This window comes from Bidens hawaiensis, unplaced genomic scaffold (assembly GCF_021521415.1).
Source record: "Bidens hawaiensis isolate Kalapana, Puna unplaced genomic scaffold, B.hawaiensis_p1.1 tig00007801_1, whole genome shotgun sequence".
NCBI lineage: Eukaryota > Viridiplantae > Streptophyta > Magnoliopsida > Asterales > Asteraceae > Bidens > Bidens hawaiensis.
Genome location: NW_027491542.1, coordinates 368,065 through 440,153, shown reverse-complemented (window position 1 = coordinate 440,153; position 72,089 = coordinate 368,065). Strand labels below are relative to the sequence as shown.

General features: G+C 35.9%; 5 protein-coding genes across 5 annotated transcripts; 3 read left to right on the top strand and 2 right to left on the bottom strand.

Moving 5' to 3' along the window:
• Positions 1-8,330: 8,330 nt before the first annotated feature.
• On the top strand, positions 8,331-11,337 carry LOC143636174 (uncharacterized). The gene is made up of 3 exons (XM_077103832.1): positions 8,331-8,366; positions 9,300-10,175; positions 10,247-11,337. The coding sequence occupies exons 2-3, from the start codon at positions 9,473-9,475 to the stop codon at positions 11,335-11,337; spliced, it is 1,794 nt and encodes a 597-aa protein (XP_076959947.1). The 5' UTR covers positions 8,331-8,366; positions 9,300-9,472.
• A 19,297-nt stretch (positions 11,338-30,634) lies between these two features.
• LOC143636173 (uncharacterized) lies at positions 30,635-32,625 on the top strand. Its single transcript, XM_077103831.1, has 3 exons — positions 30,635-31,499; positions 31,585-32,281; positions 32,370-32,625. Exons 1-3 carry the CDS (start codon positions 30,635-30,637, stop codon positions 32,623-32,625), a joined length of 1,818 nt encoding a protein of 605 aa, XP_076959946.1.
• Positions 32,626-33,618: 993 nt separating this feature from the next.
• Positions 33,619-41,109, top strand: LOC143636193 (chromatin-remodeling ATPase INO80-like). The gene is made up of 22 exons (XM_077103849.1): positions 33,619-33,793; positions 33,913-33,994; positions 34,184-34,514; positions 34,604-35,039; positions 35,216-35,416; positions 35,512-35,622; positions 35,695-36,122; positions 36,816-37,005; positions 37,081-37,253; positions 37,865-37,990; positions 38,066-38,227; positions 38,298-38,355; positions 38,452-38,679; positions 38,762-38,908; positions 38,997-39,482; positions 39,557-39,817; positions 39,899-40,006; positions 40,070-40,164; positions 40,238-40,394; positions 40,482-40,679; positions 40,750-40,905; positions 40,987-41,109. Exons 1-22 carry the CDS (start codon positions 33,731-33,733, stop codon positions 41,044-41,046), a joined length of 4,257 nt encoding a protein of 1,418 aa, XP_076959964.1. The 5' UTR covers positions 33,619-33,730; the 3' UTR covers positions 41,047-41,109.
• Positions 41,110-42,342: 1,233 nt separating this feature from the next.
• On the bottom strand, positions 42,343-52,369 carry LOC143636191 (pentatricopeptide repeat-containing protein At5g27270-like). The gene is made up of 6 exons (XM_077103847.1): positions 51,802-52,369; positions 49,206-50,904; positions 48,903-49,095; positions 48,691-48,812; positions 48,461-48,525; positions 42,343-42,991 (listed from the first exon to the last, which is right to left on the bottom strand). The coding sequence occupies exons 1-6, from the start codon at positions 52,330-52,332 to the stop codon at positions 42,446-42,448; spliced, it is 3,156 nt and encodes a 1,051-aa protein (XP_076959962.1). The 5' UTR covers positions 52,333-52,369; the 3' UTR covers positions 42,343-42,445.
• Positions 52,370-57,958: 5,589 nt separating this feature from the next.
• Positions 57,959-59,156, bottom strand: LOC143636152 (uncharacterized). The gene is made up of 4 exons (XM_077103818.1): positions 58,907-59,156; positions 58,532-58,814; positions 58,195-58,296; positions 57,959-58,108 (listed from the first exon to the last, which is right to left on the bottom strand). Exons 1-4 carry the CDS (start codon positions 59,144-59,146, stop codon positions 58,002-58,004), a joined length of 732 nt encoding a protein of 243 aa, XP_076959933.1. The 5' UTR covers positions 59,147-59,156; the 3' UTR covers positions 57,959-58,001.
• Positions 59,157-72,089: the final 12,933 nt, after the last annotated feature.

Below are 72,089 nucleotides of genomic sequence, written 5' to 3'. Positions count from 1 at the left end.
ACAAGTTAGTGTCCTTATTATTTATATACTGAAAAGTTTTTTTTTTTTATTAGGCACCTTGCATGAAGATTGAAGATGGTAAAAGAGGCTAACAATTGTCAGGCCCGGCTCCGAGAATTGAAAAAAAAATTGAGCCGAAGGCGAAAAATATTTTGGGCCTTAAGTAAAAAAGAGGATTTTGTTGGGTTTAAACAATTTAATTTTTATTTTGGCTTCCTTAGTTATGATTTATGATTTGAGTTGTATAAAAAACTATTGAATAAAAAATAGGCTTAAAAGTGCCTCAAATGAGGCTTGAACCCACAACCTTTAGGTTGGAAGACATAACTCTTTGCCACTATACCAAGTTAGTTGTTATCTAATTAAGTTTAAATATTAAATATATATACATCGTTTTTCATAAAAATACATATTTTAAAAAAACATATATATATATTTCGGGCCTAGCGGGTAGTCGGGCCTATGGCCGTCGACCACCCTGCCATAGGCCATGGCCGACCCTGACAATTGTAGTGAAGTTTTTAGTTTTTCTTCAAATATTTGTTATTTTCCTTTTTATATGATTGATATTTGACTTGACTGGAGAGTTTAGACATATAGTATGCATATGGTATGCGATTGGTGTGTATTTAGAATGCGATTGAACTTTTAGTTGTGGTAAAAATATTATAATTTCTATATTTGACGGTTTTATTATTATTTTATGTTGGTAGGCGGATAAAAATGCCACTCAAAGTCCAAAATGTTATTAATGGCATACGGAAAAAAAATGCCACTAAAGTCCAAAAAAATTTTAATGCCCTACGGATAAAAATGTCACTGAAAGTCCAAAATGTTTTTATGGCATACGGATAAAAATGCCACTTAAAGTCCAAAATGTTTTAATGGCATATGGGAAAAAATGCCACTAAAAGTCCAAAATATTTTTAATGGCAAACGAAAAAAAGTGCCACTAAAATCCGAAAAGTTTGTGTGGCAGACGAGAAAAGTGCCACTAAAAGGCTTTAGTGGTAGCGCTTCTAGTGGCACTTTTTTTGTGTGTCACTCATTCCAACAAGGTTCTTTAGTGACACTTTTTTGGTTTCTTGTGACACTTTTTGTATGTCATTAAATGGCTTTTTATTTGTAGTGGTGCTTAAAGTTGTCAAGTGTTTTTCTGAATTTCAAACCAATGTTTTAGGGGTTATGATCGGAAGAAAGATACTAGTCGACCAATGTAAAGTTCAAACCCCTTAATTTATTCATTTATTTATGGTGAATGATAAGTTTGAGATTTCATTTATAATAGATTTATTGTATTTTAATTTTTCAAATGTGTTACATTTTCATATTTCGTCTGCATATATATTCTTTTTCAGTCCTAAGTTAGTGTTCAGTTAAACAAAAGACCACATGAATGCAAAGAGAGTATGCTAGTGAATGCGTAAAGCTAACTAAAGAATTTAAGTTGCTTTTAATTGAGTCACTCCAAGAATCGAATCAAATCAAATCAAATCAAATAAAATAAAGCAAAGCAATGCTAGCTTTTGATGGTAAATTCCTTTATATATTCATTCATCCCGTACGTTCTCTCATCTTCATTGCCAAATAAGACTGTCAATGTAGCTTTAGTTTTAACTGTAAATCGATCTATCTCATAACATAATCTGATTTCTTTTTATAAATTTTCAACTTCAGAGAATAATGTGCATTCCTGTTGAAACTGCCTGCGAGATAATTTAAGCAAATTTGACAATATTAATATGTGGACAAGTGATTACTTTGGAAATAAAATGCTTGGTAAAATACACACCAAGTGTTTGATTAAAAGCTTAAATAAGAAACAAAATTGATATACTAAACATACAAATAACATAGTGTAATTATAGTTTTCAATTAGAGTAATTATGTTATAAAAAATAATATAATGTAATAATAATTACTTTAGTTCAAAAGTGTGTAATAATTATTACTCTAGTGTTAAAAGAATAATTATTCTAGTTATTTGTACACTTCTCACAATAAAAGTCATTTATATTGGATCCAATCCCATAAGAAGAACACCATGTGAAGTAATAAATTGGATCCTAAGTTAAGTTGAATATGTTGGGTTTGGACTAGGGCTGTCATTTTTAATCGTAACCTGAAGCCTCACCCGAAAAACCGCAGTTGAAGCCGAATAAGTCATTACCCGATTAAACCAAACCTGAACAAAGGGTAACATGAACCCGGTTCGATTTAACCCGGCCCGGAAAATCCGCACCCGAACCCGAATAAGTCAATACCTGGTTTTCAATCTTCGGGTATAGGTTTTATGAGATTATGGTAACCTGAATAACTAGGTTTGCACTTAAGTCGCGTTCTTATTACAAGGGGACACCCACGCCTGATCTCCCATTTTCCGTTCTTGTTCAACAGTTCGTCGGCGTCATAATATATGGTTTGTGTGTGTTTATAAATTATAATTGTTGACTTTGTTTAATCCCAAAATTGATTTTGTTGCAATCCAAAACATATTCTAGCAGCCCAAAATTTGAACCTGAAAACCTAATTTACCCAACAAGAAAAAGCTGGAGCCCAATAAACCCGACATAGATTAGGGTCGGGTTTTGAATACGGTTTTAAAATCTTGAAACCCAAAGAACCTGGCCTGGAAAACCCATTTATTGAAAAACAAACCGAACAACACCCCTTGTTTTGGACCAATTTCCAAAATATGTATACTGCTAGCAGTCTAGCACTCCCAACTTTTGATAATTGATTGATGCAGCGGTAAAATGAAAATGAGGATTGAATCACGTTGATTCAGCGAATGCCCGTGATGAACTTCTGAAACCCTAAAATCCCACCCAAAGGTCAGGGAAATTGAAGAGAAAAAGTAATTATTATAAAATTCAAGTCTAACTTTTGGGATTACATTACAAGCATATAAAAAGACTTCCAAATACGAAATGGGTCTAAAATGGGCCATGGGCCAAACACAAACCCAAAAACAAAAACATAAAAAGTGCTGAAAAAAAAGATAAATAGGCCCAAAACTTTATTTAGGAGACGTTTTTGGGCTTCGGACAGGGGCCAAACTGCCGTGGCAATTTTCCACAATGTGCTCCTCGTCTCAAGCTTCGATTTGACTGATAATAGGCTTGAAACGGAGCTTCGTGGGCCAAGTTATGCCCGTTTTCGTGGGCCACCTTTTGTAGCGCGATCTTGGGCCTCCAAATACATAATAGCCCGATCTTCAATACTTAGGCCCACATAATTGATGAACACCAAAATTTGTAACAAACAAGTGGCTGAATATCATTAGCCTAAGACATCTTTATAGAACCGTCACAAAAGCATAGATGCTTCTTTTATTTATGCAACATGCTAAACATTTCCAATTAATTACTTTGTCGTAAACCTACACAAAAGTAATGAAGAATGCCATTGTACTATATTAATTACACTATCACAAATAATATATAGCAATAATAATTAGTCTAGTTATATGTAGCTAGGTTTTTCACATTAAGAGTCGTTTGTATTGATTCCAAACACGTACAACTTGTTTTATGTAATATGTGTTAAAGATAGATATACTGATAAAGAGAGAGCGCCCCACATAGAGGTTGATGCTTATTCCTCCATCCATTTCCATAGTTGCTTGTTCATGTGATGCCTTGTACCTTACATATATTTATGTTTCGGTGTTTTAAGTAAATCATTGTATCTGAAATTTAATCACATGGGCTGATTCTAAGATAGTATAATAAGATTAATTGATTAATCAACATTTTGATTTATATGGTTTGGTTTTTGGGTCATGTTTTACGCTCCAATCAGTGTAGATACTAATTAACTAATAATAAATCATCTTAACTACACCACTTCACTTGTCGTCCCACTTCATGGTAATTGCCTTAATGTTTATTTCTTGATTTTTGTTGCATAAATCGGAAAATTACACGGTTGGTCAAAAACTTTACACGCTGGTAACAAAAGGTCACTAGACGTTATCTTATTTGCTAAGTGCTTGTAAAATGAATAGAATGCCCTCATCAAAAATAAATAAAACCACTATAGTTTAACTTGATGCGAGTATAGCCCCACTTGTTACTAAATAAACATGATTAAAAACACATATACAAAAGTATATTAATATACAACAAGCTGTCTAGATCGTCCGTGAGGTTTGATCAATTTTACGACTTCCATCCAACAAGTTTTTAAACCTATTCGTTTCTGTCACACCCCGACCAAAGGCGGCGGAACATGCCGGGGTGCAACGTGATTGGACAAATACACAAGACACTATTAAAGTGACAATATTTAATCAACTCATTAATTTCATTCAATCACCAAAGTAACACATATTGTTCATACAAATAACATCAAAACATTAGAAATAGATATTGTTCATTCTTCTAATAACCTAGCGATATCAAAATAGAATGACGTCTTCAAACTCCAACTCAAGTAATAATCAATCCTGTAACATGCATAAAATAACATTTGTCAACACGTATGTTGGTGAGCAATTTTATAGTTTTGAGTATATATAATATGAGTGAAATCCACAAACGTATATGAGACTATAAATAAAACATCAATCATGGTATATAAAACATATGTAAATGAGGATCATTTCTAATCGGTAAGAATACCGACATACTTGGATAATGAGGCCCTATTCTATTAGCACAAGGCTAAGTAGTTAGGGGAGCGTATGATCATACTTAATGAGGCTCAACAACAACATAAAATAAACACTCGCGCACGTAAAGCATATGAGACATATAACACACAATAGAGCAAGTATTCTAGCATCATATACCCTAAAGTTTGTGGTTTGAGAAATGAGTATAATATAAATCATTTTTGTTTGAATAAGTATGCATGTTACCCCCAAAAGATAAAAGTGAAAACGGGGGATGAAATGTACTCACGTTAACTAAGTAACTTGAAAGATTGATTCGTGAATAATCGGAGATCGGGTTTAACGAGCAAGACCTAGATTAAACGGGTCTTAAGTTAGTAGGTAGTCTTGGAAGGGTTTAAAATAAAATATGACAAGTAAAGTAAATAAATGAAGTTTATGGTTTAAAAATGTAAATACTTGGGAAATTAAAGACATGTTCTAAAAAGTAAGTTTACTCGAAACCGGGTCTTGGTATTTCATTCATAATTATTACTCAACCTATGTTAAGTAACTTATGTGGGTTATAATGCACTAACGCAAGAACCTTTGGGTATATGAACACCAAAACAAGGTTTTAATCGAGTGTTCGGATTTGTTAACTTGGGTCTAGATAATTAACTAAACTCAAAGTTAACTTTCCAAAATGTTTTGAGATAACTCAATAAAATCGAAAGACTTAACCAAGTATATAGTTCTATTATGAAGAACCTTAACGTCCGTTAAGTGTGTATTTGGTATCACCGGTCCAAGCTTGTTATAAGATCAAGTTGGATACCGACACACCACGTAAGTTGATAAAATACTTAAAATTAGTTTAAAATACATTCTTGAAGAAAAGATGAGTTTCGATGGCCAAAAACACACTTGTGTGTCTTAGGCAAGTGAACTCGGTTTAGTTCGGTTTTGGTTCGGTCCTTGACTCGGAATGATACCGAGGATGGTTGCCACATACCCAAATACTATAGAACTATTAAAATGGTTTTAGAAGTTGCAAGGTTCAAATCTTTCATAAACATGTTTATTTAACTATTTTAAACAAAACTATTTAAAACAAAAGCTAGTAAACAAGAGTTCGGTCTTGGTTCGGTCTTGATTCGGGTCTAATCTCGGGATGAAATCGAGACTAGTGACTTCATACCCAACACCATGGAACTCTTTAAACATGAATTAAAACTAAACTACTTACAATATAAACAAAAGCATTAAAGGGAAATAGTATAAACAAGACTAGTAAACAAGAGTTTGGTCTTGGTTCGGTCTTGATTCGGGTCTAATCTCGGGATAAAACCGAGACTAGTGACTTCATAACCAATACCATGAAACTCTTTAAACATGAATTAAAAGCTAAACTACTTACAATATGAACAAGACTAGGAAAGCATTAAAGGAAAATAGTATAAACAAGAATTACAAAGAGTTCTCCATGTAGTCTTGCCTTGTAGCATATCACCTCCCGAAGAAGATGAAAGCCGAAGGAAACAAGGGATGGATATTATATATATGTTGTGCCACAAGATATGAATTAATAAGTAACAAACAAGAATTAAAGAAGGTTATTGCTTGATTATTAAGAACCTTAGAGGTTAGAGATATGAACTTTATTTGGGAGAGAAAGAAGATGAATGCGTTGAAGGCTGAATCGGGCAAAGTTGTTAAACACGAGAAAGCTTGTTTAGATAATCAACATGTCTTTCTACCATTTGCCTTTGATACATTTGGTTTTCTGGCTCCAGAGGCTGTGAAATTTTTGAGTAGGGTTCAGCGCGTCGTACACGGAACCTCTTCAGCTTCTAGGTCTCAAAGCTTCGTTTTTAGCAGGATTGGCTTTGCTGTTCAAAAGGGGGTTGCGGCGCAGCTTGTTGCCCGTTTGCCTGCCACTTTATTGTAATCGTTTTATAGTAAATTATATAAAACTACGATATACTCTCTGCATCTAAAGCACTAGTGGCTTCGTCGAGAATCAAAATAGACGGGTTCCTATAGGGAAGGAGTCAAACTTGTTTTCCTTGTTTTATATCAATACTTGCATGTGTTTTTTTTAAAAAAAAAAAAAAGGTTTAAATAATACAATCTAGTAACAAATCCAAAAGGTAAGAGATGATTATGAAACATAAAAATCCAACCTTTTATATTAGTGAAAGATTTGGTTTACAAATCGGGTCGGGTTTTGATACAAATACAAATACAAAAAAAATCGAAAAGGACGAATGTTACAGTTTCGACCCGAATTCCTTCCGACCCAGTACCTAACCCAACCCGTCCACTTCAAGGTCAGATATAATAAAATTACTTGTTAGGAAGTAGCCTAAGACACAAGCTGTGACAAATGACGTCCCATGTTTCTTCAAACCTCTTATATTAAAATTCGTCTGCATATATATTCTTTTTCAATCCTAAGTTAGTGTTCAGCTAAACAAAAAACGACAGTGAGTTGTTAGTTGTAACCGACAATATAGGAATTGAATGCAAATTAAGAGAGTATGCAAATGAATGCGTAAAGGTAACTAAAGAATTTAACTTGCTTTTGATTCAGTCACTCCAAGAATCAAATAAAACAAAATAAAGTAAAGCAATGCTAGCTTTTGATGGCAAATTCCTTTATATATTCATCATCCCGTCCTCTCATCTTCATTACCAAAGCAAATATCAGTCTTTTTTTACAATTTATCTGCTGATCAAAGGAAAAAGCTTTATCTGCAACTTACAGGTATATATGTCTCCACCTAGTTCTTCTACTTTTTAGAGTTTCATTGGTTTGGATTATTAATTAATATGCAGACATTTAGGAATGAAAAGATTATTGTAACATAACATGAAAGGAAAGTAGAAGTAGAACTAATGCATGCCATTGCCAAGTGTTTAATTATTAAAAGCTTAAACGAGAAAAGTTTAATTTATTGTTACACCATGTAAAAGGGGTGCTATTAATAGTTGTTATCCGTTTTTTTTATGCGAGAAATAGAATGTGCTGTTTTTTCAGTGGTGAGCAAGCCATAAATAGGGGTGTTAAGCGGCTTGTGTTTTCGGATAATTATCTGGTTATACCCGACCCGAACCTGAAAATCATGACCCGTTCGACTCAATATTTTTGAAAGTTTATGTATTTTACTCTAAAAGTATAACTTCAAACCCAACAAATATACAATTGCATCGTTTGAAGTGGTACCAAAATGCCAACAAATATACAGTTTAAGCATCCCCAAATCTGAAAAAATGATGTGAATTACAAGGATACATATGGCTTAAGCATCTTTAAGTCGTTGATTAGTTATATTACACTTTGATATAAATTATCACCAAGTTTGTTGTGACTTACTTAAGGCTTTGTATATCAGTGGGATTATTTACATATATAATTCATCAAATTAAAGGCTAACTAGACTCTTAATCAGAATCGTCATGGCTTCATCCTCATCATCAAACAATCAGAAGATTGAGCTGACAACTTCTTCAAGTAAGTCTTCTGATTAATTAAATTGGGACTTGTATAGTTGATATTATATGTGTAGAAGAAATCCATTCTATATTAACAGTAAGACACTTACAAGAAAAGTAAGCCAAATGTTTTTCTTATTTATCCCTATATATTACTCCATCCCGTTCGCATCTTCATCGCCTAAACATCAGTCCTACATTTTTTTACAATTTATGTACCCAATTTGCTGCTGATCAGAGGAAGAAGCCTCATCTGCAACAACACATATAGGTATGTCTCTGTTTCTTCTAGTAGTTGAGTTTTATTCATTTGGATAATAATTTAATTTGGGATTGAAAGAAATGTAGCATGAAAAGAAAGTAGAATGCACCCCATGTGTTTGATTAAAAGCCATAATGCTAGTATAGATTGGTACACCATGTGAAGAGGATGCTAGTGAAAACTTGTCATTGACATACGGTTTGTTGATCTGATATATATATATATATATATATATATATATATATATATATATATATATGTCATGTGTAAAATCTAGGTGAGACATTACCACTCTTATTCATTTCATATAAAAAGTTAGTACATAATAAGTTATGCCATGCGTAAAAGGACATGTGCTGCTTTTTAAGGGATGAGCGGTCTGTAATGGTTTTAAGTAGTGAGCGACGTGTAGCTAGCTATTTTAAGAGCGGTCAACCCATATTGCTTTTAAGGGGTGGCCAAACGGTAATATGAATACAGCTTAAACAAGTGATATTAATTGAGATGGTGTTCAACCGAATAGTTTTAGAGTCACCATCTTTAACGAATTAGCGCTTCGTCTTCCTTTTATTGCCATAACAATTAGAAGTGCCATCCACTATTAATTGCATTACCGCACATAAGTCTAGTTTTCTTCCATTTTGAGGATAGATACATATGTTTTTTCGTTTAATTGAAAGTGGAGTTGGGCATTTAATTGTTTCAAAAATTACAGTAAGGGTACGGTAAAGTTTCCACATCGGGTTGATTGTCACTGTATGATTTCAAACTCAAGTTAGTTAGTTGAAGCAATACATGTAAGTATTCTGGTGGTGATTATTGTATTGTGTTCACAAAATAAAAGCATTTTTTACACTTACAAAAAAAAAATAGTAGATTAATACTGGGAATATATTTGGTTATATGATTATTGTAACACGTATATTTTAATACTGAATGTAGTTGCATTGGAGCAGCTTCATCATTTTAGTCATGAGCACCTTCTCAGCCTTGTCCAGTTGCAGCCTCTACAAAAGAATGAAAACTCCGATACGGAAGAGGAAGATGAAGATGAAGGTAAAGATGAAGATATAGATGATTTTGTGGTGGAAGAGTGTCATGTTGGCAAATGCAAGATGTGCAAAGAAGAGATCTATTCATTTCATCTATGTTACTACTCTTGCAAGGATTGTGACTACTCACTGCACAAATTCTGTGCACAACTGCCCCGAACCCAACCAAATCACCCATTACATCCCGGCCACAATCTTACGTTGTCTGACGGATATCAGTTTCACGATCCCGTTTTCAAATTCATCGAAACTTTTGATAGTGCTGTCACTTGTGATACGTGCCAAATTGAGCGAAAAAGGTTCTACAACTACCACTGTTCCATCTGTGATTTCAACATGGACATAATATGTGCTACTATTGCTGAGCAGAAGATGGATCACCCAAGTCACCCACACCAACTTCAGCGATATCTAGGTTGGATGATGTCTTATTGTAATGCTTGTGGTGAGAAACATAGTGGGACCTTCTACCATTGTACCACATGTTATTGGTTCAAGATCCACTTGGATTGTGCTTTGCTTCCGGCCAAGTTACTTATCCAACGATCTACGAATGAGAGTTTCACTCATACTCATTTTCTTACACTTGCTTATTCCTTTCCACATATTGAAATAAGGGCCAGATTCTATCCTGTGTGCAAAGCTTGTGGTGCTGCTTTCTTTTCTGCTAACTGGCATTATAGATGTGATAAATGTAGATATTACGCCCATGTTGAGTGTGCCACTTCAATGAGTGACGCATTTATGTCTATCTTAATGCAGCCAGGTTATTCTTTTTTTAATACTAGATATTATGTTTGTCTAGTTAAGTTTAACTTTAACTATTCCATTCTTTAGGTCTTGGCAAAACATCTAAAAACTTCAAAGACGAAGACCATCCTAATCTAATCCATTGTCCATTTCCTAACGAAAGTTTCAACCTTCTCAAGCACCTTTTTAGCTCCAAATTAGTTGAATTAACAAGTAAAAGAAAGATTGATGGTGAAATGTTTAGTCATCCGCACCCGCTAATTCTTTTTGAAACACTTCGTAACGGACATGTTTCTCTTCATGATCCTATGAAACGAGTGGAACTATTGTGTGACGGGTGCGTGCGACCAATCACGGATTTGCCCTTTTACAGGTGTTCACAAGATGATTGTGGTTTTGTTCTTCATGAGTGGTGCACCAGGCTACCCTCTGAAATACAAGACCACCATGGCCATCCAAATCATACACTTGTTCTCTGGCCACGGTTTGGACGCTCCTTTGGTGTGTTTGAGTGTAGTATTTGTAAGTTATATTCCAATGGTTTCTCGTATGGATGCATGCAATGCAGATATTATGTGGATATTAATTGTGCCTTCATACCTGATGTGATCACACATGAGGCTCACCCCGACCATCTCCTCCTAAGAATTGAAGGTTCACCCAATCTATCAGAAACTTATTGTATGGCATGTCGCTGGTCGATGGACAGATTACCGGGGTTCCATTGTCCCACTTGTGATTTCTATCTGCATACAAAGTGTGCTTTGTTATTACCTGGAAAGATTAGGCACAAGTACGATAAACACTCACTTAGTCTGAGATACTATCCAGCTGAGAACCATAGAAGCGAATACTTTTGTGAGATTTGTGAGGATGAATTTGACCCAGAAAATTGGTTCTATCATTGCAGCACTTGTGCATCATCTATGCACACCGCTTGTGCTCCGCTAAAACTTTATTGTGAGCAATCTGAACATCCAGATGTTCAGCCTGTCTTCTGGTTTCTAAATGTAAAATTTGGAAGAACCGTTGAGATCATAGATCACCCGCACCCTCTCACCTATGAACAAGGGCTTAGTGCTGATGGAGAATGCGATGTCTGTCATGAACAACTGCAACATTACGTTATCTTCAAGTGCTCCCGGTGCAAGTTTACCCGTCATCGTTGGTGTGTGTAAAGAAACACGTGTAGATGTGCTTGTACACGTGTACCTTCAAATAAAATATATAATTGTTGTTTCTTTGAATTGAAAAGTAAATGCGCTGGTGGATGTAATAATATAAGCAAATTCGACGATATTAATGCATAGACAAGTGATTTATTTGGAAATGAAAAAAATATAATCACTCGATAGACAATAGAATGTTTGATTGATAGAATGCACACCAAGTGCTTGATTAATTAAAAGCTAAAACGAAAAGTACAAAATTGTTACACCATGTGAAGTGATAATTAATTGGATACTAAAGTTCCGCTTATTGTGTCAGCTTGGGTTTGGACCAGCTAGGGACGTTGTTTTAAAACATAACCCCAAAAAACGCAATAGAATCTTAATAAGTCTTTACCGATTCAACTGAACATGAACAAAGGATAATCCGAGCCCAATTTGATTTAACTCAGCCGTAAAAACCGCACCTGAACCTGAATAACCCGAATAAAGATAATTACTAGTAAAGGAAATGTTGGTCCCAAAACCAAAACTCTCACCCTTTTATTTATTTAAAATACAATAAAAAAAATAACACAAAAAATTTGTATAAAAATGCAACACAATAAAATCAGCCTAAAACTATAGTTCAAAAATCTAGCATAAATATACAACGCAAAATTTGATATACAACATATAACTACACACAACTTTTGTATATATTTTTTTCTTCTTATAGATGGCATATTTTATATGGCTATACTTTCTTTATTTCTTTTAGAAAAAATGCTCAAGCTAAAGATAAAAAAAATGGATTGATTTATGATGTAACTTCTTTTAATAATAATGTCATATAAGAAGTTATGATTTATGAATGTTTAAAAAAATGGGAAACTTTAAAAAATCCAACATCATTCCAAAAGTACTTTCATTTAATTCGTTTTTTTTTTCATTCAGTTGATCTCAACCGTTAGATTATTACTAGTCAGACAAAATAAACTTTCTAATAGACATTAAGATTATGAAAAATGTCAGGTTATTGTGGTATTAAGGGCTCTATACCCAGGCCAAAGCCATCATGCGCGATTTTAATGATTGTAAAGTGATACACGTCAAGCGCAGCGAAAACAAATCTGCGGATGCGTTAAGCAAGCTTGCATCACTGGCCTTCACCCACTTGGGAAAGGATATCCGCGTTGAACTCCTCGAAACACCATCAGTCCCGCACAAGGAAATTTGTGTCATCCAAACCGGTACAGAAACATGGATGACCCCAATAATAAAATACCTTGAAGCAGGAACGCTACCAGAGTCAAAGTCACAGGCAAGAAAACTACGCTGTAAAGCACTGAATTATCAGCTGGTCAATGACACCCTTTACAGACGTAACTTTCTTGGCCCATTGTTAAGATGCGTGGACAACCAAGATGCTGACTACCTCCTAAGGGAGGTTCACGAAGGCATCTGTGGAATACACGCAGGCCCCCGCGCTGTGGTAGCCAAGCTAAACAACGCGGGATACTTCTGGCCGGGGATGCATATGGACGCGTTGGCATACATCAGGAAATGCAGATCTTGCCAGCTTTACGCACCCAACACGCATCGCCCGAAAAATGAACTTGTTCCTGTCACTTCCTCGTGGCCATTTCAGAAGTGGGCCATTGACGTGACAGGCCCATTTCCTACAGCAGCTGGGAATGTTCAGTTCCTAGTGGTAGCCATTGATTACTTCACCAAATGGATAGAAGCGAAACCTTTAGCCCAAACAACCGCAAAGCATATCAAAAAATTTATTTGGGAATTTATTATTTGTCGTTTTGGACTTCCGCAGAATTTGGTAAGCGATAATGGCACCAACTTTGCTGACAAGAAGCTACAGCAGTGGCTGAAAGAACTTCAAATCACCCACACCTTTACCTCAGTGGCACACCCGCAAGGTAACGGTGAGGTGGAAAGAGCAAATAAGAGCATCGTCGAAGGCATAAAGAAAAGACTCTTGGAACATAGATCCGGTTGGGTGGACGAGCTTCCACACGTCCTTTGGGCAAACAGAACGCTGAAGAAGACCAGTACGGGAGAAACCCCGTTCAGTCTCACTTATGGCACTGAAGCCATGATCCCAGTCGAAATCGGTTTACCCTCACCAAGGGTCTTAATCCAACCAGAAGACAATGATGCGGAAAGACGGTTAGACCTTATGCTAACCGAAGAGCGCAGAGACTTAGCCGCCGTGCGTGAAGAGAACTACAAACGACAAATGCAAAAATACTACAACACGCGGGTAAAACTCTGCAATTTCAATAAAGGAGACTACATACTGCGTAACAACGAGGCTTCGAACCAACAACGCCCAGGAAAGTTGGCCCCGATTTGGGAAGGCCCATACGTTATCAAAGAAGTTCTGGGAAAGGGCGCATACCGGCTCGAAAGGCTCGATGGCACTCCCATCCCTAGAACATGGAATGGAGCTCAATTACGCAAATGTTATATGTAGATCAATTCCAACTTGTAAAGAAAAGGCCTAGAGCCACTTCTAATGGAAATGATTCTCCTTTCATGATGTATTGATAGCTTGTAACCTATGAACTTCCCTTACGGGAAGAAGTAGTTGCGTGTGGAAGGCGGCAATACCCGCATAAACACAACGCCAAAATGTTAAAAAGTTCTAAGGAAAACCTACACGCAGGTCAGATGTAGGTAAAGTTTAGCCATCCTTGTAAGTGCAAGTGACGGTCTTACCCGCACAATCACGAACAAGGAAGCCAAACTTAACTTACCATCTACCACGTTAAAAGGTTAACTTATGAACACTTAAAAAAAAAAAAAAAAAAAAAAAAAAAGGATAAGAAAAACCTACACGCAGGTCAGATATAGGTCTAAAGTTAAAGCCATCCTACTAAGTGCAAGTGACGGTTACACCCGCACAATCACGAAAGAGGAAGCGAAAACTTTAGTCCATTATCAACCACGTTCAAAGGTTTAACTTAATGCCTTAGAAATTTCGAAAAGGAAAACCTACACGCAGGTCAGATAGAGGGTAAAGATTAGCCATCCTACCAAGTGCAAGTGACGGTTTTACCCGCACAATCACGAAGGAGGAGGCGAAACTTTAACCCATCATCAACCACGTTCAAAGGTTCTTATTCTAAACACTTGGAAAATTGCTAATTCAAACTAAGTATGCAAGTCATAAGTTTATAAAGCAAGGAACCCAAGGAAGGAAATAACAATCTTATACGCAAAGAGATTAATATTTCACAATCAATTACAAGAATGGCTGGGTAACTACCCGCCTAAAAGAAATCTATACAAAGCTAAGTCTATCCTAGCAGTGGGAAGGGATCTTCAGGATCAGGCTTCAGGGCCACCACCGCTTGGACCAGCACCGTCAGAAAGCGGCTGCCCAAGGAAAGCCTTAAGGATGTTTAGCCCATCATCAGCAGCAGCAGCTTCATTCACCTTCTCCACCACTGGATGCGGGAAGGCAGCGTACTGGTTCACAGCTTGGTCATAAGCAGCTTCAGTATTAACATTGAATAAAGGGAAGTTGGAGGGCGGAAAGCCTCTCTCAGCAAACCCTAGACCAAGCAGGAAGCCAGTCTTCTGCCCATCCTCATGAGAAGCGTTGAGGGCTGCGCTCATCGCATCGTCATAAGAGGTCTCTGAAAGGACCCGACGCACAACCTACAAAAGAATAAAGTTGAACATTTTCTAATTACGAGCAAAAAGCGTAAAGAAAAAGAGGATACCTGAGGCAACGCTTCTCGAAGCAGCCATTGGAGGGTAGCTTGACTTTCTTTGTAAGCACGTTCGGCTCCGCTTTTATCAAGGTTGGCAAGTTGAACTTCCTTGGCGGCAGCTTCTTCGACGCTTTTGAGTTTCCTTTCAGTACGGTCAAGCACCCCCCTCTGGTCAAGGATCTCCTGCAGCTTCTTGGCATCTTCCATTGCCAAGGCGTCATGAGCATGCTGAAGAGCCTTTAATTTGCATTTAAGCTGCTCATTCTCTTCGCGAAGTGGCTCAGCAACAGCTTCAGCCTTGGCAGCCCTCTCAGTTGAGTTTCGCGCAGTCTCCTTGGCCAGCCGAAGCTGTTCATTCACAGCTTGGGCAGCCTTGGAGCGGGCCTCGAGTCGCGCCTGGACTTCAACCTCGAGGGCCTTGAATGCCTTCTCCTTCTCGGCTGCGGCAGCGGCCAACTGCCGGTTCTCCTCCCGAAGAGCCCGCGCTTCAGATACATCTTTGGCGCGAGCTGCTTTTAACTTGTCGTTTTCACGACAAAGCAGCTCGACGCGGGGCTGCGTCCGGGCCTGGAGAACCCGAAGCTCATTGGTTAGCCTACCCTCTTGGTAGCTAGCCATGGCTTCCCCCAACGCACCATGAGGAGCAGCGTGGCGAGCCCAATCCACGCACTCCACAGGGGTGCGAAGGGTTGTTCCTCGGCGTATGTTCCATCTTGGAACATACACTTCATTGGAATCCGACACTGCAAAAGAAACAAAGGCAGTTAGGAAAAGATGATAAAAATATATAAGGGAAAAAGAACCCTACGTACCTGTAGGGTCAATAACAGGCCGATAGCCGCCAAACCCATCACCTGAACCTAAAGGAAATCCATCCAACAGGTCAGGCAGACGGGAAGGTGGCATAGATCGGCGGGAAGCCCGGCGCGTACCTGATGGTCCGGCCGTCGGTGCCGGTGGCGCAGGTATAGTGGCAGCCGCTGCGGTAGCCATTGTTGGCGCCACCTCCTCAGCAACAGTAACCGCCGGCTCCGTGAAAGATGCTGTAAAAATTGCACTCACGGCCGGCGGAGACACCTTCTCAGCTGGAACAGCCTCAGAAAGGCTGGAACCAGCGGAAGCAGGCGTAGACGCCTGGGTCGACGCCTCGGGAAGGCTGACCGAGCCTAACGTCATTGGCGGGGGAATACTTGCTCCAACTCCACCCTGGAATGCGTCAACATCCACACCTGCACAAGCAAAAGTGTTAGAAAAATTTATTTGAAACAACAAATCTAGACAAGAATTATGGGGGTACTTACGGGGTTTCTTGAGCTTGAACGCACGGACGAGCGGGGGCGAACCCGATGGAGCCGGCCTCTTGACACTGGTCACCGTCGTCGTCGCTGCCTCCCCGGAGGTAACACCTGCAGCCTCCGGAGCGGTGGTCTCCTCACCACCGGGCTTCCCCGCCACCTCTGCATTATCTGACTCCGAGTCAGATAGGACTACCGGGTCGGCCGTAGAGGCCACCTTCTCCTTGCCTTTCCCGACGGCAGCCTTTTTCTTCCGCACCAGTGGAGGACCTTCTGCGGATTCCTCAGAAGAAGAAATGTCATGAACTCCAGCAGCAGGCACAGCATTGAGAGGTTCAGGGTAGAAGATAGGCTTACCTGGCCGTCGGTGGCTCAGGATCTCTTGGCCTGGCGGGTAAACCTCCACGAACCGACCCGCGGTCTGCTCTAAGATGGGCAACTCGTTTTCGTCCAGAGCACGAGTACCCATCCGCGCGGGACCATCTTCCTCCCGCGGATTCAGGAGCGACTGAAGATCGTTACCCTCTGAAATCAACAAGAAAGTTAGAAAAAATCGTAGTCAGCAAAAAAGAAACAAGACATACCATAAGGGGCAGAGTTCGAACCATATTCAAGGACGATCGGAACCTTATCCGCATTCGCCGCCTTCCACACCCGGCTCATCCCCAGCATCACCATCGCCGACTCCGGAAAACGGAAAACCGGGGACTGGACCCGGGATATCTTCGCGAACCATTCCGCCTCCTCGTAGTTGATGGCGGGAAGGTTCGGAAGCGGCTGGCCATTCTTGAACTTCATGGCAATGGGGATGGCTCGAGCGGATATAAAGAAGAACTCTCTTCTCCATGAGCGAAGACTCCGCTCGGTGGTACAAATCTTTAAACCCTTGATACGGGTTGTAAGAGTGTACCACCCTTGGATGCACCTCCAAGTATAGAAGGTCATCAGGCGGTCAACGAGGGGCTCAAAGCCCAGTATCCGGCACACCCACTCAAAGTGCCGGACCTTGGCAATGGCCATGGGGTGCACCTCTGTCAGGTGCACACCGTGCCTCTCTAGGACACGGTACACAAACTTTGTCAACGGAAACCTAAGGTTCCCGTAGACAAAGAATGCAGCATAAACCCCGATCTTGCCACTAGGGGCATCGTACACAGTATGGTGGGGCTCAGGAAACTCAGGCTCGAGAGACTCGAGCATGAACTTCCTGACGATATACTGGTACAGCTCAACAGGAAGATAACACTGGCATTCGCCAGCAGTCTTTTGATCATCAGCATCGTGAGAAGACATGGTGGAAGAAAGAAGAGATTTCAGAGCAATGCTTTACTGAAAAAGAGAAATTCGCCGGAAATTACTGGAGAAGAAGAGATGAAAGTGGAAGGTGTGAATTACAAATAACCTTCTCCCCCTTTATATAGCAATCGCAATTAATGCGATGAATTTAATACGGAAGAGAGAGAAATCAAAGGTGCAATGAAACTATGACGCGTGGCAAAAGCAAACTGGCAACAGCTGTCAAAAAGGACGTGTGCCAGAGATTTCGCGGCTACGCGCCCGAAATCCCGTGCCCACGCGCCTGAAAAAGCAACTGGAATGACCACATAATGTCATGTCGCCATAACTTCTGGCACGTCCTGACACAGTCAGAAGAAACCGTCGCACGACGTTTGAGGTATTGGGTTGTTATCCATCCAACTCTTCAAATTTCAAAATTTAAAAATTTGAAGACTAAGGTTCAAAAAAGTAAGCGGGAAAATACCCCTTACCTTGGCAAACAAGTAACCATAAGCCGGGTGTGGGTACAGTGCAAAGGCAAAACCCTTCACATACCTAACACCCGCAGGGAATTGAAGCCAAAATATTTGGCAACCAAGTAACCATAAGACGGGTGCGGGTACAGTGTAAAGGCAAAACCCTTCACATACCTAGCACCCGCAGGGAATGGACGCCAGGAATACCTTGGAAGTAAAGTAACCGTAAGACGGACGCAGGTACAGTGTAAAGGCAAAACCCTTCACATACCTAGCACCCGCTGAGAATTGAAACCAGGAAGGATCTTCTGGGCAATGCTTGTGAAAACGGAAATAATATCCCCGCATAGCGGGAACATCGAGTACTACGTTGTTTGAGGCTCCAAGATGGAATTGGTGGTTTAAACATAATTGATCACTATGTTCAAAAACTACCAGAACCACAGGGAGAATCCGCACAACTAAGACTCAATGCTCCTGACTTGCGAGGAGGTTACAGACCTACCCGCATCATACCCAAAGACCAAGCAGGAAACTCGGGAATTTCTGCAAGTGACAAGGACTTCCGCGGGAAGAACCCCCATGGAAAACCTTACAAAAACCCCTTTTCAAAACCCTTTGCTTAAGTCCAAAAATTCACCTCACTTTATTAGACATTCGTGAGAAGAACATTGGACTGGGGGGACTTGAAGAGGTAGGTCCCAGCAGGGCTCAGTTGGTCCCGCATGACTCACCTTGAACAGGGATGTCTGCGCAAAGACCATCTACTCCCGCAGGACCCACCATGCTCAGAGAAGCCTACGCGCAGTATGCAAGCTGCATACGCAGGGAAAAGCCTCCCAATGGTAAAGTAACCCGCCTGTTCCCGCAGTTGCGGATACAAGCCATCAGGGAAGGCTACCCGCACAGCATAGCTACACGCATAAGGCTTAACACTTACAAATATTGTCACCTGAAAGAATGAGCAAAGGCGGGAGGGGGAAAACTCCCGCCAAAATGGGCCAGTCCGTATGATGGAGGATCTTTTGCGTGATACCTGACGAGGTAAAGACAAAAGATCTGACCAAGAATGCGACAGCTCACTGACAGCAGCGTGGCAGACAGCACGCCACAGCACTGTGACCAATAGCCGCCGCCTGCCCACCAACTCCTGCCAGACCACGTGCCTAGCCTGCAGTTGGTAGAAGACGAAGAGTGCACGGCACGCCTGCTCTGTGTCAGCCGCTACCTATCCACCACTCACAGGTAGGGCACGTGCATAGGTTACAGTTGGTAGCGTGTTGGGCCGGCTAAACCCCTTGGAAACCCACCTTCGGCTATAAAAGACAGCAAATGGTATTATCATTTCATCATCTACTATCTCGTATAACTTACTTGATAATTGCTCTAATAGTATTCATATACTTTTATATTCAAAGAGCAATATAGACTGATTCTCACGCCGGAGGGTGGTCACAAGGAGGAACCCCCCCCTTCTCAGTGACGAGCTTACGGTGTCTGTTTTGCAGGTTCCTTGAAGTACAACTTACTCTGCTGGACCTAACCTTCGTGGGAAACATTACTTAGCCCCCAGATTACCCATAATCTGCCCGGGGTCACTTAGTGTTTCTTCATTATCCCTTTCATGTTACTTTTAAATTATATTTAGTAAATAATCGTGACCAATTGTCCGTAAAAAAATGTTCAAAATTTGCTTTTCATTCGGTCAAAGAATGGAATAAAAAGATCTTTTGAAGGAATTAATTACGTACTCTATTGGTTCTTCCACTATTTAGAGCTTTATTCGGTTTCATGATTAACATACAGAGTGCACGCCAAGTGTTTGATTAAAAGCTCAAATGAAGAGTATGTATTGTTACATAATGTGAAGTGATCATTATTATTTATGCTGAAAGTTATGCTTTTAAGTTTCTGCTTAATAAATGTGTACTGCATTTAGTTTCAGATTGAGGTTTCTAAAGTTGTTTTATAGTAGGCGATTTATTCATTTCACAAACAAAGTTAGTAAATAATAACGAGTTGGAACTATCTGTCTCTCAAGTAATGTGATGTCTTCCTTGTAACTCGGGGTTAATTGAATTGTTTTTAAGGGAGAAACAAACATGCATGTGATGTTTTTGGGGGTGAGTGATCGACCCGTAAATTTTTCAAGGGGCGAGCGACTCATAACGCTTATAAAGGGTGACCGAATTGTAATTATTAAACAAAAAATTAGATGCTTAACTACGGGTAAGGATTTAATGATAAATAAACAGATCATTTGGTACCAATAATCAAATCTGCATTGATTGAGTTTTCTTGGTTATGACAAAGATATAGAGAAGTCGGTTTTTTTTTTTTTTTGCTATTTCAAATATGATATTTATTCCAAATGATTGAATATTAACTTCATCTAGGGTGAAGGAAGGCAATGCTTATATCTTTCATCGCAAGTAATTATATATAATTGCGTGTCTTTGAACTATTTTTTAAATCTTTGGATGTTGAATTGATGGAGATGACTGAGAAGTTTGTAAGATGTGACCCTTAGTCCCATTGTTTAAAATCTTAATATTTGCAGCCTCACCAGAGCAATGAAAACTGTGACAAGGAAGATGAAGGCGATCATAAAGATGATTTTTGTGGTGGAAGACCTCCATGTTTGCCCATGCAAGATGTGCACGGAAAGGATCTCTTCATTCCATCTATGTTGCTACTTATGCGAGGAAATGTGTGCACAACTTCCCACAACCCAACAATGAAAGTGTTTTTCCGAATTTCAAACCAATGTTTTAGGGGTTTTGATCGGAAGAAAGATACCAGTCGACCGATGTAAAATTTAGCATTTGCAGGTGGTGCAAGATTAAAGAACTACCTATAAGAATATGAAGTTTAACCGCTTCAAGAAACTCCGATTTAGCTTTGATATTCTTTAAAGGATTATGACACATGCTAGTAAATAATGTGTCAAGTAAGAACTTTGAATTTGTAAATGCATGTGTATATTAACTTCAGGTATTTAAATGGATAGCAAGGGTTCAATCTGTAGTGACACCCTGGTATTCTAATATTTGAATGTTATATACTAAGATGAAAATCGAATCCTAAGACATTTTCATTTATGCATAAGTTTGTGTTGTAAGAATTGCTTTAAGTTAATCATGAATATCACTAAAATGGGGGAGGAATGTTGGGAATTTTAGTGTTATCAAAGTGATTTAGTGTTATTGGGTTTATTTGATGATCTACTAAATATTATTAATTATTAAGGAGTTAGGAGACGCTGGGGTGCAAGCTCGTTTAATTGAAATAAATTTTGTGTTTTGTTGGCTGGGCTCGTTTGATAATGTTGGGCTTGATGGACCAAAATTTGGAGTTTCCAATAAATAGAGTTGGCCATATAACTCTTCGGCTAGGGTATGGATGTGATGACTAGATCCGGTTTGATCCAACTAGTTAGGATCGGTTTTTTAATCAGGGAATGAATTGTGTGATAAGACTGCCGATGACATCAAACACGGTAGTAACAAAAAGGTTGCCTTATTTTTTTCCTTCTTGATTTTTAAGCACCTAAAAACAAATCATTAAAAGAAACAAAACACAGATTGTCTAATATAAAAGGGGGTTATGTTATAATAGGAAGTGTGATTTTTGTAGGAAGGATAAGATGGTTGAAATTAACTTAGGTTGGAAATCAAGTGTGAAATAAGGGGGAAAACATAAAAGGAATAACACGACTTTCTTTGTCCACATGCAAGGCATAAATTTATTCTCATATCATTTTAAAACATACATAAAATTTTATGCATTTTTTATAAATAAGAAAATCACTGATAACGAACGTTTTCTTTATCGTTATTATAAGTATCATATTGTTATATAAAAAAAATTAGTGGGTTTTTTTTACAAGTTGTGTTTTATCAAAATTTTGTTTACAAAATTATGTTATACAATCGTCCTTTTTAATTTCGGTGACCGTTTTCCCGCGGACGACTTTCCACCAACTTTTCTGGCAAAACTATCCAGCTGTTTTCCGATGACTTTTCCGGCAATGCGGTGGCAGTGGGTGACGTTTGTGGTGGTGGTGGTGGGCGTTGGTTGTAGGAGATGAGTAAAAATGTAAGTGGGTTTTGAGTTTAAAGTCTTGGACTAAAATGCCCTCTTTCCTAGCTTTTCTTAAAAAAAATCAAACTTCTTATTTGAACACAACCCATACAAAAAGATGAACTATCCAACTGTTTTCCGGTAACTTTTCCGGCAATGCGGTGGCAGTGGGTGACGTTTGTGGTGGTGGTGGTGGGCGTTGGTTGTAGGAGATGAGTAAAAATGTAAGTGGGTTTTGAGTTTAAAGTCTTGGACTAAAATGCCCTCTTTCCTAGCTTTTCTTAAAAAAAATCAAACTTCTTATTTGAACACAACCCATACAAAAAGATGAACTATCCTATTTGTGAGAAATTTTATCAAACAAAAAAAGATTTGCTGAACAAAAAATAAAATAAAATGGTATGTCTTGGATCTTGGGTTTTTTTTTGCATCATCGAGTGACCTCACATTATGCAGCCTTCCAATCAGAGGTGATAAGCAGGCCCGGCCCATGGGCCAGCCAAGTAAGGCATTGGTTTTGGGCCTCCAATCTTAGAAGGCCTCCAGCTAAACCAAGTGTTTATAATTTGGGCTTTCATATTCAAAAGTGGGCTTTTTAAAATTGGTAAGTAATTATATATTGATAGGCCATAAGCAACAAAGAAGAGGCCTTATCAAAAAACAATAATGGAAAATGCAAGGAATTGAAGCGGCATTACATATGGACGTTCTTTATTTTTTTCATTATTTTTTATTTTGAAAGGCATAAGTTCTAAATTTATGAATATGAAAATCGAAATCGAGATCTCTTCAATCAGCTTTCAAAATGGTTAACTGAAGGTGGGAAGCTGGAACATCAATTCTTCAAAGGCGGCTTGATTCCGAGTTCAATAGTCGATTAATTTGTTTCCTCTTGTTTCTGTTGGAGCCCTAATTCATAATTCAATTAGTTTGATTTGAAGGCTTGTCGACTTAATTCTAGTTTTGTTGAACCTATTTTGAAGCTATAAGGTACACTAATAAGCCCTAATTCTTTGTGTTTTGATTTCGTTTTTTTTATTATTGTTCCCAATTTTTTATACTTCTATTATGTGAACTATGTGAACTGTTTGCTACTGAGATTAGATTCTTTGTGACTTTGTTTGCAACTTTGAATTATAATGTAAAATAGAACTTGAAAGTATGAATAATGTCATTCTAAAAGATTTAACAAACAAAAAGAGAAGCCTAAAAAATTCTTTATTGTTGGTTTAAAGCTCGGGTAAAGGAGGATAGTTTATATAAAATAGTTTTTGAAATAGGCCCCAACATTATAGTTAGCTTTAGGCCTCATAAACCGTTGAGCCGGCCCTGATGATAAGACTGTTTAACTTTTGTATCCATCATGACGGGTTGTCCCTGTTAGCCTCATGTTTACTTGACATTTTAATCCGTGTTTGATCAGATTTTCTTCTCGGTTCCGGTCATAAATTGAGGGCGCCATGTCATCAGGCTGCTTATTCGAAGAACATAAACAAGAATCTTGATTGCCTTGTTGTCTGTTTACCTCAAGAAAACTATAGATAGGATATTCGGGTTTTAAAGACCAGTCACAAAATCAAGACGATCTAGTGTTGTTAAAATTGTTGTTGGTCACACCTCATTTTGATCTTAACCAAATTGACAATATTTTTTAAAACGGGTTGCTATGAACTGCACCGATTTTTATCAAGAACCAAAACAAAAGATGACTATTTTTAAAACTACTCGTTTCGACTTGAATTCCTTTCGACTTGAATTCCTTTCGACCTGTTACCTAACTCAACCCGTCAAATACTTGGTGAGTAGCCTACGAACAAGAGACAAGTTGTGACAAATTACCCATTTTTCTTTAAACCTCTTAATGTATTAATATATATTTGGTGAATTCTAAGTTTCAAAAATTTGACATTTCCTTTATAATAAATTGATTATATTGTAATTTAAATGTGTCATATTTCTATACTTGGTATGCATATATTCCGTATAATAGATAACTAGACGGGTGCCCGCGTGATGCGGCGGGAAATAAAAATCATAGTAATCATGTAACACTTGTGGATGTTCAAGGTTCGTCTGAAACCTTGAAAATGTTTGAACCAATCATCACTTTTGGTCAGCCAGTTTATGAATATTCAAACCATAGCAAATGGTTTTGGTTTATGGTTTATATAGAAAATTGGCCATAAAAAATCGGGCCAGACGATAAACATATTATTAAAGCTCAATGCGTGAAACCAAACCATTAGTAATGATTCAGCTTAAAGTTTCAAAGGTTAAGTTTCGGTTCTCAATAACAGAAATTCAAACCAACGGTTTGGTTCACGGTATAACTTATAAACCGTTAAAACTGAATTGTGAACACACATACGTAATATGTTAATTATTTTTATTTGAGAATTTATAGAAATATCATACCCAAATTAAAGACAATAAAATGCTCATTTTTATGGTGTAATTTTTTATAAAAAAATATTGATGTGTGAAAAAGTTATGGACGTTGGGAAATCGTTGGTGTGAAATTATCTACAATAAAAATTAAAAGGAATATATGGGTAAAGATAAATGTACAAAGTAGTAATTATTTCATAAATTTACAAAAGTTGAGGGGCAATGTTATAACTATTTCAAGACATATTTTCTAATTGACAAGTTTGTAACTCTTAGACCATTTCTTTATGTAAGTTGCTTTTGATTCAGTCACCCCAATAATCGAATAAAGGTAAATGATTTCGAAGAAGGAATTTGGGTTTCTTGAATATGGCAAAATCCTTTATTTATTCATTCTTTCATCTATCTAACTCTATTTATTCATCCAAATTAAAAATTACAAAGGGGCATACTTACTTGAGAGTGTGTTACCCGTCAACGTTTTCGACAAAGTAGTTTTTTTTTCTTTACATTTTATATTTTTATGTATTATGTTACCCCTGAAATTATTATTAAGTTACCCCTTAAATATTTTAAAACCTTTCAAAGTTAAAAAAAAGAATATTGGATTTTAATAATCCCTATTAAATGATATTGGCTGATAATAATCCCTATTCGTTTTATCGCCACTGGCCGTCCTAAATTCAAAAAAGTTGGCCCCCAATGGTCCCCTGTTAAAAATGACTTAACGGCGTTATAGTTTTTTCTGAATTCAAACCAATGTTTTAGGGCTTTTAATAGTTAGGAGTATACGAGTCAATTGGTGTAAAACTTAGTTTGAAATAGTGCTTCAAAATGACGAAACAATGCTTCAATTCGGGTGTTTGAACTTACAATTAACCAAAATCGAGTCGTTTTGATCATTGTTTTGAGCTAAGTTTTACACCAATCAACTCGTATCCTCCTAACGATCAAAAGCCCTAAAATATTGGCTTGAAATTCAGAAAAAACTATAACGGTGTTAAGTCATTTTTAACGGGGATCATTGGGGGCCAACTTTTTTGAATTTGGACCGCCAGTGGCAATAAAACGAATATGGATTATTATCGGCCAATACCATTTAATAGGGATTATTAAAATCCAATATTCCAAAAAAAACATGCAATTTAACTTGAAATCCATAAATTACGGATATTCTGAAAGAAAGTGAAAGATGAGTGGGGGAGATAGGAATGTGGGTTAAATAATAAGAAGTAAAATATAAGCAAATTTATTTTTAGTTCAACACAGTTACAAATAATACCCTTTAGTTTAATTTGAATTTTAATCATCTTATAGTTAAACATTTCATATTACTTATATTAATCAAATCAAGTTATAAATTAAATATATAAATATAATATGTTTAAAATACGTTTTGTTGTTAGATAAGTTAATTGATTTATAATGTTTATTTTATTTTTTATTTTAGGTTTACAATTGTTATTTATTTTCTTGATTAATTAAATATTGTGTTTATTAATATTTTTGTTAAGTAAACTCTAAAACTACTAATTAACAATATATGTTTGATTCGGTTGAAAGATATCAATAAAATCATTGTATTATCTAAGTTAATAAGTTTGAATAAATTATACAATATAATTAAGCAAACAAGTTTGGGTTATTTTGACGCTACTCATTTTAAACCACTTGTTTTGATGTGCATATTTTTACCCCAATGAGAAAAAAAAATCATAGATCTACTATTGCCAATGCCGGCCATAAGGCGTGGTAGGGTGGTTGACGACCACATGCCTGACACCCTGTTAGGCCCAAATTTGTTTTTAAAATCAATTGTATTTTTATTTAAAAAATATATATATTTAATGTTTAAACTCAATTACATAATCACTAGTTCTGTCTAGTGGTAAAGAAATATTACTCCCAACAAAAAGGGTATGGGCTCTAGTTACATTTAAGACATGTTTAGCTTGGTCTAGTGGTAAAGATGTATTACTTCCAACAAAATGTTATGGGCTCTAGTTACATCTAAGACATGTATAATCCTATTTTTATACAAAAGTTTTTTATACAACCTAAATTATAACCAAGTAAGCTCATATAAAAATTAAATTGTTTAAATGGAAAACAATATAAAATAGTAACCAAGTTTCAAACTTGTTTCAATTAAGTCACTCATATTTTGTTTTGTCTCAACTAGGTCACTCAACTTTCAGTTTGTCTTAATTAAGTCACTCAATTTTCAATTTGTGTTCTAAAACACAAGGGACAACTACTATATTATTGTAAGTTATATATTTACTAATAAAAAATAAAAAAAATATTGGTTTTAATAACATTTTAGTTATTTATGAACATATAATATGAAGGTAAAAAAAATATAGTATTAGAAGATTTGTTGAAAGTATACATACTTAATTGAGCTAAAACTAAAAGTTGAGTTACCTAACTCAGACACATTGAAAGCCGAGTGACCTAATTGAGACAAAATTGAAAGTTGATTGACCTAATTGAGACAAACTAAAATATCATCATCGTACTCAGTATATCCCACCAATAACAAAGCTATGGTAAGGTCTGAGGAGGGTAAGATGCAGACAACCTTACCTCTACCCCATAGGGATAGAGAGGCTGATTTCGATGAGACCCCTAACTCGATAATAGTTTTGCATCAAGCCTTGGACATAAGGCACATAGTACTTAATCATCGGGACACCGGCTGATTGGTACATGTACCCTTGTCTTTCGGCTATCAACGCCACCATATGATGCCTGATCAACCTTCCGTCACTTTTAACGTTATTTTCACGAGATTAGTAAAATAACGTCAAAATTAGTGCAATTTTACTTTTGCCCACCCGATGGTTCACACATATATACATTATATGCGGCACCGCAAGCAGGGCGTAGACAAAATAAAATATGAGTGACTTAATAGGAATAAACTTGAAACTTGGTTATTATTCTATAAAGTTGTCACTTGTTTAAAGCCAACAAAATATTCCTTCTATTTAAGGCCCAAAAAAAATTTCGCCATTGGCCCAAATATTTTTTTTGCGTTCTCGGAGCCGGCCCTGGCTATTGCAAACGGATTAATCGGGTTCCGATACGCGTACACTCGAAGCTGGATCGGGGCACGCCAAACGCGTAATTGGTCGCCTGTACAACGCGTTACCATATGCATGAAACGCTTAAAAAGGCCGCGGTAAACTCGTTAAATGAAATTAGTGTCTAGATGGCTTTAGGCGAAATGCATAAAGTAAAGGTAACAACCAGCAAATCATCATCATCATCATCATCATCATCATCATCATCATCATCATCATTATCATCATCGTACTCAGTATATCCCATCAATAGCAAAGCTATGGTAGGGTCTGAGGAGGGTAAGATGTAGACAGCCTTACCTCTACCCCATGGTGATAGAGAGGTTGCTTCCGGTGAGATCCCCGGCTCGATAGTAGTTTTGCATCAAGCCTTGGACATAAGGCACATAACACTCAATCATCGGGACGCCGGCTGATTGGTGCATGTACCCTTGTCTTTCGGCTATCAACGTCACCACATGATGCCTGATTAACATTCCATCATTTTTAACGTTATTTTCACGAGATTAGTAAAATAACGTCAAAATTAGTGCAATTTTACTTTTGTCCACCCGGCGGTTCACATATATATACATTATATGCGTGCACGAATAATCTATCCAATTAAGTTGCTTTTGATTCAGTGACTCCAAGAATGTATATATCAATCATCAAATTATAAAGCAATAATATTATTTGCAGCCTACAATATTGGACATGAATAGAAGAATCAGTATACAAATGAATGCGTAAAGGTAACCTATGAATAATCCAATTAAGTTGCTTTTAATCGAGTCACTCCAAGAATATATTCATTCATCCCAGTCACTCTATTTATATTTATTCACCCATCTTCATTGCATAAACAAACATCAATCTGCTGATCAAAGGAAGAAGCTGTATCTACAATATTACATACAGGTACGCCTCCGGATCTTCTAGTTCGTAGAGTTTTATTCGTTTGGATAATTTAATATACAGACATTTAGGAATGAAAAGAATGTTAATGTAACATGAAAGGAAAATTGAGTTAATGCACACCAACTGTTTAGTTAAAACCTTAAGTGAGGAGTGTGTATTGTTATACCATGTGTTGTTATTGAGCGGTGTGCAACCCATCAATAGGGGTGCTAAGCGGCTCGTGTTCTGGCATGTTAGACCCAACGCAAACGTGAAAATCGTGTCAGTAGCACGAACACGACCTGTTAGAATCAAGATTACTGAAATTTCTATGTATTCTACTCTAAAGTTATATGACCACAAATAACAAAAACCACATAATAAAGGCATTGCAGTTTAAAAGGTCTTTGTTTTTCCAAATATTCAAAAACGAAAATCGGTTCATTGCTGGGAATTCTTTATCCCCAAATCTGCAAAACTGATGTGGATTACAGATTTACATATGGTTTATGCGTCTTTATATTCTTGATTAGTTAGAAAATAATAGTTTGGTATAAATTATCAACAAGTTTTAGCAGTTACAAGAATAAAGAAGTCAATTGTTTTCCTTATGGTTAATGTGACTTACTTAAGGCTTTGTAAAAATAGGATTATTATCATAATCCATCAAATTGAAGGCTAACCTGCAGACTCTTAATCAGAATCTTCATGGCTATGGCTTCATCTTCATCATCAAACATTCAGAAGATTGAGCAGACAACTTCTTCAAGTAAGTATTCTGAATAATTAACTTGGGACCAGTATAGTTAATACAAAATTTAGAAGAAATCCATTCAATACTAACAGTACGAACAACTACAAGAAAACTAAGCCACATGTTTAATTAAAGAATTACACAAGGCTTTGGAACAATGGGATTAATCCATTTATTTTCTTAATTATTTATGCCTATATATTACTCCATCCCGTTCACATCTTCATTGCCTAAACATCAGTCCTTTATTTTTTTTACATTTTATGTACCCAATTTGCTGCTGATCAGAGGAAGAAGCCTCATCTGCAACATCACATAAAGGTATGTCTTTGTTTCTTCTAGTAGTAGAGTTTTATTCGTTTGGATAATTAATATACAAGCAAGGGAATTTAATTTGGGATTGAAAGAAATGTAACATGAAAAGAAAGTAGATTGCGCCACAAGTGTTTCATTAAAAGCTTAAATGAGAAGTATATATTGGTACACCATGTGAAGGGGATGCTAGTGATTTCTTGTCTGTTTTGAGTATATGCCATTGACATACGGTTTGTTGATTCGATATATATGTCATGTGTAAAATCTAGGCGAGACATTACCACTCTTATTCGTTTCATACAAAAGTTAGTACATAATAGGTTATGCCACGCGTAAAAGGACATGTGCTGCTTTTTAAGGGATGAGCGGTCTGTAATGGTTTTAAGTCGTGAGCGACGTGTAGCGATTTTAAGAGCGGTCAACCCATAATGCTTTTAAGGGGTGGCCAAACGATAATATGAATACAACTTAAACAAGTGATATTAATTGAGATGGTGTTCAACCAAATAGTTTTAGAGTCCACCTCTTTAACAAATTAGCGCTTCGTCTTCCTTTTATTGCCATAACAATTAGAAGTGCCATCCAGAAGCAACAACAACCCATCAGAAACAGCTATTAGAGTTATTACACAGCCAACAATGAAGAGTGTCATAATTCAGGGTTTAGGGTCAATTGATTGGATTTTTTATTTATTTTACTTTTGTTTTTAACAAACAACTCATTAGTTATTGCAATAGTACCTTTCTGTAAAAAATTCAGATTTGACATCAATCTTTTTTCAGTTTTATATCCACTATTAATTGCATTACAGCCCATAAGTCTAGTTTTCTTTCATTTTGAGGATAGATACATAAGTTTTTTCGTTTAATGAAAAGTGAAATTGGGCATTTAAATATTTCTAAAATTACAATATAAGTATTCTGATAGTGATTATTGTATTGTGTTCATGACATCGCCACAAAATAAATGCATTTTTTTACACTTACAAAAAAAAAAGTATATTAATATTTTATTATTGAATGTAGTTGCAATGGAGCAGCCTCAGCATTTTAGTCATGAGCACCTTCTCAGCCTTGTCCAGTTGCAGCCACTACAAAAGAATGAGAACTCTGATACGGAAGACGAAGATGAAGATGAAGATGAAGATATAGATGATTTTGTGGTGGAAGAGTGTCATGTTGGCAAATGCAAGATGTGCAAAGAAGAGATCTATCCATTTCAACTATGTTACTACTCTTGCAACGATTGCGACTACTCCCTACACAAATTCTGTGCACAACTACCCCTAACCCAACAAAATCACCCATTACATCCCGACCACAATCTTACGTTATCTGACGGATATCAGTTTCAAGATCCCGGTTTCAACTTCGGCAGGATTTTTGATTCTTTTGTGCAGTGTCATACGTGCCAAATTGAGCGAAAAAGGTTCTACAATTACCATTGTTCCATCTGCAATTTCAACATGGACATAATATGTGCTACTATTGCTGAGCAGAAGATGGATCACCCAAGCCACCCACGCCAACTTCAGCGATATCTAGGTCAGATGGTATTTTCTTGCAATGCTTGTGGTGAGAAACATAGTGGGACCTTCTACCATTGTACCACTTGTTATTGGTTCAAGATCCACTTGGATTTTGCTTTGCTTCCAGCCAAGTTACTTATCCAACGGTCTACGAATAAGAGTTTCACTCATACCCATTTACTTACACTTGCTTATTCCTTTCCACAATTTTTAAAAAGGGCCAGATTCTATCCTGGGTGCAAAGTTTGTGATAGTGGGTTTATTAGCACCTTTTGGCATTACAGATGCGATAAATGTCGATATTACGCCCATGTTAAATGCGCTACTTCAATGAGTGAGGCATTTATGTCTATCTTCATGCTCCCAGGTGGGCAATTATTTGATTATTTTCTTTTTAATACTAGATATTATGCTTGTCAATATAAGTTAACTTTAAATATGTCATTCTTTAGGCCTTGGCAAAACTTCTAAGAACTTCAAAGATGATGACCATCCTAATCTAATTCGTTGTCCGTTTCCTAATGAAAGTTTCAACCTTCTGAAGCACCTTTTTATCAACAAAGGCGAATTAACTATAGAAAGAGAGATTGATGGTGAAATATTTAGTCATCCGCACCCGCTAATTCTTATTGAAACACTCGATAACGGGTCAGTTTCTCTTCATGATCCCGTGAAACGAGTGGAACTATTGTGTGACGGATGCGTGCGACCAATCACGGATTTGCCCTTTTACAAGTGTTCCCAAGATGATTGTGGTTTTGTTCTTCATGAGTGGTGCACCAGGCTACCCTCTGAAATACAAGACCACCATGGCCATCCAAATCATACACTTGTTCTCTGGCCACGGTTTGGACGCTCCTTTGGTGTGTTTCAGTGTAAGATTTGTCTTTTACCTTCGAATGGTTTCACGTATGGATGCATGCAATGCGGATATTATGTGGATATTAATTGTGCCTTCATACCTGATGCGATCACACATGAAGCTCACCCTAACCATCTCCTCAAAAGAATTGAAGCTTCACCTGAAACTTATTGTATGGCATGTCATCGCTATACAATAAAAAACAGATCGGTGTTTCATTGTCCCACTTGTGAATTCTGTGTGCACACAAAGTGTGCTTTGTTATTACCTAGAGAGATTAGGCACAGGTACGATAAACATTCACTTAGTCTGAGATACTATGCAGCTGAGAACCATAGTAGTGAATACTTTTCGATTTTTGGCTTGTGAGATTAGGCACACCGCTTGTGCTCTGCTAAAACTGCATTGTGAGCAATCTATAGTACCAGATGATGAACATGTCTTCTGGTTTCTAAATGTCAAATCTGGAAAAACCCTTGAGATCACAGATCACCCACACCCTCTCACCTATGAACAAGGGCTTAGTGCTGATGGAGAATGTGATGTCTGTCATAAACAATTGCAACATTACGTTATCTACAAGTGCTTCCAGTGCAAGCTTACCCGTCATGATGTGTGTTGGTGTGCATGATAAAGTTGTCCAACTTGGTTGCTTTATCATAGTTTGTTAAAGGAAACACAAATAGATGTGATTATACACACCTTCTAATAATTGTTTGTTCTTTCTTGTTTCTTTGAATTGAAAAGTAAAAGGGCTAGTGCATGTGATTGGTACATATGATAAACCAAATAAGGCATTCAATCTAACTTAATTTCCACTGTAATTCTATCTCATAATCTTATTTCTCTATATAAAGTTTCAAACTCAAAGAATTACATATGCATTTTTATTGGAACTGTCTGCGAGCAGTATTACTACTAAAGATTAAAATACAAATTTTTTAAAAAAATACGAAGTTGTAGGAGGGTACAAACGGATTCTAATTGAACCCAAACTAGCGGCATTGGGACTTTCTAATTAAACTCTATGATTTTAGATTTTAGGTTTTTCGCTTTTCGATTTTTGGCTTGTGAATTTTAGAATTTTTGTTCAAATCATTTGTCTTTTTATTTATTACTGTGTCTTTTGTTTATTTTCATCATTATGTTTTTTTCTTGACATTGTATTATATTATTCAGCATTGTGTTATCTTTTGCTTGGCAATGTGTTATATTTTGCGATCTATTGTGTCTTTGTAAACTTACTAGATTTTGGAGATTGTATAGGATAAGTTAAACTCAATAATATAAGCCAATTTGACAATAGTAAACCCGAAAACTTGATTCGTCATTTCACCCATATATCCTTCGAATTAGCCCAGATGAGAATCAAGTATGCGTCTCCACTAAGAAAAAGCAGGCATCTTACTTACAACTAGATAGATGCTATATGGTTAATAATATTGGTTGTTTTAGAAAGTAAAAATGATAAAGATAACAATAATCAGTATAGTTAAGCTAACTTGTGGGAAAACAATGCTGTGTTTCTAAACTGCCACGTGGATGGCCACAACGGTGATACCAGCATTCGGTGCCAGCCAGCCAGAACCTCTATCTGCGCACGTTAGCCACTTGGCGTACGGTTTACTTTAGCAACCTGAGCTTCGTAATGCCTTCTGCTTATCCTGCGCATTACATGTAACATCTTCTTTCACCACCAAACCTAGGGTTTCAATCGGCAACATAATAATAATAATATGGAGGAGTCCAATCGCCAGTTGACGAATCCGTACACCTATTCGAATCTCTTCAATCTCGAGGTATGTATCTGTTCTCTTCAATTCAATTATTCTGTTCAAATTAGGGTTTACGAGACATAATTATAATAATATTATGCGTTTTTATTATTATTATTAATTATTATATTTATATATTGTAGTCGTTGATGAAGTTTCAAGTACCTCAACCAGAAGATGATTATCATGCCAATAGTAATAGTAGTAGTCAGGATGAGACAAGAGGTATAACCACTACTAAAAACAATAGTTATCAAAAGGGGATAGCGGCGCAGCATGTTGCTCGCTTACCCATTATCCAGATGTAGTTCGGTTTGTGTTATATATAAAAGGATCAATATTTTCTCATAGTTATCTGGACAATTAGGAGTCCTGTTGAAATATCATTGAAGTTAATGATGTCTGAATCAACAGGTGGAATGATGTCAGAGAAGAAACGGAAACGGAGTGTGTACGGTAGTGATGAAGACGGCGGTTACGGTACTTACGTAGCTGAGGAGCGGTATCGAGCCGTGCTTGGCGACCATGTTAATAAGTACAAGAAAAAGCATGATAATAATAATAATAATTTGAATACTCCTGGTTCTATGTACAATGGTGTGTCGGAAATGAAGAGTAGTTTAGGATTAAAAGACCGTAAACGAGTACACAAGGTTGAAACCGCTTCAAATTTTGTAAATGGTAGGATAACTCAGAAGCAGGGGAACTATGACGTAAACTTATCTCCACATTTTGACGTGAATAGGTCCGTGCATCGTTTAAATATTATATGAAATATATGTTACCTAAAACAGTTAAATGTATTGTATATGAGTTTTCTATTTTAACGTGCAGGTCGTTTTCAGAACCTATTTATATAGATATTGGAGACGGTGTCAGTTACATGATTCCTCCAACGTATGAAATGTTGGCTAATACATTAAACTTACCTAAACTATCTGAGATTCGAGTGGATGAGTTTTATCTTCAAGGCACGCTTGATTTGGGCTCATTAGCTTCAATGATGTCAGCTGACAAAAAGTTTGGCCCAAGAAACAAAGCAGGGTTGGGCGAGCCTAAGCCCCAGTATGAGTCACTTCAGGCAAGATTAAAGGCGCAATCTTTAAACAAATCTCCCCAGAAATTCAGTCTTAAAGTCAGTGATGCCGCATTGGAATCATATTCTATTCCTGAGGGAGCGGCTGGTGGAATTAGGCGTTCGATCATGTCAGACGGTGGATCTCTGCAGGTTCATTACGTGAAGGTGTTGGAGAAAGGTGACACGTATGAGGTTTGTATTAACATCTTCAAACTGGCTTGTATGTAATTCAAAAATCAAAATTCTAACAAGTTTTATACATTCATAAGTGACTGGATCAAAATTGCCATTTCTACTTATATGGTAGTTTAGGATTTTGTTGGCCGTTATCACTTATATGCATGCACCTTGAACCGTTTGACATGCAGATTATTGAACGCAGCTTGCCCAAGAAGAGGAAAGTGAATAATGATCCATTTGTTATTGAGACAGAGGAAATGGAAAAAATTGGTAAATATTGGGTGAACATGGTCAGAAAAGACATACCAAAACATCATAGGGTTTTTATTAACTTCCATAGAAAGCAATTAACAGATGCCAAGAGGTTTGCAGAAAACTGTCAACGTGAGGTCGGTGCACATGCCCTATGATGATTGTTTTTTAGTTTTATTAAAGTTATTTTCTTGTCTTACTTTTGCATGCTTAAAAGTTACTCCTTATCCAGGTAAAGATGAAGGTGAGCAGATCATTTAAGTTAATGAGGGGCGCTTCAATTCGCACAAGGAAACTGGCAAGGGACATGTTGGTCTTATGGAAGAGAATAGATAAAGAAATGGTAATGTTTGTCTTTTGATTTTTGGATAGAGTTAATATTGTTTAGAAAAATGATGGAATATTATTCATTCAGGCTGAAATAAGAAGAAAAGAAGAAAAAGAAGCTGCGGAAGCTTTGAAACGTGAACAGGAGCTTCGTGAAGCTAAGAGACAACAACAGAGGCTTAATTTCTTATTATCACAAACAGAATTATACAGTCACTTTATGCAGAACAAGACAGCTTCAACACCTCATGGGACTTTGACTGAAGAGGAAAGTAAAGTAGTTGACCAAGAAGCAATTTTGACTTCTTCAGAAGTCAGTGTTGAAGATGAAGATCCTGAAGAGAGAGAAATGAAAATGGAGGCCTTGAAAGCAGCCCAAGATGCAGTCTCTAAACAGAAAATGATTACTAGTGCATTTGATGATGAATGTTTGAAGCTGCGCCAAGCTGTCGGGACTGATTCCATCGACCAAGATGCTTCCATTGCTGGATCTACTGACATTGACTTGTTACACCCGTAATGTTCTTCTTCGTCTTGGTTCGAACGGTTATAACTGGGGTGATTTAGGTTTTTTGATTATCCTCTGGGTATGTTTTGGGTGGATTAACTTATCCAAATGGGTTAAAAGTTGAAACTAAAAAATGTTCACGAATTTACGGTCAAAATTCAAAACGGGTTGGGTTTTACAGATAACACCTTGTTTTTGTTTTTCTTTGAATCTGATGTACAATACGGTCTAACGTGTGAAGTATCATATATACCCAACCCAAACTTGAAATAGGCAAACTTGATACTTTAACTAGTCTTTAAGAGCATAGATAATATTTTCGCAAGTTTATATGAACTTTCCCTATATTTAATGCATTAAATATGATTGCAAAATCTATACTGGATAATTATCTTATTTTTTGGAATAAAACGATTTAAGAGAGGTTACAAGTAATATTTGCTTTTATCTGTCACACAGCCATTGTAGTTATTTAAACACTTGGTTCTATAACTATTATTTTTAGATCTATATGGTAACTTTCGTAGTTGCACTAAATATAGTTATTATTATGGAGTTCAAAAGAAAGCGCTACAAACAAACAGGCTAACCTGACGGCCTGACCCGAACCACGTCAATTTAACCCTTATTCAAACCCATCTATTTTGCTACATCTATCCAGGAGTTTGGTCTGTTTGTTGACTATTCAAAAATTGTTTCAGGTCAACCATGCCTGTGGGGTCATCAGTGCAAACACCCGAGTTATTTAAAGGTTCTCTAAAAGAATATCAGCTTAAAGGTCTCCAGTGGTTGGTGAACTGTTATGAGCAGGGTCTAAATGGTATTTTAGCAGATGAAATGGGCCTTGGAAAGACTATCCAGGCAATGGCCTTTTTGGCGCATTTAGCTGAAGTATGTACTCTTATCTGTGAAAATCTTCATTGCTACTGTTAATCTTTAATTAGATTGTTAATTACACCTTTTTAGGAGAAAAACATTTGGGGCCCATTTTTAGTTGTGGCGCCTGCTTCTGTCTTGAGCAACTGGGTTGATGAAATCAGTCGGTTTTGCCCTGATTTAAAAGCACTTCCTTACTGGGGCGGCATTCAAGAACGTACAGTGCTTAGGAAAAACATTAATCCAAAGCGTCTATATCGTAGGTACAATATTTTAATTTGATAATAAATGTTCTTAAAACAAGTTACACTGATCGTCCCTTAGATATATAGCAAATTTTAGGTTTCGTTCTTAAACTAAGGAAATAACAGAATTATCCAGCATGTTCAAATTTTGTCACAGTTTTTGTCCTTTCCACCAATGGGCATTTTTTTCCGTCTAAAGTCCAGGCATGTGCATTGCACATGATGTTAATGTGGTCATTTCACCCACTTATTGAAAAAGTAGAAAAGAAAATTGAGTTGAGAAAAATTAGTAGAGAGAGAGAGAGAGATTTGGGTATTAATATTTTTTTAGATTTTAAATTTTGTCATTAGGTGGGTAAAAGACTAATTTGCTCACATGTGCATGGCATGTGACTGGACTTAACAGACAAGTTTAACACCCTTTAGCAAAATTCACGAAATTGTGACAAAATTTGAACACAAAAGGACTGTTTCTATTGTTTCCTTAGTTTAAGCATGAAACCTGAAATTTCCTATATACCTAAAGGATGAAAATTGTAATTTGTTCTTGTTTTTAAACTCTCATTTATTATTTGTACTATTTTATCTTCTACATTTCAAATGGTGATTGTTACACTTTCATTTAACAGGGAGGCTGGATTTCACATTCTTGTTACCAGCTATCAACTGTTGGTGTCAGATGAAAAGTATTTCAGGCGTGTGAAGTGGCAGTATATGGTTTTGGATGAAGCTCAGGCGATTAAAAGTTCAAGCAGGTAAGAATGTTCAACCTTTTGTTGCTAAAATGACGAACATGCCCTTACATGTGTATTGTTGGAAACTACTGACAGTATAAGATGGAAGACTCTGCTGAGCTTTAATTGTAGAAATCGTCTGCTTCTTACGGGAACTCCAGTTCAGAACAACATGGCTGAGTTGTGGGCGCTACTTCATTTCATCATGCCAACTCTATTTGACAGCCATGAGCAGTTTAATGAGTGGTTTTCTAGAGGGTATGATTTCTTACTTTATATTAATATGTTTTAGCTTAATGATGTTTAAACCTGCATCTCTTATCACCAGTATTGAAAACCATGCGGAACATGGTGGAACGTTAAACGAGCACCAGCTTAGTAGATTGGTGAGTAAAACTAATCTTTTTTTTTATACCGGCTTTTGTATTCCTGAAGAGATTGTATACATAATCTTAGGCTTACATTTTGTATTATATTACCAGCATGCTATTTTGAAGCCTTTCATGCTGCGGCGTGTTAAGAAAGATGTGGTTTCCGAGTTAACTGGGAAAACTGAAATTACTGTTCATTGCAAACTGAGTTCGAGGCAACAAGCTTTTTATCAAGCTATAAAGAACAAGATATCTCTTGCTGAGTTGTTTGACAACAACCGTGGTCTTAATGAAAAAAAGATTATGAATTTGATGAATATTGTCATTCAATTGAGAAAGGTAATAAATTTCATATATACATGATTAACATGTTACCATTTTTTGTGCAATTCGTTATATTTTATCTTTGCATATATTATAGGTTTGCAACCATCCAGAATTATTTGAGAGAAATGAAGGAAGTTCATATCTGTATTTTGCTGATATACCAAACCCACTTCTTCCTCCGCCTTTTGGAGAATTAGAGGATATTTATTACTCTGGATATCAAAATCCCATTACATACAAGGTTTAATTTTTAATTTTAATTTTCAACAAACCAATCTATCTTCAGTTTGTCTTATTCTTATTAAATTATTAGTTATAAATGCTTCCAGGTACCAAAGTTGGTTTACCAAGAACTTACTCAAGATTCGGATGCTTTTGGCAGAGGATTGTTTAATAAACGTTTTAACATATTCTCCTCGGAAAACGTGTATTTTTCTACATTCAAACAAGAGAAAGACGGTACGTTTGGTTTTACTCGATTGATAGATTTGTCACCAGCTGAGGTGTCATTTCTAGCAAATGGTTCTTTAGCCGAGAGATTATTGTTTTCCATCATGAGATGGGACCGACAATTTTTGGATGAGCTAGTGGACTTGATGATGGAAACTGAAAACATTCAAAACAATGATGTTGAATTAAAGAATCTTGGAACTGAGAAAGTAAAAGCAGTCACAAGAATGTTACTAATGCCATCTAAGTCAGAGTCAACTGTTCTAATTGACCATTTGGTCATGCCACATCAGGATAGACTTGCATCCAATGTCCGACTTCTTCACTCAGCTTTCTCTTTCATTCCAAAAACAAGAGCGCCCCCCGTAAGTTTTCTCAATTGATTTTTTAAATTTTATGTAAATTTATGTTTATTCATTTGTCATTTTTGGTTTGGTAGGTTAATGTGCACTGTTCTGATAGAAACTTTACATACAAAAAGGTTGAAGAATTGCATCACCCATGGATCAAGAGGTTGTTAGTGGGCTTTGCACGCACCTCCGAGTATAACGGGCCCAGAAAGCCCAATGGGCCGCCTCATCATTTAATAGAAGAGATTGATAAAGAACTTCCTGTTTCACAACCCGCTCTTCAACTCACTCACAAGATCTTCGGGTCATGCCCACCAATGCAAAGTTTTGATCCTGCAAAAATGCTCACTGTATGAACACATATTCATCTTCAGTCATATGTTACTTTTGCAATCTGGATGATTTTTATTTCGATTTGTGATGATCTATAGGACTCAGGGAAGCTTCAAACATTAGATATACTATTAAAGCGTTTACGTGCTGGAAATCATCGTGTGCTTTTATTTGCACAGATGACCAAGATGTTGAATATTATTGAGGTATATATTCATTTAATTTTATCTTTTGTATGAAATGGCATTTACCGTTACACATGCTTGCAGGATTATATGAACTACAGAAAATATAGATATTTAAGGCTTGACGGGTCATCCACCATAATGGACCGCAGGGACATGGTCAAAGATTTCCAACATCGGTGAGAATATTATTATATAACAATATACATTACTTCTTAAACAATCTTAAAAAAACATTTTTGTATTTTTCAGGAGTGATATTTTTGTATTTTTATTGAGCACAAGAGCCGGTGGGCTCGGGATCAATTTGACAGCTGCTGACACAGTCATATTCTATGAAAGCGATTGGAATCCGACATTAGATTTACAAGCAATGGACCGGGCTCATCGGTTGGGTCAAACTAAAGATGTTAGATTTCTCTTAGTTAAAAATTTTAATATATTATGATCTTGTGAAATCTTAAATAAGCCACACATGTTTTTGTTCATGATGTAGGTTACAGTGTATCGGTTAATCTGTAAAGAAACCGTTGAAGAGAAGATTTTACAGAGAGCTAACCAGAAAAGTACAGTTCAGCAACTTGTAATGACAGGTGGACATGTGCAGGGTGACTTGTTAGCCCCTGAGGATGTTGTTTCTTTGTTGATTGATGATGCACAGTTGGAGCAGAAACTGAAAGAAATACCCGCACAGGTTCGGTTTCTGGATTTAGTTTTATTTTATAATTGTTATGTTAATATATTAATTTTATGTTCAAATGAAGGCTAAGGATAGACTAAAGAAGAAAGGGACAACAAAAGGTATCAGGATAGATGAAGAAGGAGATGCATGTTTTGAAGATGTTGCTAAATTTGAATCCCCGGTGGACTATGATGACCCATTTATGAACCCTGATAAAACCGCGCCTGTGGATAAAAAGGTGTGGACATTTTGACCTGTTATCTGACCTGTTCATTTTGGCACCTCTAATTGGACCTAATATGTTTTGTAACAATTGCAGAAAAAAGGTACCATGGATAAGGGTACTGTGAAACCAAGACCGCCAAAAGGTTCAAAATAGGTGGACTCTTTGGCAGCACCAGGTTCAGACTTCAAGGACGGTGAGCAGAGGCCAACAAAGAGTGTAATGAGAATCTTGAACCAGTGTTTACTGCTTCACTGGACTGGCCCAAAACCAGTGAGCCCAGTGCTGTTTTATAGCGCAAGATGCTACTGTGATTGCTAGGAATAATAACATCTAAAAAGATGCTATCTAACATGTCTTTTGAGTGCATAAGGTGTATTATTATGTATGTATGTGTGTAAGTTAAGGTTTTTTTTTAGCTTTTGTAGTTGTATATTGTTTCTAGTCAGTTTTTTGAAGTAATTGTTAACCCATTTTTAAGATTTAATCTTGGAACATTTGTGTGTCTTGTGTGGGTGTTTATAGTTCAAAAGAACGCATGCTTCTTGTGTGTTGTGTGGTTGCCAACATAAACATTTTATTGGATCATGAAACCTCCTCACAAATTGCCTTGCTATCAAACACAACGCAAACAAATGTTATACTTTCTCAAGATTGGATGTCTAATTTTTATTATTTAAAAAGTAGAGTTTATATATATGTACTTGATTCAAAAGTAAGTCACCCAACATATTCATTGATGTAAATAGTAGTAGTAGTAATAATGTAAAGGGTAAAAGAAGAATGATAATAATGTTAAATAATGGTTAGAAATAAAAAGGTGGTATGCCAACTAGCAAAATAATAATGAAGACTTTTAAGTAATAAAAAACAAACCCTCATTATAATTTTAAAGGTGAAACAATCAATAAAATCCTTAAACAAGCATCCATATTTATAACTACAAAACTTGAATTTGCAATAGGAATAGAACATTTATTAGCTTAAATTCTACAATAGTTTTAGTGTTTTACAATTTACACTCATGATTTGAGCATCAACCAAACTAGAGCCATAGTTGTTTTAACATTTGGATCTAAGTTCCCTGTCCGGTTCGTGAATTCTTTGGTTTTTGTCCAGATGGATCAAAAAATGGGGTTAAGTTAAACTCGGACCTAATTGGATTTTAATAATTTCAATTTTTTGTTTAGCCAATATTCAAAATTCAATATTTTGACAAACTGACAATCCTGCTTAAATATTTTGGCTGAGAGTTGGTGCTGATGAAAATAAGGTTTAAAATGATTTGAAGAGATTATTGCCAAGCACTATAATTTCCAGATTTTATCCCAACATTCTCTACAAATTTATAGCCTATATAAATGAAAATAAAAAAAATTGATAGATGCAAGTCATATATAGAATTATATTTTTTTTGTTCTTTCTTTCTTTTTAAAACTTTACATTTAGTTATACTTGTTTCTACATGTTGCCATAAAATTAGTACATATCATACTTGTCTTAAACTACACTCAACAATTACAAAAAAAAAATTAAAAAATCTGAACCCACAAAATCAACTTCCAGGCCTTAACTTGATCAAAGGAATACCCAAATTATCCATGCAAGTCAAAACACCTTCAGCCTTGATGGTCAACCCTGCTGCCCTATACAAATACACACCCGCGCTCATAATAAACCGATCTGATTTTGCACCACCACTAGCACTAATAGTCTCAAACAAAGACACACCCTTTTCCACATATCCATAGTCCAGATAGAATCTAAGCATCGTTTGATAACATGCGACGTCTGGAGTCAATCCCGCTGTCATTAGCTCATAAACTCTCTCAACATCCCCTAACCGACCTGTTTTTGCATATGCAGAGAGTAATATGTTATAATGAGCACAAGTTGGGGATATCCCGCCTTGTTTCTTCATCAAACTAATGGCTCCCTCAGCTTCCGTGTAGTTCTTGCCAGCTGTGTGCGCACGTACAAGGGCAAGATAGGTAAAAGAGTCGGGTGACAAACTGTCCCTTTGCATATTGCTAAAGAGTTCAGCCGCTTCTTTGTAGAATCCGCCACTAGCGTATGCATTCATCATAATATTGTAGCTCACCTATAAACATATATGTGTTATCATGATGGATAAATAAATATTCTCACTAAGCAAACATGTTTGTTTGATTTAAAGGGTATTCATTTATCGAGGTTTTAATGTGCATTAATAAATACCCTATAAATGTACTCGATCTTGTCAACAGCCTAAATCACCAACTTTTATAAAGATAAAAATATCTTTTGTTTGGTTTATTACATACATACCTAACCTATTTGTCTCTATATCATGAAATACTTATTAACTAGGGGTGTAGATGGCCCAAACCGCTCGTTAGTCGCTCGATATCGGCTCACTAAAAGTTCGAACCGAGCCCACTTTAAACAGGCTCAAGCCCAAACTCAAGCCTAAAGATAAGCTTGTTTAATCAACGAGCCCGAGCTTCACTTATTGCGCTTGAGCTGGCACGTGAGCCTAAACGAGTCATTTAATTATATAATATTTAAATATATTTTTTTATAATAATTATTATATATAAAGTCATGATAAATATATTAGACAGTCTCTATTCATATATATATTGATTACTAAAGGATATTAGACAGTCTCTATATTAACTATTAGAGGGTTCTATGTGTAAATATGATATCTATATTATCTCTTGTATTTTCCCTTGATCAATACAACTGATTATTACCAAGTTTATCTTGGTATCAGAGCTAGATCTGATCAGACACAACTTCCAGCCAAACAATGGGTTCTCTCTCACAAACACAAACTATGGGTATTGGAAGGCAATGATCCAACCCTTCCTTGTTACCAACAACCTATTTGTTTATATTGATGGAACAATCCCCTGCCCACCGGAAATACTTGCTCCAGCAGCCTCCTCAGGAAAAGAGGGCGCTACACCAACACCACAATCCAATCCAAATTACCCCATTTGGGTCTCCAACGATGCTCATGTCAGGATGCTTCTTCTATCCACCATCTCCGAAGCCTCCTTTCGACATGTTCAAGGCACTACATCCCGCGACCTTTGGCTGTCCCTTGAGCGTGCTTACGCCCCGAATACTTCCTCAAGGGAATACACCCTCAAAACACAGCTGTTGAAAATTCAGATGGCCGAAGACGAAACACCATCCGGTTATCTTGCTCGAGCCCAAGAGTATTCTAATGCCCTAGCCAATATTGGTGAACCAATGAAGGAAAAGGACCTTGTCATGCTTGTAATATCTGGTCTTCGGGAAGAGTATAATGGCATGAAGACCACTCTCCTTACTCACCAATTCCCAACCGCATTCAATGAACTACATGGCCTTCTATCCGATCATGACTTCATGATCAAGAAATCAACCCCTGATGTCTCACCTGTTCAGGCCTTTACGGCTGTCACAGGTAATCGTAACCAGGCAACCACATCTTCAGCAATTCAAACCCTTCAACAACTTCTTGCTCAACTAGGTCTTCAACCACAGGCTGCCCCACAACCATCACCCGCCCCACAAGCCTTCTACACCAATCGTGGGCGTGGCCGCGGGCAAAACAATCGCCGTGGACGTGGCACCTATTCTTACAACCTAAATCAAGGAGGTGGAAACCGAGGCCAATTCAGTTGGGCTTCTAACCAGAATACTGTTATGGCTCATGTAACAGATGTGGTATTGGTCATATTCCGTCACTGTGTCCAAATCGTGACCCTGCAACCCTTCGGGTGAGACAACCTTCTGCCAACTTTGCTGATTCCCGGTCACAAGCCTCTACTTCATGGCTCCCCGACACAGGTTCTACTAATCATGTTGCCCCTGATCTCTCTAGCCTCGACACTAATGAACCTTACTATGGTGAGGACAATCTTCATGTTGGTAATGGTAAGGGCTTACCCATTTTACATATTGGTTCCTCACTTTTATTCACCAACTAAAACCTTTTCTCTTACATACTTCATGTTCCCGAAATCAAACAAAACCTTCTTTCGGTTCAAAAATTTTGCATCGATAATAATGTGTATTTTGAATTTCACTCTTCTTTCTTTGCTGTGAAGGACGAGCTTACCCACCGTACCCTCCTCACGGGTCCAAGTAATGACGGGCTCTACTCCTTTTGTCTTCCTCAAACTCAATCGGTTCCCAAAGTTGCTTTTTCCGCAACTCATGCTTCTTCTACAATTTGGCATCAACGGCTTGGTCATCCACATCCACAAGTTTTACAGTTTATGTTATCTAAGTATTCTCTTCCAGTTTCTAATAAATGTTCAACTTCTCTTTGTAACTCTTGTTCCATTGGGAAGTCTTCAAAACTTCACCTATTGTCTTCTACTTATAAAAGTAATTGTATTTTGGATTTAGTGTTTTGTGATGTATGGGGTCCCGCCCCAGTTACCTCGTTTGACGGTCACAGCTATTTCCTATTATGTGTTGATCACTTTTCTAAATTGATGTGGATTTTTCCTTTTAAACTAAAATCTGATGTCTATCCCACCTTTAAGCGTTTTCTAGTTATGGTTGAACGTCAATTTCAAACAAAGTTAAAATCCGTACAAACCGATTGGGGAGGAGAATTTCGGAATCTGTCCCCCTTTTTCTCCTCCCTTGGTATCATCCACCGAATTTCTTGCCCACATACGAGTGAACAAAATGGCATTGTTGAACGTCGCCATCGACACGTTGTCGAAACCGGTCTCACATTATTAGCTCAATCCAATGTTTTAAAACGTTATTGGCATTTCGCATTTGACACCGCGGTCTATCTAATTAATCGGATGCCATCCCGCACCAATTCCAACATTTCTCCTTTTGAACATGTGTTCAATCACAAACCTGATTTCTCTTTCCTTCGGGTTTTTGGATGTCGTTGTTACCCCCATCTTTGTGCCTACAACAAGCACAAAATGGATTTTCGCTCAACACCGTGCGTTTTTCTTGGCTATAGCACCTCACATCATGGCTACCGGTGCTTAGATACCACCTCTAACCGCCTTTATGTTGCTCGTCATGTTCGTTTCAACGAACAGTCATTTCCCTTTCAGGATACCTCTACGGACACTCTTACCACTACACCTCACGACCCTTATGTTTCATCCTATCCTACCCACCTTCCTGTTTTCGATTCTGTTCCGGCAGTCGAAACACCACCATACACTCCACCTTCATCTCCTATATCTCAATCCACACCCCCTGCCCAATCCCCACCATCCCAAAGTTCTACAGCCCACTCACAATCAGCCCAAACCCCGCCCTTACAAACCTACAGCAGGCGCCCCAAGCCTGATGCTGGTGCTTCTGGTTCACAACCTGACCAGCCATCTATCATTCCCACAAATGCTCATCCCTCAACCCGCACTCGTCCAGCAAACTTACGGCCCAATCCCAAGCAGCCAAATAGATTTAACCCATCTTCTTTTACCACCAAAACAACCCAAAACACCTCCACCATCCACGAACCAGCCACCTTTACCATTGCTAACAAAGACCCTCACTGGCGTAAGGCCATGACTGAAGAGTATGCGGCCCTTTTGAGAAACGGAACTTGGTCCTTGGTTCCACGTCCTTCTAATGCAAATATTGTTGATTGTAAATGGGTTTACAAACTCAAACGGGACCAAACCGGCGCAATTAAACGTTATAAAGCGCGTCTGGTCGCTAAGGGGTTTCATCAACAACCGGGCATCGATTACCATGAAACATTTAGCCTGGTCGTCAAACCCACCACCATACGGGTTGTTCTCTCGATTGCTACCACCAAGTGGCCTCTTCGACAATTAGATGTCCAAAATGCCTTTTTGCACGGGGACCTCAAAGAGACAGTCTACCTACAACAACCTCCTGGTTTCATTGATTCTAGGAACCCAGATCACGTTTGCCTGCTTCACAAGTCCCTATATGGTCTTAAGCAAGCCCCAAGAGCCTGGTTTGAACGCCTGTCTTCAGCTCTGTTTGCTCTCGATTTCAAGGGTTCCAAAACAGACCCATCTCTGTTTATCTACTCGGCTGGGGGAACACTTCTCTATATGTTGGTTTATGTTGATGACATAATATTGACAGGTAACAACTCCAGGGCTATCGAACAGGTAGTGACCAGCCTTAGTTCGTCTTTTGCTGTTCAAGATATGGGCCAGCTTCACTATTTTCTTGGCATTGAAATTACCCCCAAAGGGACTGACATACTGCTTTCTCAACAGAAGTATATTAAGGACCTCCTTGAACGTGCGGGCCTATCTAATTCCAAGTCGGTGCCCTCTCCCATCACCACTACAGCCAATCTATCTCTTGGTGACAGTCCCCTGTTCGACAACCCAGTTAAATATCGTCAAATGGTGGGAGCTCTTCAATATGTTACTTTGTCACGCCCGGATATTACCTTTGCAGTCAACAAGGTCTGCCAGTTCATGCAATCTCCCACTGAAAACCAGTGGTCCGCGGTTAAGCGTATCCTACGCTATCTCAATGGAACATCGGATTACGGTCTTCTTATCCAACACAAGTCTGGTTCACTCTTACATGCCAATACTGATGCTGCCCATCACTCCTTGCATGCGTTTTCGGATGCTGACTGGGCTGGTTGCCCTGATGACCGTCGATCCACCGGGGGATTTGCAATATATCTTGGTTCCAATCTTGTTTCCTGGTCTGCTCGAAAACAAAGGACTGTCTCTCGGTCATCAACCGAATCCAAGTACAAGGCCCTAGCGGATACCGTTGCTGAAGTCACTTGGCTTGAAGCACTTTTGCGTGAACTTCAAGTTCCCATGGCCTCGGTTCCCATATTGTGGTGTGATAATTTAGGGGCTACTTATCTATCAGCTAACCCCGTGTTTCACACACAAAGCATGTGGAGGTTGATTTTCACTTTGTGAGAGAAAAAGTTGCTCAAAAGAAACTTTCAGTTCAGTTCATCTCTACACACGATCAGATTGCTGATGTCTTCACTAAGCCATTGCCCTCGTAACGGTTCTTCTCTTTACGGTCCAAGCTACAGGTCGCTTCTCGGCCTTAGCTTGAGGGGGGATATTAGACAGTCTCTATTTATATATATATATATATTGATTACTAAAGGATATTAGACAGTCTCTATATTAACTATTAGAGGGTTCTATGTGTAAATATGATATCTATATTATCTCTTGTATTTTCCCTTGATCAATACAACTGATTATTACCAAGTTTATTTAAATATAACTAAATATATTTTATGCTATATATAAAACTTATAATTAAAACACGCAAAAGAAAATAACTATAAATGTATATAAATTAGTTAATAGATAATAAACGAGCCGAGCTGGAGCTTGAAAAACTACTCACGAGCCAAACTTAAGCTTTAGAAATAGAGCACGAAACGAGCTCTATTAAAGTGAAACAGGCGGAGCTCGAGCTCCAGTCTAGTCGAGTTTAGACTCGGTTCGTTTACACCCCTAGATTTAATATGGGCACTTCAAGTACTTCAATACTCTTAAGAGATCAAACATGAAAAGAAAGCAATTTTGCATTAAGGTTTTATACAAAATTAGGATAATACTGAGGTGCATACCAGCCCGGGTTTTATTCCTTCTTCCTGCATCTGGTTAAATAAGATCGATGCTTCATCAATTTTACCTAAAAAAGGCAAGTAATTAGAAACCTTTGTCATCTATACAATCACTATATATAGCATTCAGATTCCAGCATATAACAAATCCATAAACATAAAACAGAGGCATCTTTGAAAAAACCCGTGCACGTTAAAATTTCAAGTTAACAGGAAGAAGCAGTTATTATTACCAGCCTTCCCAATGTAAACTATCATATTTGTGTATGCTTTCTCATCCAAAGTCACACCCTTGATTCTTGCAGTGTTGAACATCTCTATAGCTTTATCAAGCTCCCGACTTCGCCCATGCACACTGCATGCATTAACACCTTTAACATTATAAAACAAAAAAAGCACTATTTTCTCTTGTTAAAACATGTTAAAATAGTATCTGAATTCTCACGTGATCATGGTGTTGAAAGTTTGAATTGATGGAGCAACACCATCTGCAAGCATCCTCTCATAGATATTTGCAGCAAACTTCAATCTACCAGCATCTAGCATTGCCTTTATGAAACTATTGTATGCCACCGTATCAAGCTTCATGTTCTTATTAAAACAATTTCTTATCGCATTCCCTGCTTCCCGATGCTTTCCTAAGATGTGAATAATAATCATCATAATAATAATAATAATAATAATAATAACAACAACAATAAGTATCAACTGTATCAACTTAAATCATGTATAATATAAAATTACTTACCACAATTACTCAAAGCATTCACGAGCATGCTGATTGCAACAGCACCAACATCATGGCCTTTATTATATTCCTCAACGTAAAACAAGTATGCTTCATCCACTTTATCAGATTTAACATATGTATCAATCATACAACTGTACAATTGCTTTTGTTCTGAAGAACCATCTGCCACTGCTGCAAATGTGCGTTTGACTCGATCCAACTTATTTTGCTTTCCATATAAATATATCATAGATGATAAAGTAGACATCTCTATCTTGCAGCCGAGACTCACCAACAGGTCAAATAAAGATTCTGCTTGAAAAGTCAAACCTTCTTTCATGAAACTGATAACCAGTTGACTCGCTACTAACAAACCATTAGAAGTTTTCAACAAGAAGTTGACTGTTTTTTCCATCTTATTTGCAGTTTCGGGTGCTGTATACAGAGTCAGTAACAGCTTGAACGCCATGGGATCTGAGTCAGCTTCTTTAAGCCCTGTGAATTCGCCAAGTGTACCCATCAAAACCGTTTGAATAAACTTATCATCTTCTTCAAACAATTTGTTTTCGTTAAGCTCGTGTATCATTCGGTCAGCTTCATTTAGCATGTTTTCCTTGCAATATACTTTCATAACCATTTTAAGAAGCACCTTATCAAACTTAACTTTATTATCTCGTATCTGAACAATCAACTCTTTCGCCTTTTCAGTCAAACCAAGTTTCATATACAAAGTCAACATGTCGGTGCAAGACCAACAGTCGGGAAAACCTGTGTCCGAAAGAGCTTGAAATGTCAGCTCAGCAGCGTGTACATCCTCCTTCATTACATAACATTGCAACAAAACAATATAAGCAAACCGTGAAAAACTTAAACTTCTAGATCTCAATTGTTCCATTACATCTAGGGCTTTTTCATAACTCCCAGCACTCAAATGAACTTGTGCCATTGTTACATATGTTTTCTCATCACTTAACAAACCTAACTTGTCAATCTCGTCAAATGTTGACATGGCATCCTCATATAGACCGAGCTTACCGTATATCCTAATAAGCAAACCGTATATGACTTGGTCAACTACAACTTTATACCTTTCCATTTCTGAAAATAAAGATAAAGCTTTGGAATAGTTTCCCGTTCGATAATAGAGCGATAAGAGTGAAGCACACGTGAAGCTACTCGGGACAATATTATTATCTCTCATTTCTTGATAGAGCCTAGAAGCTTCATCTTGGATACCCTTTTTACAACTATCTGTAATAAGATGACTATAAATAACCTCTTCTGGCACAAATCCCATAACCTTCATTTCCTCAAAAGTCTTGAAAGCTTCATCAGTAAGACCGTGTTTAACCAATGAGGTGATGACAACTGTATATGTGAAATGGTTAGGAGTTACACCACTTGCAACCATTTGCCTCCAAATTTGTATTACATTTTGGTGAAAAGATTTCTTCTGTAAAGATGATATCATGAAATTGTAAACTGCAACCGAGAGTATGATGCCCCGTTGTTGTACAGCCGAGTAGAATGCCAGCATGGCGTTGTGTCGGCCCCACTTAGCATATGCACATGGCATAGTCCCACATGCGACTTCATCCGGCTCGCACCCAGCTTCAAGCATTTCCAAAAATGTCTCTTCCGCGAGCTTTATTTTCCCATTTTGTCCATACGTTCGAAGCAGAAGCGTGTAGACTATGATACTCGGTCGGTAAGTTAACTGAAACTAACTTAACTTTCATTAAGTATTCCAAACTTGTATAACTTTTTTATAAATGTTTATAAAAATAATAATAAAATTAAGTGAGGCAAATGTAACATATATCAGTATCTTGATTACTATGTAGTTATTAATTTTTCAAATTAATTTGAAATAGGAGGTTTCATAATTGTTCAATCTAAGTCTAAGTCAAACTGAAAAAATTAAGTACTAAATAGTAAACAAGATTCATAAATGTTTCATTTGACTACGTTAATTCTAAAGAAGTTTTTTTTTACAAAAAACAGGGTTGTGTATGGAACCTGGAATAACTGACCCAAACAAAAACACGGTATGGTTTTCAGTTTCTGTAAAAAAAGAACTCTAGTTCGGTTTCGGTTTTACATGTAATAAAAACCAAACCGAATGCATGGATTTTCATTTTTAATTTTGAATGTTAAGCATTATATGTAAGTAATTAACAAAAAGTGTAATCTAAATATTTTATCCCAAATGTATAATAATCAATTAATTATTAATTAACAAAATAATATTAGCCCCAAATTCATCATTTTGGTCCACTTTTTCTTTCAGCCCAAAATTATAAAAAGCCAAATGGTAAAACCGAAAAAACCAGAACCGAACCGAACAAACCAAAACCGAACGATTTAAAAAAAAAAAAAAAAAAAAAAACTCAAAATCCAGCTTTTACAGTTTTTGGTTCGGGTTTAGCCCAAACCAATGCATGCACACCCCTAACAAAAATTATACAAGATTGGAACACCTAAGGAAAGCCGAGTGACTTTAGTGGAGCAAATAAATTTTCAGTGACTTTTAAGGAGACATGTTTTTGAAAAATCTTGGTTACTATTATGTAAAGTTACCCTTCTATATAATAAAGCAAGTAAGACCAATCACCTGTAACTTCATCCATGCAAAAAAGTCTCGGGCTTGTCTCCAATTCCTTTGCTCTTTCAACACAGTACACATTTCTCTATAAGTGAGTTTAGTAACAAAAGAACCCATAACTCGCCTCATGTCATAAGACCCCTCGGGTAAACTCGAGAGACTCCGGACCCGTTGAATTGCCGCCACTACATGCCTACCGTACAAGTGCCCGTTTCTATCATCCTCTAAATACTGTATCATCTGCTCGGGTGACCGCTTGATCCACCTTGGTGTCAAGGCTTGTGAGCCTTGGTTGCGCCTCAACGCGCTTAAATAACGGGCTTTTGCTTTGATGATGCGACGGGCGTTGTCGTCTGAAAGAGGGTTTTTCGGGTTCTTTGACTTTGGTTTGGGTTTGTTTCCATTGCTTAGAGACCATGGATCGGGTGAGACGGAACATGTGATTGTAGATGAGGAATTAAGGTGCATAGGGTAAGGGCGCTTCCGTGGTTGACAAGTCAACGGGGTTGGGTTTAAGAATGATAATTTTAAAGCTTCCATGGATGTGCAATAGTGTCACAGCCTCACGGGAACATTACTTCCTAAATAACAAGACAATAAATTTGGTGAGATAATGATGTGCAATATTGGCAGGGGTCAACCTGTCAAGTCAAAGTGCAGAAATTCAAGCATAATCAATGGCAATGCATTTAAAATGGACTTGAAGGTGTTCATAAACACATAAAGTAAGTAAAAATATAAAACATTCTTATTGAGAAACATATCTTTCAGGCAGTGTAGGTTCATCATGATATAAACTAGTGAACAATGCCAAAATAACATATTAGATACTAGTAAGATACCTTCAACCTTCATGCGTTGTGTGCGATTGGAGAAGAAGAAGAAGAATAATAATAATAATAATAATAATAATAATAATAATCGAGTGGGAGCATAATAGAATTAGGGCTCGGTATCATCCATACAGTTGAGTGTTTAAACCAGCTCAACGAACAGTCAGTTAGAGATTTTTTTATTTTTTTAAGTAAATTTATTTCCACCTAAAATCACAAGAATCTTGCACTTTCAACGATTTAAACATGAAGATTAGCTTGCTCTGCCCGAGCTTAACTAAAAGTAGTTTGGACCCGAGCTTCACTTATTGGGCTGCTTCACTTATTGGGCTTGATTGATAATATAGATGAGCAAACGGGCATTGGTATCGAAACGTACCAATGCTTTCTGTATGGTATCGGTATATCCTGAATTTTGTTTTCGGTACTAGTATCAATCCGAACGTTTCGGTACCAATACCAGTATCGCTACCAAGATTTTAAGAAAATTGATACCGGTACCAGCTCTTACGTACTTGAAAAAACTACACATTGTCTTGTATCAAGATTTTTCTTATTAATATTTACCAATTTACGTCATATAGATACGTAGACAAAAAGTGTGTGATGTTTACGATGGTAAGACTTTTCATTGTAGATGGAGCTTTAAAGCCTCTCTATAGTGCTACGTAACTGCCACATGAGCATTGAGCTTTAAAACCCCTATGTTATGTCGCTCGTTGTGGTTTTAAGCCCCAAGAGGCTTTAAACTTGTTTCCTTTCTTGCTTTTTTAGCCAGCACAATATTAATAAAGAGTAAATGGTAATATAACAATGCTTAAATTAAATTTGAAAACATCAAAAACAAACTAAATAAAAAAAACACAACTACTTTAGTCATCGGCATTATTTTAAAGAAAATTTGAAAGTCTAGAGAGGAGAATGAGATGGTTGTATTAGGGTGTTAAATAAAACGAGGTGTATACAAATAGAATATTAGATTTTGTTTACTAATTTAACGGTTATTTAACCATTGAAAACCAAGAGGGCTCACCAACCCACCTCCAAATCGCCCATCTTCACCATACCCCCCACCCCCACCACATTCCCGAACTAGCCCTTTTGCGGTGTTCAAAGTCCAACCCCCATATAGCCCTCACAACGCCCCACAATTAAGAGTCTAATTGGGTAAGTATTGGTAATCATAGTCTTGTATATATCTGTAAAACGGCGTCTCATACTTGATTTTTATCCATTAGGTAATCACTCGTTAGTTTGTTAAAGAGTACTCGTTAGTATTTTCAATTACATCTCTTTTTTAGCCATTATAAATTTTTTTCTTTTATTCATATGACTATTAGAAACTAAAATAGAGTTAGGCTAAGCGCACCTTCTCCCTTACTTCTCATATTCCCTCCCCTGAACTTTGACTTCTTTCAACAATTTTATTTGACATATTACTACCCTTTAACATTTTTTTTAATTTTATAATCTCTCTTTAAAAGTTTTATTTTTATTTTTTTATTTATCTCCTTTTGTGTTTCTTGTCCTTAATCATAATAATATTTATTATTATCACCGTCGATGCTTTATATATTTGTAAAACTATATATAAATATGTGTGTGTGAAAAACTGATACTAATATTGACACTATTAAAATAAAAAATATATATTAATTAATAATAAAAACAATTAATTATAACGAAATAGTTTTAAATTTGATATATTTAGTGGATACTATTTAGTGAAATAAAATGTTGAATGGACTAATATGTATGCAAATAATGTTAAGAGTAAATATGAATTGATTTGATATATTCAAGAGGAGGAGCATTTAATAAAAATCATACCGAGAGGTACATTTAACAACACTCATTAAAATATGATACACATGGGTATCACATGATACACAATATAAATATTATCAATAACCACAATAATACCAATAGCCACATATCCCATAAGAAAACATTATTTTTTATCTATGAACCAACTTTACAAACAATGCTTTGATATCTCTCACAATCTTATAAAAAAATCTTGTTATTTCTGGCGCTCTAAACAGATAACTTGAACCATTTTCATCTTTACCCAACTACCTAGGAAAAAATACTAGGCAGCTTACACCATTAACTAATTATGGACCAAATACAGTTTGCAAGGGAACACTATACAAAAAGGTGTTGAGCATATTCCAAATTAAAAATATTCACTTTTTTCGGAATCCAATTATTTCATATGTAATTATAGTCACCATTCTTAATACGAAACGAGTCGAGCCTTTCTCTAATGGACCTCGTCGAGAGCCCATTCCCCAGATCCAATTTCCGTTTTCAATTATGAAGCCCAGTAAAGATTTTAAATGGGCTTAATAAATCCAACCATTCCTTCAATTCCAAAACTTTAGCTTGTTGGCATGGATTTCTTCTCCATACAAACATCCCACACAAAAGAACCATTAATTAATATCAGTGAAGGAACCATTACACAGCTTCTATTATTTTGGTGCAAAGCATCTATTACCAATCTCCATAATTTACTTACTTCCAACTTGAAACGTCACCACCATTTAGCTAACATAGACGTAATAGCCGCCCTTAACGAGGCCACTCCTAGCTCACCCAATCATTTTGCAATAACGACTTTCTCCATCGCTATCCAATGTATTTTTTTACTTTTTTTTTCATTTCTACGGTTCCACCTCATAAAAATTCTTTTCTGAGTTTTTATAAGGAATCAATAACATGATGCGGGGCTTTGAATAAGAAAAAAGAAATATGAAGACAAACTTCCTATCACCAATTTTAACAATATTAGTCTTCCATCAGTAGATAAACATGCTAAAGCCTGCGAAGAGAACCAACATGTTTTTGTCCCTCTGGCTTTTGATACATTTGGCTCCTTGGCACCGGAAGCTATCCGTTTTCTAACCAGGGTCCAACAGGTTGTGCATAGCAATGTGTCGACTCCAAATGGGCAGGGGTATGTCTTTAGCAGGTTAGGGTTTGCAATTCAGAAAGGGGTGGCGGCGCAGCTTGTTGCCCGTCTACCTGCTATATTGATGTAATATCTATGTTTCTACATATTGGAACCCAATTTTTGACACATCTAAATAAAGAAAATAGATAGTTTTCTCAAAAGTTTGTATTACCGGCCTTCAATTATTTGCTCGGTTAATGTTAGCCCCAACCGGCACCGACCTTCAATTTTGTGAAACATATCCCATTTCATAAAACCCTTTCCAATTTTGTTCACCGTTCCCATTCTTTAAATTTTTAACTAATCATGACATCTCATGATTTTTAATACCCATCATATGAGAATCGGTTTCCAGTACTAGTTTTCTTAGAGCGTTGACTCAGACGTCTAAAGTGGCGAAACCAAAACTTTTTTTCATGGGGCCTCTACTTGCCGCTTCTTTAGTCCTTGTTTTTTTTAATTAGGGTTTAAAAATTAATCATGTGCTTGAGTTAAAACATTGAACGTTTGCACATTGGACCCAATTACTTAAAAATTGAATGTTCAATAATTTGTGCGTTATACTAGTGTTTCATCTAGATCAATTAATTATATTAAAAAAAAAATTGGTTTTTCTTAGGGGTCATACGCTTCGAAATGGGATGTGGATCATAAAATATTACGGGATGAAATTATTTTAGCGAGTATATAACAATAAAAAAAACATTTTTATGGAGTGCGGTTGCCCATTCTCACACTTAGGTCCACCCATGGGGCCAAAAATGCTAACGTAGACTAAGATTGTTTCAAAGGGCCCTAGAGAGGCATCTCACACTTGTAAACCTCACCGATTGCTTCTTCTAATGTACTTGTATGTTCTATCTACCATACCAAAACATTAACCTCTTTCATCACCTTTGTGACTTTGTCCAAATAATAATGTGGTTGCATCTACTTTTTAGTAACAGATGTCACTTTCCTTTCTTGATATTAGTTCCGTTTAGTCAGAATATTTAGTTAAATCATAACGCGTCAATAATTCATTAGTTACTTATAACAAAAGATTTTAAATAGGTATAAAAGCTTTGGTCTTGTTGTAACTGACGATTTGTCAATTTTACCCATTTGAGTAAAACCCGATTATGACGAAATGGTTAAAGATGTCTAATTTATCGTTAACGAGTTTCCGATTTAAACTTGATTTGATGGTGTTATACTAATAGTAGATTATGTGGGAAAGTGTAAGATTATAGGGAAAGCAAGATCAAAGGCTTGATTGCATATATTGTGTTGTACAACTTATAGACAGCTCATAGGAAACCCCACTCTTCACACACTCATGACTTACCAATCATATATCTTCTTCTTTAAGCAATTATTATTCTACTCCCACCATATTTTGTATAAAAATAAATATAAAAACAAGTGGTTATTAAAAAAATTAAAAAAGTATATAACTAAATTAATATCCCAAAAACGGTTAACAGTAATTAGTGTTAGTATTAATTAAATTAATACAATACTATATGATTATTAACAGCTAATTACATAAAATATTAAAATAATATTAAAGCATTTAAACCAAACAAAAAGACATATACCTCACATGCATTTGTTAAACTCGTAGTCATGATGGCCGACCATTATTAGCTAAGGTTGTTCAAATTTGTAATCATACATTTAAGATACACTTGCATTCCAAATGAATTAAGTAAATAATAAAATGAACAAGCCTTAATTGTTTAATAAACATTTTTTAATCAGTACTTATACATTGTAGGACGATCATTTGAATATACACTGTAGCAACTACTACCGGTTCCATCTTTAACTACATGAAAACGTCATATGAACGACTATTACCGGTTTCTATTTTAAAATACTGAAAAGGTCATATGGCCAATACAAGCGTTTTTAACATGTTTTGTTGTCTTTTAATCAACGCACAACAAAAGTAACGGTTTAACTGATTTTTTTGGTTGGTAGAGTATTGACGACCCGTAAATTATCAAATATCCCATTCTCAAAAGGGAGTTCATGTTACTTGCCAAACACCAAGATATGAATCATAGAATAATAAAATCTCAATTATTTATAACTATCCCACACCCATGTGAGATTGGAATTTTGATTCCTACAAACTTTAAAAAATAAAATAACAGCTAACCTATGGACCATTTTTCAAACAAAAAAGAATGTCAACTCATACTTCTTAACCAATTATTAATAAAATAAAATAATATTAATAAAATAAAGATATAATAGTAAGAAAAATAAAATAAAACCAAACTTATTTCTTTCATCATTATCACTCCACCCCAAACAAAATCATCATATAACAAAATCCGACCATTTTGTTATTGTTCTTGTTGCTTCTACTTCTAACATTATTCTCCTTCTTCTACACTAATCCTAATCCAAACCCCCTAACTCCACCTTCAATAAGTCCACTCCTGCGGTAGCCGGAGATCCTTCTCAAGTTGTTGCCGCCTCGGTTCCGCCATTGGAACATTGTTCCTGTTGTTCCCATACCTCATATCCGTCACTGCAAATATCATAAAAAATCAACATTTTTTTTTGAATTCATTATTCAATAATATTTAATACTTTAATACAAAATCTGACAATCACCGTAATTATTGCGAGGCAAACCGACATTGGATCGAGTTTGAGTTTCGAGATTCAGATTCAAAGCTTGCACGACTCGATCCGGAAGCAAGACGGTCGAGCACCCTATATACGATAACCAAATAATAATCAATTAATCATTAAATAACAAAATGTCACAGTCGTAAACAGAAAGTGACAAAACAGGACAAACAGAACAGATCGGGTCAAAATCAACCCTTTGATTAGTGAAAATTGTGCAGTAAATACATGTCAGATTTCATTTAACATTTAAAACCAAAACAAAATTAAATAAAATTAAAAAATATATATATATATATATATATATTAATTAACGGACCTCGTTTCTTACGGGGTTCAATCGGAGCTCCGATTTGCCGAGGCAAGAACACCCCTGTGCCAGTGCACTCTCGCTTTGTGTTAGGGTTTCCAAGGAACACAGCCCTCATACCCGAACCCGAACCCACCGGCGGCTGCTGAGATTGCTGAAAAGTCGGCCAGGAAGTTAACGGCGGCGTCACCGCCTTCGCATTTGCGTTTCCACCGCCGTTAATTCCTCTGTTCTGCATCACAATTTGCTGGTACTGCTGCTGTTGCTGCAGTAAAAGTTGTTGCTTCTTCAACTACATAACAAAAAACAAAACATTAATTAAAATGAATTCAAAATCAATTAAACAATTAAAAAATTTTAATAAATAATAAAATTGATATTTACTTGAGCAGCTTGAATCGGGTTGAATTGAGGATTAGGGCTCGGAACTCTCCTCGGTGGATGCGGTGCCACGTGTTGCTTAAAACCGACGTCTTCCGTCATCCTCAACCTCGCGACTTCACCTGCGGCGGCGGAGAGCACATTCAAAGACGATTCCGGTGCCGGCGGTGACGGACAGTTAGAGCTTCCTCGGCTCGAAACACGGTTCAACCCGCACAGTGTTGATTGTGGTGACCCCGCCATCACCCTAGTTGACTGTAGAAGAAATGTTTTAAGTTTTAAAATAATAATAATAATAATAATAATAATAATAGAATTGAACACGAATATGAAAAATTGACGAATGTCACACTAACATACCTCCTTGGGTTCTGTTTTCCACACGGTGTCCATGCCCTCAAGGGTGAAATGAGCGAGCTGTTGAGACAGGTCATTAAGGTAGTCTTCCTCATCACTCTCGGTAACCGACTCAACCGGAGAGCTTAAGCTTAAACCGAAGTTATCGTTATCTTTCTCATTTAGGAACCAAAACATGGCGTCGTCTAACTTGAGTTGCTCCATTGGAAAGCTTATTATTATTATTATTATTATTATTATTATTCTAACTTTCTTCTAAAGGTTAAATATTAACTATAAAAATAAATTATAATCAACTAAGAAATTTAAAAAATTGTTTTTAAATAGTAATAATTAATGGGATGGTGGTTCATTGAAAAGACAAAGTCTTTGAAGTTTCAAACAAACGAGTTTAAGAGTGAGATTTTTTATTTAAATCCGACATACAATAATGACTAAAATAAATTCTTTATTAAAAATTAAAAACAAAATAAAAAATACTAAAACTAAATAGTAAAGAGTGATTGGAAGTTATAATAGTGGAAAGATTTTAATAATTAGTTTGTTACTATTCTAATTTCCAGCTAGATGTTCACTGGAATCAACCATAAAGTTTAATAAATTGTATTATAACAGATATTATTTGAAAATAAGTGTCGGTTTTGCCTCTACAAAATGTATTTGTTTGTAAAAATGTATGACTAATAATGTATTTAGTGATTGCAATTGATTACAAATTTACAATTGATTCAAATGGTTAATTTTACAATTTACCGTTGAGTTCAATTTATAATCATGATCTATCTTTATTAATTTGAACGCACTTATTAAACTGCTGATCGTTAAATTCGTTTCAGTTGATCCAACCAACGTGCATGTCGTGCCTTTCAAACCAACCTTGATGAATTGGTTTGTCATTTATCGGAATCGTAATTAATAATTTTGCTTCAAATTTTCGTAAAGATCGACCGAATTGGATCGCGTGTTAAAGAAACTAGAAAAACAAATAATTATTTTGTAACTGATGCAATAATAAATGACCAAAACATATATTTAAAAGCACTAATGAGGTTATTAAATACATCTTAAACTTTAAGTTAAAAATCTTTATAGTTTTATTTGATATGAATCTACCTAGAAGAGTAAGAGGATGTGGACCATTTTTCTGAATAAAAATATTCATGTGAATATATAATACACAATTTTAATCTGAAATATATGAGAATGTATATTATTACATTTTAAAAAATGACAGCTATCTAATATGAATCATGAGATACAAAAACTAAAAACACACACTATTTGCATGTAATTCTAGTAGCTGTATATTAAATCATTATTAACAAAAAGTTAATATGGGTGAAGAAAACATATATAGTTAAATTATTTTTTTTAAACTATTGCGTTGTAGCAATTTATAATATTTATTGGCATTCATAATTAAAATCTGGTTATCACAACTTCATTTTGCAACAATTTGATGATAATTGTACAATTAAGAAGTTAATTTGATGATAATTGTATATTGTAAAGTAGGCTATATGTTGTCTGATACGCGGGTTAAATAAACTATTTTTAAAAAGATTAAAAATTATAATATATGAAAATTTTAATTTGGGATTTTTAATATAATTTTCCGGGTTTATATAAATGGGAAGAAAAATGAGAATGATAAGAAAGATTTGTGGCCACAAAATAAAACCTCTCGAAAAAATTAATAAAGAATCATAACTCAAAATAAATAAATAAAAGTAAAAATGCAATAATGTTTATCCCGTCTTTCTCGTTCTCCAAAAAAAAGTAACAATGTTGAGAAAAAAATATCATTGTGTCTTTTGGTTTATTATTTTTTTTTTACTTATTATCATCATTAGTTGTGTCTTTTTTCTTTATATTGTGTTTTTTTATATTATGTTATATTACTCAAATTGTTTTATATTTTACGATTTATTGTGTTTATTTTTATTTATAATTGTGTCTTTTGTTGGTTTTCTTTACTGTGTCTTTTTTTCGTTTTTTAATTATATTTTGAGTTATGATTTTTTTTATTATTAAAAAGAAGCAATTTGAGGGGATTTTTTTGTGTACCCACAAAACTTTCTCACATTTCTTATTTTTGTACCCTTTTAGTATATAACATATTTTCAATATCATTAAATGAAAATCATTGTTGTGATAATAGATTTAAATCAATTTTTAAAATAAAAGTTGGCTTATATTTTTAAGGAAATTATTTAAATTTTGTACGTTTATTTAACAATAAATGTTGGGGTTTCTTTCTTAATTTTAAATCATCAATATATATTGTGTATTAAAACAAAAACAAAGATGTGTGTATAAAAATAAACCGATACATATTCAATATTGAATATGTAATTGTGTAAAGTCATGCAATTTATTTAAACCATAATTATAAAGTTCACAAAATTACATAAATAACATTTTTAACATTCGATTTTTTCAATTCCTTGTAAAATAAACTTTCAAAAGCTAATCGTAGTTGTTAATATACACATTTTAAACCGAAAATCATATTATGAAATTTCATCATAATTGATAAATTATTTTTTTCTTCATCACCTTGTTCACCATTAACCTCACTTCGCTTTAGTTCCATTGAAAGGCAAGTATCATTTGGGAGTAAATTTATGGCTACATTTGATTGTTAGATAGAGATCAAGAAAACTAATTATCGTCATGATCACCTTCTTCATCGTATTGGTGTCATGGTGGTCGTCACCACCAAGAGGTATGCGTCCAGAACTATTGAACCATGTTTACTTTTAAAATTCATTATTGAATTCTCGTTGACCATGAAAAAACCGTTTGCTTGACACATAAGCAAGTAGACTAGTATGGTGACAAGTGTTCAAAATGTTCTTCATTTATTATAAAGGTTAATTCTATGACAATTAAGGGGTTGCGTGCTAACTTTTAATAATTTCATTTAATAAACTACATCTTTTTGTTTCTAACGACAAAATTTTACACTCTATAAGATTTTAACTCATGACCTCGTACGTATTTCACATCATAACCATCTTATCACCCGGCCAAAATAAAAATGACAATACATTACACCTTACTTGGTCAAATGTATTGTGTGTTTTGTTGACTTAAAATATACTTATTATTAAGTAAGTTAAAAAACATGTTTCAATTTAGATATTATCTCTTAATCAGTCAGCCTCTTAATGACTTAGTACAAGATTGACAAATAGCTCTAAGCTTGTTACATAATGTGAGTAAAATAAAAGGTAAAAAAAAGCTTAAACAACTAGTGTTTTGTAATTACTTTTTTAATGAAGAACGGTAACTCGTATATTCTCTAAATTTATTCCTAAGTTACGTACTTTTTATAATCACTTTTTATAATCACGAAACTTGAACATTAACCAATTAAAAATGCAAAAGTTTTAAATATCTTAATACCATTATGTTAAAATCCAATAGTAAATTACCATACGAATCATACGACTATAAAAATCTAGTTAGCAAACAAGATGTACTATATTATTTTTTATTCTTGTGATATGTAAATACTTCTAGATATGATGAATGATCCGTTGGCTTTATTAACTGTATTAAAGATTTATGCTTTTAATGTTTAGAACTATGTTGTCCCCTTGACCGGATGCCTTTAACAAAGGACTCTTCGTTGTTAAATGCCAATGTGATATCCAACTAATGTACCATATTATTTTACTTTATTAATTTGATGTATTTTTATTCAATTAGTTTTTAACCCACTTAATAGAATTTGTAATATTTGTGAAATCGGAATTTCACATGCACTTAAATGATGACATGAAATACACTTAAATAATGATATGAAATGAAATTATATGAATTAAATTATGATATGAAATGAAATGATACGACGAGGTTAACCAAGATGAAGTAATGAAATCTTGAAAATCACTCTTTAATTTCAAATATGTTACAACAGAGTTTATAGATTAATTATCATTAATTACCATGTAAAATAAAGAGAGCTAAGTGCTTAACTACATGCATGCTTGCTAACCATGCATACTCGTGTGGTGTTTAAAAATCAAAGATTTAGATGTATGAGGCAGTTTACAAGTTCGTTATCGAACAAGTAGTCTCAGTTTATTCTAGACTATAAGGTTAGGAATAGAGTGTTCTTTTGAACCATTTTTAGGTTCAATCCTTTGTTTGATTATGCTAAACAAACAATAGCATTTACTCTAATTAGACATTCAAAATCATTTTTTCTCAATAATCATGTTCATAATATTATATTAAAATCATCACTTAATCATAATAAACCAAATTAACAAATATAAGAAGAAAAAATTAATCTACTTTAATAATCAAAGATGTAAAATAGTTGAGTTTATTAGTAAATGCAGTGTAAATGTAATTTTACTTTGAAGACCAGGTGCTATAAATTCGTTCTCACTAACATACGGTTTTATATTCATTTGCATAAAGAAAATGTGTTGAAAATCAATATTATTCAAAACATACACAATGAAATACAATACTATATTAATAATAGTTTAAAACCCGCATTCTAACATATATATCAAATTATTTTAAAGGCTTTATACAAAACAACATACGACAGGATTAAGTATCGCATGAATTACATAAACACTTACACAAACATATAAACTTGGTCAAAATATAGTCACAGAGGGTGTTGTAAAACTCGCTAGGCACTAGTCGAACGATGAGGTGGAGAATAACGATCAATCGGATTTACATTATATATAGTTATTCATATACACACACATAGAGATAAGTTTAAGAGGGAACGCAAAAAAAGTGAAAAACTATAAAACTCTTCATTTTGCATGTAATTTTTAAAAAAAAAATCAATTTTCTTGTAAAAAACACATTTTTATATAATCTTTTTATAGAGCTTTTACATATAAACACATGTAGAAACTGTTAAAAAAATCAATTAAAAATGGTATAAAAAATTTATATAAAATTTTCAATTTGCTTGATTTCTCAAAGTAGCAATTAATCAGGAATTAATCTGCGCATAGTCGGGATTTTGACAACCATAGTTAGAGGTACAATTATACACTAATACAGAACTTTTTAAACGGCCAATGAATTCTATAAATGTGCTACTTGCTAAATTCACGACATTGAGATACACTCATCTTTCGATTCTGGAAAATGCCTCACCTAAGGCTCACGCCCGCGAACATTCGTTCGAATGCACGACAATGCGGTGAGATAAAACTCGTTCAGTTAAAGGATCCAACTGGTGAAAGACACCAACTCGCCGAGTCTCTCATCATCACCCTGGGCACGAATCGAACTTGGATCACACGACACATCAAATATTTCTCTTACTAGTTTTAGAAACCCGTGTGTTACACGGGATAAATTAATGTACGAATTATAATAAATACTTTAATAAAAATTAAAAAAGATAATTAAGTCTCTTAATATTATGTAAAAAAAATTTATTACATATATAGTCGTTTTATATCATCAAATATATTTGAATTTTAAATTGAAAATGAGTTGTTATATTATCGGTATACAATAATGAAACAATTTCACTGTAAGCAACATTTAAAACAATGAGGCATTCCGATGTGAAAGATTTTGCTAACGTCATTCACAAAAATGGTATACATTCCATACCCGAACATAGAAAAAAAAAGACACCATATTTTCCGTTTTAAACAGATTTCATGTTGTCCTAATAAACACATTGTTTTTCAACTATCACAATAGCCTTATAATATATATAAAAAATAGAAAATTTGTCTATAATTTTTAAGACTGAATTTTTGTAAAAAAAAAAATAAAAAAAGTTATTATAGTTTTATTCAATATGAAAATGTCTCAAAAATAGAATGTTAATGTACTCTTTAAACATAAATTCATTCTATACATTTCAATTTTAAAGAAAATAAATTTATGGCACATAATTATTATATTAATATTTTTTTTAATATTAAGTATGTTTGAATATAATTTATGTTATTAATAATTCAATCAATAGAGATTGATCAATTAATACAATATGCTGAATTAATAATTTATACTATATTTAGAACCATTTTTTTTATTTTCCATCAATAAAAGAGAAGTGATTTTGACGGGAATTTAATAGTTAAAATTAACCTCAAAATGTCATGTGTCTAGAACTATTTTCTTTTATTAGTATAGGTAGATCACTCCTCCACTAGCTTAGAGGTGCACAAATCGGGTTTTTAAGTACCCGGGTTCGGGTATGCCCGGATATGGGTATAACCGGGTATTGGTAATAATCGGGTCGGGTATAAAACCGGGTATTCTAAAATAGGGTATTTGAATACCCTATTTTCGGGTATTAAAAAACCGTATTTTTAAGTTTTTTTGGCCTTTTTTCCTGGTATTTTTCGGGTATAATTTATATTTTTAAAAGGTTGCACTCTTTAGGGGTATTTTTAAGTTATTTTTCGGGTATACATCGGGTATTTGAAATACTCGGTTTCGGGTATTGGAAAAACCCGGTTCCGGGTATGGAACCGGTTCGGGTTTTCGGGCATTACCGGGTACAAGTCGGGTTCGGGTTCGGGTTTTAGTGCCAAAATGCATACTTTATCCCTACCCTACGGGTAGGGTCGGGTACGAGTTCAAGCATTAAAAATCCGGGTATTAAAAAAATCGGTTCCGGATTTTTTTTCGGGTCTAGTTACGGGTTCAAGTTTTTTTACACCTCTACTGGCTCTTTAGCATACACTAGTATAACTACATTCTTATCACACTAAAACCATAATTTTTTCATAATTACTTATAAATTATAATATAATGCAGTAACATTAAATAAAGTTTAATTTGGTTAATCTTATAACGTAATAGAAGTTAATTTCACAGTTTAAGGCGGAATTAAACCAATGATTGGTTTATGATATTTATAAGAAACCAAGTTAATTAATAATAATTACTAATATTTGATTGGGGGTGAAAGTTAGAAAGTAGTTTGGAGAGGGAGTAGTTGGGTGGTGAGGAAATACGGTGGGGCCCAACATCTGACGGTAGTCACGCCAGTTGCATGTGAGGAGAGGAGGTTTGGTGGGACCCACTCCCGGGTTTTAAGGATGTGTACGAGGGAAGGCTTGTTTCTCTCTCCCGCCAAGTAAAATGGGACCCACGTAGCTGCTTTCCACTCCTTTGACAACGTGGCCACTCGTTCCTTACGCGTGGTGGTGAGGTGAGAAACTATGCTTTGCATGTAAGTAATCATTATCATCATACTTGTATATCGTATGATTAATTAATTTAATTAGTTAATTAGTTTAACACCAACAATCTAATTAACAACAATTATTCACTTCAATGACATCATCGTTATTATTATTATTATTATTTTATTTTATGTTTTTTTAATTGCTAAGTATGAAATAAGCTCGTCAAGACGTGTTAGATAGTTGTGTTTGACATGATACGTTTAACATGACTATTTAATTACAAAAACAATATGATTAACTTGGCATGTTCTTTACTCAACATTGAATTTGACATGTTGAAGAAGCGAGTTACACGTCACGATAGTTTAACACGAGTGATTATTTCCAATTCAATAACATGAATGATATAAATGAACCGTCTAACACATTTAAGGATGCTCGGGAAACCACTTAGATTCACAAGCAGGTATCCTCAAGTTGGGCAGGAACACACAGTTAAGCGGAGCAGTCTGGGCATCGGTTTGGATTTTGGGTTCATGACGTTCATGTGAATGAAGCCGAGGATAAAGACTTCTCCACCTTTTTTTAGTGTCGCAATATTTTATGATAGTTTTGGGTTTAACTTAGGTGGCATCATATCATTGTTGTTGGCTGGGGTAGTCTATGGTACGAAAGATTGCACCCATTCCGTCCTAAGTATACATAATTCAATAACACACAAATGACACGACATATGTTAACACAATTATGGTCATTTTAAATTTAACACAGTTGGTGAATACTCAAATATAACTAACACGGTACAATCTATACAATTTTTTTAACGAGGAGCGTCAATTGACCGCCAAGTGACGGATATGAGAGATGGTGTCCATCATCAATCAACGAATCACACAATTTATTTTTTAACTTAATTGCTAATTTAAACCACTACAACATCGTTAAATAATGAGTAAATTAAAACCTCATTACATATAAGGTAATGACGTGACACTTTAACAAGCTCTTTTATCTTAAACCACTCCATGCAGCCTCATAGAAAATATAGATTAATTATATCCATTTGGATATTTTTTAATCGTGTTGTTAATGTGTCGATCCATTAAAGGTACAATCTTGTTTACTCCATTCCAAAGTCCAAACCTTTTAACCATATCCAAATATCCAATTAACCTGTCATGTCAAATTATGAGTTACAATAATCTTGAACTGGTAATAAAACAAAGCTCATACATTAGAGGCCCACAAAACATCAAATCCACAAATGGGCCTCCTAATAAAAGACACCAAGTCTGAAGTATGAATAATATCCATTAGATCCAGCCGGATCCAGATGCCCGGCCAATTTATTGCCCCTGTTTTCAAACCGTCAAGGAACTTTATTAAATGATTTTTTTTAACGACCAACTAAGTAACGCCGGGTACTACGTACGCGGCCCTCATTGGCTAAAGATAGCCCGAGCCGGCCACAAGTCCGGACGGACGGGGCCCCTAGCGGTCCACCTGTTGAGGGATTCCACAGAAAAAAAACCTGGCCCCCACGTCCGCCAAACGGCACGACAGCGAGGAGCCGGTAAAACCGGATGATATCAGGACTCGAACCCTGGCAAGCCAGGGTCATCCCTCATATCTCTCAAATACAAGGGAGGGAGGGGGTGATACCCTCAAATACTCCAAAGCCCATCAATGATCAATCCACTAAAATGTCATTTACATAATATACTACCTAAAATACCCGTTTGAGGGTACTCGCGGCGGGCACCCTCCCCTTAAGGGGTGCCACACTGCCACTCCCCATCTCACCAACATGCCAACTCGCGTGAAGATTGAGTTGACAGGGGTCCACCACCTTCCAAAAATAACACGCACACATATTTATTTAACCACTATAGATTTGTGAATTGTGAAAGAATGGTTTAGTTAAAGGCATGAAGCCACTGCTTAGTCTAACTAAGAAGCACCTAACCAAACCTCGAGAATAATATCGGTGATAAGCATCTATAGTCCTAAACCATGCCGGGCATCGAACCCAGGTGCTTATTAGTGAAGCCACCGGTTTAATATAAAAGTCTACTTTAGTTAGAAAACAAAAGTTGCTACAATGCTACATCATGTGTTCCGGTAATGTATCGTAACTAGTGTGTCACCCGGTGCGTTGCGCTTGGGCAAATTGGTAAAATCCGGGCGTTGTAAAAACCCAAGTGTTGTTCCCAGGCGCTGAGACGATAAGTCAACGCGAATTCCTTCGGTTTCGATTACATGTTTTATATATCAGAACTAAAACAAAATAAATATAAAAAAACGAGGTTGACCAATGGGATGACGATGGTTGGTAAAACTCGTGCATTGGTAAAACATGAGTGTTGTCAATCTCGGGCGTTGAGGTGGCGAGTCTACAAAAATTCGGTTGGTCTCCGTCGTGTTTGTTACGGTAATTAGAACTAAATAAAAACAAATTTGGCATTTGGTCATTTTCATTACCTACTTTACAGCCCTGAAGCTAAAACAAAATAGGGTGAGTCTACACAAATTCGGTCGACAATCGTCATATTTGTTACGATATCAGAACTAAAAAAAAAATTAAAAACAAATTGGCGTTAATTTACATTATTTTCGTTAGGTTACCGGAATGCTAAGGTGCTATCAAGTGGTTCAGTCAGGCGCTTACGACATCTAAGTTCTTTTTTATATAAATTAGTAATGGTAACAGTATATTAGTAATTCATAACAAAGAATTATAAAAAAATGAAAGTTAAATTATTAAAATGTAATAAATGCATAAGAAAAAATGAGTCATGATAGCTGTTTGATAGAGTTTAAATATATAAAATAAAAGGAAGCATGCAGGGCCCTTTTGTATGTCCGAAACCTGACAATTTCATGAAAATGGGTGTGGAAGCACTGATACAAGAGACAATGGCTGAGACAATATCCCACTGCCAAGACCAGAGAATCCTTTCTACCCTTGCCAAAAGTAGCAACTAGCAAGTGCCACACCCCTTCTTTTAATAATCAACACTTTACTAGTTTGATAAGCTTGAGCATTCCTACATGGTCATATACCAATATTATACGCATGTACTAACAGCGCGGGGTCACATTGTGGCCATCTGGTTCAGCCGAACCCGGTCTTTTTCGGTTTTATATATAACTTATAGTATCGAACGAGCGAGTGAACCCATTTTTTTTCGACAAGCGAACTCGGTGTCATTTTAAACAAAATATTCGAACACATTAATTATTAAAAAAATTAGTAATGAATATTTTTTATAATATATAAAAAACTTTAAATTTGCTAGTAAACATTATAAATGGGCCAATAATAATCAATATATAGATTATAAATATAGTTCCAAATTATTCGTAGAATTGCTTAGTAAACCCAACCAATTAACATTCTTAAATATAATACTTAAGTGAAAATTAAATAAAAAACAAAAACAACATATGTCGATCATACAACCATCGGTTCATCCAGTGGCGAAGCTTGGACTGAGGCACCGGGGGGGGGGGGGGGGGGGGCGAGCTCAAACTGAATAAAAAATTTACAAACGAGGGGGGCCGGACTCAAATTTTCGGCCAAAAAAGGCTAAACTTACACTACGTATAAAACTTTTCGGCCGAAAACGGGTAAAATTACACTACTGCGCAAAAAAACAGGGGGGCCGTGGCCACTTCTGGCCCCAATGAAGATTCGCCCATGGGTTCATCGCCTTCGGAAGTTCGCCTCAAGACTTCAACCAATGCCTTATCTGCCGAACTTCAACTTGACGACAACAATGGCCAGCCGACCGACTCTCTCTTTGATTGCTTCAAGCTTTCAATTGATTCAAACCTCATGACGTATCTTTCTTTGATTGTGCTTAATCAGATTGGTGACGACTATATATGATGTTTGCATTTGTTATATGAAAAATGAGTTTTTTTATAAAGTCGCGATTGAAGATGCTATGAATCATTTTCAAAACATGAAAATACGTAGGGAACAATTATAATATCGAATATATATATATATATATATATATATATTAAATATGACTTTGTACATTATTATAAACTATTGACTTACATTAGTTATTATACTGATATTGTAGTTTATTTATATCACCGAATGACCAATCCGACACGACTGATTTGGGCCTGAAAACTTTGACGCTGAAAAAAAAGCGAGCACCGAAAAATCCCGAACCCATAGAAAAAATTTCTTAGCTTTGCCACTGTCTATATACTAGGAATATTTAAGAATTATATGATCGTAAATACCAGATAGAATAACTTATTTGACAAAAGAAAATACACAATCAATAAAAACCCTGCATTCGTGGTATACGTCTAGTAGAAATATTAAATAAATTAGGCTGATAATTTTTACAACATGTTATTACTTTTAAAAACATGTTTTTTGAATGCACACGTGTGTTTAACTTTGAAAAGGTTACAATTACAAGTTAACGGATGACTAATAATTTTGTACTAAAACTAGTATAGACTAAAGATATGATATGGCTTCAAATCTACAATGGGTATCACAGGCGTTTCTGAGAGCATGATAGCCTTCGTTGGCCTTGATGCAAACCCATTTGCCTTCAATAGTCAACAGATTCAGCACGAAAATAGTCACAACACCTCCTTCATTCAAAAATTCAATTTTCAAATAATTATAAATTAAAAATTAAAACTTGGTTTTAATGGTAACTTATAATAAGAATTATAACTTATAATACATGTTAATCAAATAATCTCCAATTCAACTTCAAACAACACCTGATTCCTGAACACCTTCACCAGTTCAACAACATTCACTACCTCTTGAGTCTTGAACCCTCACTTTTGGCCTCTCAAACCAATGAACCCTCACCGTTCACATCCCATGATTCGAATTCCTGAATCGTAAATTGACCGTTGTAGGTGGATTTCGAACCCAGATCGTAATCGTATTTGTAAGTTATAAGTACGTTGCCAGCACCTTGATTAATGAACCGATATTATATATAAAATAAATTAAAAGAAATTAAAAAAAGTATGGGCCTCTAGAATTTATGCCTTGTACAATCAGCATGCATTTGCTCTAAGCCGTACATACACACAATTTAAATTTATATTGTACACGTTTCATACTTCCACAAATAAAAGCGACAAAACAAAGTTTTGATTATAAGTTCATACACTTTTAGGTGTGAAAATGTTGGGTAGTTTAATTACATGAATAAGTTTATTGAAATATTCTTGTCTTTTGAGTGAAAAAGCTAGTTACATTACATGCACACTCTTTTTAGTGTGAAATAGTTGGTGTTTAAGCTTTGAATAAATTAGTTAAATGTACATATATTTGAGTGTTAAAAATGGCACACACATTTTTTTTTTCTTTTTGTGTGTGAAAAGAAAATAAAAAAATAACAAGTTTTTTTTTCTTCAAAAGAGGATATAAATAAAACCATACTCCTTTTTTAATTATGCTAGATATATAACATCACAAAATTTTGAGTTATTTTAATGTAATAACATTAAAGAATTTATGGTTCATAACTTCATATTATTTTCTTATATTAACAAAATAAAAATGCCCATAAACAGTGGCAATGGGTTGTGGTGGGTAAACTAAAGCATCTTGATTTGGGTATTTGATAAATATGGCCCAAGAAATATCCAACATGATCATCATGCACTTACCTAATTGGGGA

Excerpts from the sequence above, each read along its gene's own strand:
- LOC143636191 (XM_077103847.1), bottom strand. The coding sequence starts at position 52,332 with ATGGAAGCTTTAAAATTATCATTCTTAAACCCAACCCCGTTGACTTGT. Across the intron at positions 48,813-48,902 it reads ACTTTCAACACCATGATCAC|TGTGCATGGGCGAAGTCGGG; the intron begins GTGAGAATTCAG and ends TAATGCATGCAG. Across the intron at positions 42,992-48,460 it reads AAGGAATAAAACCCGGGCTG|GTGAGCTACAATATTATGAT; the intron begins GTATGCACCTCA and ends ATATGTTTATAG.
- LOC143636174 (XM_077103832.1), top strand. The coding sequence starts at position 9,473 with ATGTGCAAAGAAGAGATCTATTCATTTCATCTATGTTACTACTCTTGC. Across the intron at positions 10,176-10,246 it reads GTCTATCTTAATGCAGCCAG|GTCTTGGCAAAACATCTAAA; the intron begins GTTATTCTTTTT and ends TCCATTCTTTAG.
- LOC143636193 (XM_077103849.1), top strand. The coding sequence starts at position 33,731 with ATGGAGGAGTCCAATCGCCAGTTGACGAATCCGTACACCTATTCGAAT. Across the intron at positions 37,254-37,864 it reads CCAAAGCGTCTATATCGTAG|GGAGGCTGGATTTCACATTC; the intron begins GTACAATATTTT and ends TTCATTTAACAG. Across the intron at positions 40,165-40,237 it reads GTCAAAGATTTCCAACATCG|GAGTGATATTTTTGTATTTT; the intron begins GTGAGAATATTA and ends TGTATTTTTCAG.
- LOC143636152 (XM_077103818.1), bottom strand. The coding sequence starts at position 59,146 with ATGGCGGGGTCACCACAATCAACACTGTGCGGGTTGAACCGTGTTTCG. Across the intron at positions 58,815-58,906 it reads ACCCGATTCAAGCTGCTCAA|TTGAAGAAGCAACAACTTTT; the intron begins GTAAATATCAAT and ends TTTGTTATGTAG. Across the intron at positions 58,109-58,194 it reads TTTGCCTCGCAATAATTACG|TGACGGATATGAGGTATGGG; the intron begins GTGATTGTCAGA and ends TGATATTTGCAG.
- LOC143636173 (XM_077103831.1), top strand. The coding sequence starts at position 30,635 with ATGGAGCAGCCTCAGCATTTTAGTCATGAGCACCTTCTCAGCCTTGTC. Across the intron at positions 31,500-31,584 it reads GTCTATCTTCATGCTCCCAG|GCCTTGGCAAAACTTCTAAG; the intron begins GTGGGCAATTAT and ends GTCATTCTTTAG. Across the intron at positions 32,282-32,369 it reads CCTAGAGAGATTAGGCACAG|GCACACCGCTTGTGCTCTGC; the intron begins GTACGATAAACA and ends TTGTGAGATTAG.